This window comes from Malus sylvestris, chromosome 11 (assembly GCF_916048215.2).
Source record: "Malus sylvestris chromosome 11, drMalSylv7.2, whole genome shotgun sequence".
Lineage (NCBI taxonomy): Eukaryota > Viridiplantae > Streptophyta > Magnoliopsida > Rosales > Rosaceae > Malus > Malus sylvestris.
The window spans coordinates 28,498,544-28,570,036 of record NC_062270.1 but is presented as its reverse complement, the minus strand read 5'-3'; the positions used below and the strand labels follow the sequence as shown (position 1 = coordinate 28,570,036).

Here is a 71,493-nt window from a genome sequence, read left to right as displayed (position 1 = left end):
GTTTTCTAATCCAAAGAAAAAGAAAAAAAAGCATTCAGAAAAATTAAATCAAACAAAATAATGAACAAAATCAGCTCACAAAAATAATACTTACGTGCAATATATTAGTACACGGTTAGGTAATAGATGTTCCCAAGCTCTTGTTGTTGTACCTTCATCCTCTGTGTCTTCCTCCTCTTCGTCTTCCTCCTCTTCGTCTTCATCCTCTTCATCTTCCTTTGTTTTTTCAAATACAATCTCCCTGATACAAGCAATTTAAGCATAAGCCATCTATACACGGAAAAGAAATAAGACCAAAGCATGGTCTCCTAAGAGCATATAAAAATAAAAACAAAAAAGAACAATTAAGAAGATTACTCTGGCAAGCATTTCCTGTGGTAGGATTTAGGACAACGCCGACACACAGCAAACTGCAACTGAGGATCCTTCTTGTTCTCTCCTTGTTCACAAATGCAGCATTTATGAATCGGACACGTAAAAGATTCCCCCAGAGCAATTTTTTTCTCAAGTTCTTCAGCAGAGACTCCATTGTCTTTATAAATGAGTTTTGCAATGCAATGTGGATGGTAAAATTGACCACAGGTTGCAGAAACACAGGGGAAGACCTAACAGAATTGATAAAAATGTTTGAAGTGTAAACCAAACATAAGAATAATACTTTGATGACGGCAATACAAAAAGGCAGAAAACAGCATAAGACTGATGAAAACAATAGGAAAAGGTAGAAAAGGCAGTATAATACTTTGATTATGATATATATATATATATATATATATATATATATATATATATGTATGTATATGTATATGTATATGTATATGTATATGTATGTATGTATGTATATGAGTCCCTTCTATTGAGGGATCACTAGAATAATTTTATCAGAGGGACACCTTGTATAGTCTGCTCTGGATTATAGTATAATGATTTGAATAGTCTATTTTCATTCATAGATCATACTTGAAAAAAAAAAAAAAAAAGACGGTCACCGTTCCAAGAAAACACTAAAATGACAACATTTAATTGAATGGTTAAACTATTTCCAATTTGGGTGTTTCATTGCAACGATGTTCTTTGAGGGAAGGACCTAAAAGTTAGACCGTTCGGATCATTGAAATATAATGTGGAGTGGGCACTATCTTGTGTCCCTCAATTAAGCTTATTTAAGAGATCCCTCAATTAAGCTTATCTAACATATGACTAATCCTCCCAGTAAAATTAACAACGAAACGTTAAAAATTCCAGACCCTTTACTAAAGAAATTAAACTGCTTTACAAACCCCAGTTTAACCAGTTGCTTCTTGGATGCGCAGGTGGTATTTGAAATGATTGGTTTGTGTTGGTTTTGCACCCGGTTGCCTTTGCATTGTTGGAAATTGACTCACTGGGTTTGGTCAAAGTAATAGAGCTCAAATAATAAAAAGGTGCGTTGTGAATCTGTGATGAGTGATGACCATTCTTAGGGTACCATGGATGCAGAGAAATGCCAAGTTTTTCCAAGAAACTGTATTTGGGATAAAACTACATGTTTTATCTTCTCTTTAGGTTTCCACTTCAAAGAGTTTTAAGGGGTACCACTCTGTTTATGATAATAGTCTCTACATGTTCACAAAAGGCTAGTCTTGTGCACTGGGTACGACCTTTTTTATGTGTTACACCTTTCCTATTACCAAAATACATTTCTCATTGAAAGAACAAAAAAATTAACCAGGAAAATAAATGGGTAAAGAATTCTGACTAAAATGACCATGCTCAAATTCGTACCAGCACCAGGGATATTCCATTAATTAACGATGGGCCAGATGGAAAATATTGAGTAGAATGAAAATCAAGAAGGAAGAAAGCATATTATAAAAATAAAAAATAAAAACAAAAAAGGAATTCCAACAAGAAATGACGCTCAAAAGATGAAGAACTAAAAACACACTGAAGAAAAGATGTAGGTACTAACCTAAGATAGCATCATAAAAAGCACAACAAAGGAGACGAAAAGAAGTATAGTCAAAGAAAGAGATCAACAGAGCGTAGCAGAAGAATTTGAGCGAGTATACCTAACACTATAAACTGATCCCAAGAAGCTAAATTCAGAACAATACATCATGTTGCCACACAAACAAAATTAGAACACTACGTCAGTATTGCTTCATTACAAACAATGTAGAAAAACTAAAAAATTCATGGTTCTGAAATTACATCCTTAAACTAATCAAGCTAGCATGTAAACACCAGCTATGTAGAAAATAATTCATACCTCAGCCCCTGAAGATTTATCAGAGGAGCCTAACTTCCCACAAGCATAGCATTGATGTTGTTTATGTTGACAGTTCTTGCAGAAGAAGTTTTGAATTGCCTGCCAAGTTCAGAGAATAAAATACAATAATCATAATATCAATAACAAAAAGAAACCACCAAACGGAAAGAGAAAAAGATTCACATCAAAAGTAAATAAGAAGAGCATACTTCTACTTCATCCTGGGTAAAGCCAAGGGTCTCACACATAGAATGCTCACCATCCTTGACAGTTGCGTGAAATGACCTTAGGCATCTCCCTTCACAACTGCAGAGCGAAAAATATATATGTGGATGCAGTAACTTCTAGGAAATCAAGTTATTTAAAAAATGTTGATATCATGAATCTGTAATAAGTATTAGCAACAGAGCATACCGCAAAAGATCGCCACCATCATCACAAAAAGCACAAACAGAATCAAACAGGTTATCATCGTCGTTGGACTCGTCTTCAGCGTCAATCATATCTTCTTCCGTATCATCAACTATAAATCCAGGTTTTGTTGTAGCTTGAATGTCCTGAAAATCCAATGAGTTCACTGGCTCAAACACAATAACATGAAACTAAAAGAAAAATTAAAGAACTAAAGGATAAAATTGTGCTAATGAAAGTGAAAACAAGTAAGCAGTAGAAGATGACCTGATCATACAGTTTCCTCTTGTTGGTCTTCTCTTCAAGTAAATTGACTAAAAACTGTTTCAAAACACAGTTTGCAATTTTATTCAACCATGCATAAACATAAGGACAGTTTGTAGTTCGTGCAGAACGATAAGAACAGAAAATAATACGGATTGAAAACAAAATGAAGCTAAAATCAAGTGAAAGAAGAGCAAGCAAGGAGAAAGGTTGAATCATAATATAATTCACACAACAGAAAGTTTGATTCACCATCTAAGGTTCATATTGTCAATTAATGAATAAGCAGGTAGTACTTAGAGCTCAACATGTTCACATAAAGGTTCCCAAATCTATAAGTTTTAATTTTACATTTAAAACAAGAAAGGGGAAGGATGAAACAGTACTGATTTGCCTGCTCCAAAATCAAGATTGAAAACCTATATTGAAGAATACCAACCATAACCACCAAAATACCCCAACTCAATAAATGATTATGCAGTGTGCCACTTCTACCTATTACTGCAATACAATTTATATGTTCAAACAACTTGATGTGATTTGACATTGATGAGAAGTATCTCACAGATTATCTCAGGCAAAAATCCTTGTTCGTTCATTCAGAACTGAAAAACTTGTCGCAGAGCATTTAAAGTACAAAAATCAGGTAAAGGACGATTTTGGTGAATTTTCTCAAGATGGCTCCAAGAACTTTGAAGAGCATGACCAGCATACTATGCATCTAACAGATAGTGTCTACTTAACCTACGTATGTTGAATTTTCCCAGACATGCTTCCAACATTAGGAATTTGACTAAACGTTCATTTGCACTACACAGAAGGCAAAAGAGTAGAAAATAGTACTCTGAAATATCTGGAAACTATATACTGATATGAATTATTAGAAAATGACTAATTACATGGTACAGTTACAATGATAAGAAAAGAAGATAGACAAAACCTTGCACTTTGCTAACGCATCATCCCGTTTAAGAGCTTCACTAATTAGAGGAATGTGATTCACCAGGCCATTCTCAGAAGGCTTGACCTCGTACAAGCTGCAAAATGAGAAAAACCGTCAAACTTCGGTGTAGGAAAACGATTGAAAGTGAAGAGGTGTTCAAAAGATCCAAAGATACCTGAAAACTTTAGATAAGTGATCCCACAAAGATTTGCCGGATGTCTCAGGATTTCTCCTCACATAGTGAAGGAACTGCACTGTTATCAAGATTGACCTTATTACTTCCTCGAAGCTTTTCCTCGGCTTCTGAAGCTTGAGCCAGTTATTTTCCTTAGAGAGCACCGATATCTCAGGATGGACATTGGAAAGATCAAACCGCCATGCGATAACATGCTTATACAGTTTCTGAAGCCCATTATCAGCAGTGCCACGCACAAATATCTGCATTTTCTTGCCGTCTTGCCTCTCACCCTCACTCCACTCAATTGGCAGAACGTGAAATGAGATGGGTTCATCCTTGTCATCTACAAAATGGTAATTTGAAACGGATTGCAGCACCGCCTCCGCCTCATCATCCGACGATTCCATGCCCTAATTCAACTCTCACTATAAATTCACACAGTGCAAAAAACAACAGAAAATAGAGGGAGATAAAAGCTACGGAATCGAATTGAGAAATGGGTTCAAGGCAGGGTTAATAGAATTATCGGGAATTCTTGGAACCAAAGTCGAAATTGGACTAACGAAATTGATAATTTTTGCTTTTAATTTGAACCCTAAAAGGAAAATTAAAAAAATAAATTGGGAATTGAACAATTGTGTACCTGATTGGATTGAAGAAAAAACCTAGCTTCGTCCTCAAACGCTCTCAATCACTTTCCCCACTTTGCTACGAAATTTGAATTTCCCCTTGTATATGTGGCGGTAGGGAAAATTACTCCGTACTGGCCAGGCGCCTCGCCGTGTCGTTTATTGTAAATAATGGTTTGAGACCGTGAGAGTCTGAACGCACGTAGTGTTTTTTTTCGCGCCCGATTATGACACGTAGTCGAAAGATCCTGCATTTCCCCTTTAATTTAGTAGAGATTTTTCAGTATCGTGAACACGGCTCAGTACATTTTGGCTCACAACCGATTTTGATACAACAATTGGACGGGAACAACACTTAGCTCACAACCGATTTCATGCAAGTCTTCCCAAAATGAAGGTTAGAACCAAAAAATTCATATTCAAAATCCCCTAAACAAGTTTTACATGACACAATTGCTTCTTCGTACATGATACAACAACATTGGCTCATGTCCAGTGTCGATCAATGTTGAACTTGAGATGATCATTTACAGCAACAAATCAAAATTAACATGTAGTTATACTCCCCATTTCACTCAAATTTGAATCCTCTTCCCCGCACTTTATATCAATTTAGTGTACAATGTTGATTGTATAAAAAGAAAATGAGGAAAAACTCATTACTCTATTATCGGTTGTAACCAGCACTGGCTAGTTTCTCTCCCACACGTTGTTAGTAATGTTTGTATGCGATTTTGTATTTCATTTAGTTAAGAGCTTGAAGAAAAAATGGAATGATTTTCACTTTGGATTTTCTAGGAAGGAAGAAGACGGTGATTCAGTGATATCTCACACACTGCATGAGCAAAATATTGCCCTTGCAAGGAGGGGAGCCTTCTCTCTCTTACGTCATAATCAATCTAGCCATTCAAATAAAACACCATATAAGATGCTTACAATGGTCATGAGTTATGACTCACTACAGCTAAATCTAAGTGATGCACATAGACTATGATCCAATGGTTCACATTAGACCAGCAATTACACTTAACTAAACAAAAACAAACTTGTTCAATTCTAATTGATCTGCAAAGAGGAGCCCCTCAATAGTCAATACCACGGTCTGGTGGTATTTCCCTTCACTAGGAATTGAGAGGTCTTAGGTTAGAATCTCGTGGATGGCGAATTCAATACCAAATTAGGCTGCTTATTTCATGGCTTAGCCGAACTCCCTCTCTCCTTAGTGTAAAAATATCAATGTACTCAAAAAATTGATCTACAAAGAGGTTTAAACATCAACACACATGTACTTCCATCCTCAAATAAATGCAGACAAGGATGTGTGCATTATAAATTTATGTGTGTGTAGCACTACTTGAGAGTGGTGGGCAAAAATACACCCCAACATAAAAGGGTAGTGTTATTCACAGACCTTTGTTAACTTTTATTTATTGATCTTCTTTAATTAATTTGATACATAACCATTTAGTTTCCCAAAAACAGAAACTTTAATAAATTAATATTTAACAATTTTGAAGACCGAGATGAAAACCAAGCTCACATGGACAACAATCTGAAGTACAATCGAGGTTTGCGGCTGAATCCGGTAAATACAGTACAAATACCAACTCAACGACCTAATAAAAAGAAAAAGAAATTTTGCTGCAAACTTTGAAAGTCAAATTGTATAACACGTAACTGATATACAAGTAACAAAATTTCTGGCATTTAACTAAAATAGGTTAAGATTAATCTCGTTAATATATAGATTGGACGCCTAAACTAACTTAAGGGTATCAAAGGCACTCAAAAATATTACAAATTACAAGCTTAAAAATATTTAATCATTGGACCTCAATCGATAAGCAAAATTTTCAAAACTAAACCTAATAAATGAGTGTAAATGGACTTATATCTTATTAGGGTCGTTACTGAGGATGGGTGAGAGGGTCAACTGTTAAAATGATTCGAAACTAAATCTTTGTTGCCATACCTCATCGTTTTAGAATTAAATTTTGAATCATTTTAGCCAATTGCTCAAATTAATATTTATTTAGCCCAATATTTCTATAAGGACCCAACTCTTATTTAGCATGTTTTAAGCCAAGAAAGTTTGCATACGGAGAAACAAGATTTGCAATTTTATTTTTCATTTGAAAACAATGTGTCAAGAAGGATCCATTGTTGCTTTTCGCTGGATCAACAAAGACTCATTGGTAAACCTTAAAATAATTGGCGCTAATGTTAATAAGATAACATTCCAGATGTTGTATTATTGGTGTGGCGCCCCATCAGCCATTAGTGAATGGATAATGCCAAGAGACCAAATTTCAAATCAAATTATGTGTCACTAATAAGAGACAAGTAAGTTAATCGACACTTAATTGATAATCCAATCATCTACAACCACATCATTTGGTTTAAAAAATTTGGTCTCTCTAGCGTTACTCAAATTCTAGAATACATAATAGAATAGATTGAAAGAACAAAAGCGCTAAGAGATAATAAAAAAAAAAACACAAATATGTTGCCGTGAGTAGTAATTAAAGGGTATGTAAATATGTTGTAAATATTAGGAATCCTTTATTAGGAAGGATATATGTGTGTATGGGGTAATTATTTTTACTTACAAGAACCTATTTTCGATATGTAAATTATAGTTTCAATGTAAAATCCTTTTTCCTACAAATTATTTCAAAAACTAGCTATTTCATGTTCATATGTAATTAGAGATATTTTTAGTTTGAATTGGAGAAGGGAGATTAAATGAGTTTGGTTTGATTTTCCTCACAAAGGGCCGAGAGTTTGAGGTTGGACTAAATGAGTAGTTTTATTTTGTTATTTTCTCTCAAATATGAGGTGGAGAGTTTGAAATATTAGGAGTTAATGATTTGGTGATTACTCACCACTCTAAATGTGGAGTGGAAGTCTATATAGCATACGTGCATGTGTCTAAGTGCATGAGTTTGGCTTTATTTTCTCACAAAGGCTAAGTAGAGTTTTGTTAACCATTAGAGAATAAAGAGGAGGGGTTAGTCACCACTCTAGATAGGTTAAGGTGGAAGTTGGTAATTAATAGAAGCTAATAATTAGGGTGTGGAGGTGGGAAGCCTTCGGCTTATACGTGTGGCTAAGTGTTGAGTTTGGTTTGATATTTTTACTAAGTAGGAGTGAGTTGGCAAGTTGAGTTAATGTAGAGAGATTACTCACCCCTAAATATTGGAGATGTGTGAGTCTATATAGAGCCATAGACTAGGTATGTGTATGTATTGGCATGCATGTGGCAATATGTTGTTGTTTTAGAATGCTTACTCACTACCTAAGGGAATTTCAATTAATTGTCTATATTCTCTCTTCAATGCTTCAATCTATCATTCCAAATTTTCCAATGAGGTGAGAACGGGTGGGATGCATATCCCTTAGGCTTTGAACGTGGCTTTTGAGTGTTTGTTCACCTGGCATGGTATTGATTAACTTCACATTTGTTGTTTTTCGATTGAACCACATATCATGGCTGATAATTGTTGAGGATTCATTCTCCAAATTGTTTGGATGTGGCATTTGGGTGCAAGGAACACCTTGCATGATATTCATTAATTCATGATTAATCTAACACTTGTTGTTTTTCCATTGGAACACATTTCATTGCTAAGGATTAGGACAACATTTGTTGCCTTGTGATTGGAACACATTTCATGGTGATGATTAGGTTAACATTTGGTGAGTTTCTATTGGAACACATTTTATGTTTAATGATTGGCACTACACTTGCTTTCTTTCTATTGGCACACTTGTGGAGATTCTTTGGAAAGGAGAGAAGAAGAAGAAGAACCCCAGTGGATGTAGTCGATTTGGCGAACCACTTAAATCTTATGTGTTTACCCCAGTGGATGTAGTCGATTTGGCGAACCACTTAAATCTTATTTGTTTATGCGTTTACATTTTGAGATCATTGACATGAGAAGCACTTCCACCAAACCATAAAAAATCTCCATTTATTTTTCCTTGAGAATGATGTACAAAAGTGTGAGACAAATCCCGGAAAATACATGAGACCTTACCCAACAAATCTCCACCAAACTCCATCTATCTAAAGAAAGATATCCAAAACTAGAAATTCGTCCAGCCTATTTAACAGATCAAAACACCATCATCCATATATTATATTATAATACTTCCTTCATGAGAGTTGTTCGTCTGTCTCTCTACCATGATATATCAAAATTTCAGAAACATCCAACGGTGTGATCGTCCAATATTTTTGAAATACCAACTCATGTCTCTAATCCCGCAGAAAACTGGACAGCCATGTTATGAGCACCAAAACCCTATTTTTCGTAGCTCTAATCGAAACACTTCCTTTACAAAAGTCGTTCCTTATCAACTTCTTTATAACATATCCAAAAACCACGACAATCTAATCTATGTGCTGACTTGTATCCCAGTTCAAACGGTTGATGTTTGGTTGAGCTAGCCTTCTCTGCCAACCTCTTTGCATGGCCAACATCTCTAGTTTCTTTGGCTCACTTTCATGGAAGTTTTTCAACAATCTAACTCCTATTACATATGTAGAGTTTCAGCTATATTAAAGAAGAGGAAGGGGAAGTGGTGAAGGAAGAAAGAGAACAAGAGAGAGGAAATGAAATTGAAACAATAAAAAAATGAGGAAATGGTAACATATTGCTTATCATTTACATTATAGATTATTATTTTGTTAATATTATGATTATATTACTCTTGTTACTAATCAATTTGATTTATGTTGAAGTTGCAGGCTTGTTGGATAAAATGTGAGTATTGATATCTATGTGAACATGACATATACATATGCATTGCAAAGCAAGAAAAAAAGTTGTGTTGAGTTTGTACAGTGTTTGCGCTGTGAGGATATTCAAGGGTTGAAGTTTGCCTTGAATATAAAATAATGAACCGTGTATATGTAAGGCGTAGGGTGCAGGACTTGAGTATACAATTGGTTGATTGTAAAAATAATGAAATCTTGTATATGTCAGGCGTAGGGTGCAGGCCTTGAATATACAATTGGGTGTCGGGGGAAGTGCATGTTTAATAAAGTGGAAATTGAGAGTTTAATTACAAAAATTGAGTTTAAGGGATGAACAGGAGTTAACTCATATTCTAACGTACTCGAAGCCAAGTAGTATAAGCATGGTATGGGATGTGCAGGCTTGGGTGCCTTAGATATGTGTTGACGAGATTAGAAGGGAGTGAGTACCTTCATGCATCTCATTGCATACATTTTATGTATTTGCAAGAGCTACTCATATTAATTATTATTTAAGTTGGTACTTTTGTTATGAATTAATTTTGGTATACTAATATTTTATTTCCACTGCGTATTTGATAAATTTTATGTAAGATTCTGTTATCTAATGTAAGTATAATCGTTATAATTTTATTTTATTTTCCACCATATCTTAGTTGTAGATTTTATTTCTATAGCTAAGATATGGCTCACACCCTAACTCGTGAATAGTCTTTATTCGCGGGTCGGGGCGTGACATTGTATCTTGTATATATATTTCAGTTATGCAATATAATGAAAATTAAGCCATAAACTTGTATTTGGCATCAAAGCCAAGTTTGCAATAACCCTAGAAACCGTAAAACAATATTTTTCTTCCGCTGCTGTATCCGGTCGACTTGTTCCTGCTGCTGCTGTGTGTGGTGTTGTGCTTTTGCAAGTGTATCGTGTATTGACTTGTAGTGTGTAGTTGTCTGCTGCTTGTCTACTACCATACAAATACTTGATGCTGCTACGATATTGGCTGTGTTCTTCAATTAGAGTTGTTGCGTGGAAAGTTGTGATGTCCCATCACTTATTGTCTGTACCTCAAGTCACTGAACAATTGGATTGTGTTGTATTAATGTATCCTTCATTTTGCTTGCTTCAGGATATTCAGACAAAGGAGATCATTGGGTGTGGCACTAAGAGAGAGGGGCTATATTATGTGGATGACGTGGTTCTTGGAAAAGCTAATTTGGTTCTTGCGTCACGTAATAGTAATCTACAGAAGGTATTGTTATTGCATTGTCGTTTGGGGCATGCATCGTTTGGTTATTTGAAACATATATTACCTGATTTGTTCAGTGGTATTGAAGACTCAGAATTGAAATGTGAAGTATGTATTTTAACCAAAAGTCATCGTGCTTCAATCCCTCCAAGTATGAATAGAACATCTTTTCCATTTGCACTAGTACACTCTGATTTGTGGGGGCCTTCCCCTATTAGTACTAATTCGGGAATTAAATGGTTTATTACGTTTGTTGATGATTGCACTCGTATGACATGGGTTTATCAGTTGAAACATAAAAGTGATGTTAGTATGATCATTCGGTCTTTCTCTCAGATGGTGGCTACACAATATTCTTCTATTATTAAGGTTCTTCGTACTGATAATGGGGGAGAATATGTTAACTTTGAGCTATCTACTTTTTTCCGTGATTAAGGAATTCTTCATGAGAAACGTGTTCGTATACCCCACAACAAAATGGGGTAGCTGAGAGAAAAAACCGTTATATTTTGGAAACTGCTCATGCATTGCTTATTGGTGGGTCTGTGCCCAATAGTTTTTGGCCATACGCCATCACCTATGTCGTGTATGTTATAAATCGCATGCCATCCCGGGTTGTCGAATTTCGTACTCCACTCTAAGTGTTGACGGAATATGTTCTGCTTGTTTTTACCAATACTCTCACTCCTCGAGTGTTTGGATGCGTTGCTTATGTTCATATTCACAAGATTCATCATAGTAAATTTGGATCCTTGTGCTCTTCGGTGTGTCTTTGTGGGTTTTTCATCCCATTAGAAAGGTCACAAATGTTACCACCCTGCAACTCGCCACATGTATATAACCATGGATGTGACTTTCTCTAAGTCAGAATATTTTTATGCTCCCGTATCACCACCCTTCGATCACAAGGGGGAGAGTTCTAGTTGTGATCTTGATGGTGATTTTGAATGGTTGGATGTACAAGAGTTAACGGTTTCAGGGGGAGTGCACAGTGCTGTGCCGAGTGATGCAGTTGATGCTCAGTCTCCTCCTGCCGAGCCTGTTGTGAGTGGTAAGCAGTTTTTCACTGAACCTGTTACAAGTGCTTCTCACCGAAGAAAAGGCTGCCAGTCCGTGTATTGGTGCTGCCGAAGAGGAGTGCATTGATGGTCAGCCAGCTGTTGCCGAAGCTTCATCTCCTCTCTTTAACTCATCAGTGTCGATGTCCAATACATTTTCTCTGGATATCCCTGAGTTAAGCACTAGTGATACTCATGTAACTAATGATGTTATAAGTACATATAAATTGCCACCAAGACAAAATCGTAGTGTACCTCCTGACAGGTTCTCTCCGGAGGGAAAATTGAAGTATCCCATAGCCAATTATTTGTCCTGTAAAAACCTTTCATCCGAACGTCAAGCTTGGGTGAATAATGTGGATTCAATTCAAGTACCAACTCGAGTAGAAAACGCTTTGAAAAGTCAAGAATGGACCGAAGCAATGGATGAAGAGATGAGGGCATTGCAGAAAAATAATACATGGGAAGTAGTTGAGTTGCCGAAAGGAGAAAGCCAATTGGGTGCCGATGGGTTTTTATAGTTAAATACAAGGCTGACGGATTAATCAACATGTATAAAGCAAGGTTGGTGGCGAAAGGGTATACTCAAACATACAGAGTTGATTATCAGGAAACTTTCTCTCCCGTGGCTAAGATGAATACGCTACGAGTCCTTATCTCATTAGCTGCAAATTTGAATTAGCCACTAAAATAGTTTGATGTAAAAAATGCATTTCTTCATGGACATCTAGAGGAAGAAGTGTATATGGATTTCCCTCTAGGGTATATTAATGGAGAAGAATCGGGAGTGTGCCGATTGCGAAAGTCACTTTATGGGCTTAAGCAGTCACCTCGTGCATGGTTTGGGAGGTTCACTCAGGCCATGAGAAAGAATGGGTATTATCAGAGTCATTCTAATCATACTTTATTTGTGAAGCGGAGAAATGGTAAAGTAACAACCTTGATTATTTATGTAGATGATATGATAATAATAGGTGATGATTCAGATGAGATTGTCAAACTGGAGAAGAATCTTTTTGCCGAGTTTGAGATGAAGAGTTTAGGTGACTTAAAGTTTTTTCTTGGAGTTGAAGTTGCTCATTCATCCAAAGGTATTTCTTGTCTCAACGAAAATATGTTCTGGATTTATTGAAGGAAACATGTATGCTTGGGTGTAAACCTATGGATACTCCCATTGTGGAGAAACATTACTTGGGAATTTATCCGGATCAAGAACCAGTAGATAAAGGCAGATATCAAAGGCTGGTAGGAAGACTAATTTATTTAGCTCATACCTGTCCGAATATAGCCTATGCAGTAAGTGTAGTGAGTCAGTTTATGCATTCACCGAGTGTGGATCATATGGCACCTGTTATGCGGATTTTAGCTTATCTAAAGTCGGCTCCGGGAAAAGGAATTTTGTATAAAAATTCTGGTCATCTGAGGATTGAGGGATTTACCTATACTAATTGGGCAAGTGATGTGACTGATAGGCGCTCTACTTCTGGATACTTTACGTTTGTTGGTGGAAATCTAGTTACTTGGAGGAGCAAGAAGCAAAATATGGTGTCAAGGTCTTCAGCTGAGGCCGAATTCAGAGGTATGGCACATGGAGTATGTGAAGTTCTTTGGTTATGTAAGTTACTTTGGGGTCTAGGTTTCAAAGCAAAAGAGGCCATAAGCTTGTATTGTGATAATAAATCTGCACGGGAGATTGCAGAGAACTCGGTACAACATGACAGAATAAGGCATGTAGAGGTTGATCGTCATTTTATTAAGGAAAAGTTTGAGAAGAAGATTGTGTCAATACCGTTTGTGAACTCGGAAGAGCAGTTTGCAGATATCCTCACTCATGCCGTGTGTAGTAGATCTTTTGGTGACTCACTTATCAAGTTGGGCATGTGTGATATTTATGCTCCAACTTAAGGGGGAGTGTTGCCGTGAGTAGTAATTAAAGGGTATGTAAATATGTTATGAATATTAGGAATCCTTTATTAGGAAGGATATATGTGTGTGTCCTTTATTGTTTATTGTTTCCTTATAAAATAAGGATTGTATCTTGTATATATATTTCAATTATGCAATACAATGAAAATTAAGCCATAAAGTTCTATTACATATGAACTAAGCCTTTAATTTGCACTAGGCACTCTAAAATGTTAACAAGACTTTCTGTTCGATTTCACAGGAATCTTCAGTTTGCATGCCACATTATACTCATTAACTAACAATCTTTCTTTCATCGAACACGGTACCGCCACCAATTTAGTACGGCGACTGCACTTCCTTGAACATTCTTGCACTTGGTAGGGTTGAATTTGAAACCACCTACATATGTTTCATTATAACTACTCAATGGAACCTGCACTTGCTTGCAATAGATCTTCGTCAAGTCCGTCATTTTCTTCAATATCCTGACACGTTTGTATCTGATCCGAAGATAAAACTCTACATGAATGTTGTAAACATCAGCCGCAGTCTCCGAGTTAAACCTAGAAACGTCACGTTTTTGAAATTTAACCCACTGCTGCCCTTGAAGAACTATAGGCACAATGGTGATGTTCTTGTGGTCTTGGTAAAACGGTGTCGAACTCAAACTCGCAACAAAAAACTTCTTGTTTCTGTATTTTCCAATGACTTGGATGCCACAGTAGTGATGTATATTTAAACTAACCTAAATAATAGATTAATCTAAACCAAATTAAAAACGCAAGCGCACAAATCAATTGTAGTAATATATGCAAATATGAGGTCGATCCCATAGGGATTGCTTTAACACCCATTAACTGAATCAATTGTAATAATATATGCAAATACGAGGTCGATCCCACAGGGATTGCTTTAACACCAATTTAACCGATTAATCACGCAAGACTTATATTAAACAAACAAATGATAGATTGAATTGAATAATTGAGTAATTGATTAAGACTAAAATTAACAAGAAAAGGAGAAGATAATTAATTAAAATAAACACACAACACAAGAAAGGTTATGAACCCACCAACAACAATCCTATTTACTTTTCCTAGAGCCAACTACTATCCAATTACCATGCCAATGTTAAAGGTTGTCCTTTCTAAGGTATGAATTAATCTATGGTCAAACATCAACTCTGGTATCTCTATATGATAATTATATCATATTAGTTAGGCATACAATTAAACACATAAAAATCCAATGAATGTAGAATAATCATGTCAACCAAGTAGAACTAGCTTGATATTGGTCATCCTCACTAGTTTGTCTACTCTTCTTAATCTTAGTTCCAATAAACCTAATTGATTGGTCATCCTCATAAATTTATCTAACTATCTAGATGCAAAATTCCTAAAAGTGATCAGTCATTAGAAACTTGAACCTAGAATAAAATATCCACAAAATATAATTAACATGACATATAATCGGAAAATAATTAACAAAGTACTTCACAAATATTCATGTCATGACTTCATCATAAACCTTAGAAAATAACTTGGTTACATATGGAAATAAAAATAAAAGAAAGATAGAACCTGGAATCCATGGCAAAACACATCCCTAAGCTCTTCTTCGCAAATTGCAGAGATGGTGAATGGTAGTATGGTGTGGGTGATATGCGAAGATAGTGAATGGTAGTATGGTGTGGGTGATATGGGTTATGCAAGGGTAGTATATACGGGGGTTTGCGAGCTATCTAGAGAGAGCTTAAGACACCTTATTTATACTAGAAAAACCCTAACCCGTTTGTTTGACCGGATTAGGGAGGACTGGACTGGACTGGACTGTAGTCCCTTGTTTGGTCTGCACCAGGATTAGGTTTAATGGGATTAGGTCTGACTCGCTGGGATTAAACCCCTCACTACGAGTTCTAAGCGAAGCACCCCGATCACCTCCGGACTCGTAAGACCTCTTGCACTCCTGCGCTCCTGCGAGAGAGAACCTCGCTCAACCTCGATCCTCGCCGTGCTCCCTCCTTGCCCTGCTCCCTCATCTTCGTCCTCCTCATCCTCATCTCTGCGTCCTGCTCGCCCTCAACTCCATCCTGCTCGCCCTCATCTGGTAAACTTCGAATCCGACATTATTTCTTCGATTTTTTTTTGCAGATCGTGATATTACTGGGCTTTATTTGATTTAGGTGTTTTGGGTTTGATAAATTTTCAATTATAGACCTCTGCACTTGAACAAATTAGGGTTTTGATTTTTAGGGTCAAATTGAGATTAGAATTTTCAATCATAGCTTGCCGTTGCTCTGGGCTTCGATTGATGGTTGATACATGCTTTTTAAGTTTGTATATCTTTTGATTCTGGTTTTCTAGGGTCTGTAGCTTTTAGATTTTAATTTCTTAACTAGTCAATTGTTGATTTGGATTATAAGTTACAAAACATTGTTGAGTTATTACAAAACATTGTTGAGTTATTTGATTTAGGTGTGTGTACAGTGTGTGTGTGTGCAGTGTGTGTGTGAATGAGTGTGTATGCAGTGTGTGTGTGTGTGCAGTGTGTGTGTGAATGAGTGTGTATGCAGTGTGTGTGTGAATGAGTGTGTATGCAGTGTGTGTGTGCAGTGTGTGTGTGTGTGTGTGTGTGTGTGTGTGTGTGTGTGTGAGGGTAAGAGTGTGTTGCACTCTGTCCCCGTGTGTGTGTGTGTGTGACTGTGTTTGTGTGTGAGTGTGAGTGTAAGTGTGAGTGTGAGTGAGTGTGAGTGTGAGTGTGAGTGTGTGTGCAGTGTGTGTGTGTGTGTATGCAGTGTGTGTGTGTTAGTGTGTTGCATTCTGTCCCCGTGTGTGTGTGTGTGTGACTGTGTTTGTGGGTGAGTGTGAGTGTAAGTGTGAGTGTGAGTGTGTGTGAGTGTGAGTGTGTGTGCAGTGTGTGTGTATGCAGTGTGTGTGTGAATGAGTGTGTATGCAGTGTGTGTGTGAATGAGTGTGTATGCAGTGTGTGTGTGTGTATGCAGTATGTGTGTGCAGTGTGTGTGTGTGCAGTGTGTGTGTGTGTGAGTGTGTATGCAGTGTGTGTGTGTGTGCAGTGTGTGTGTGAATGAGTGTGTATGCAGTGTGTGTGTGTGTATGCAGTATGTGTGTGCAGTGTGTGTGTGTGAGTGTGTATGCAGTGTGTGTGTGTGTATGTATGCAGTATGTATGCAGTGTGTGTGTATGTATGCAGTGTGTGTGTGTATGTATGCAGTGTGTGTGTGTGTGTATGCAGTGTGTGTGTGTATGCAGTATGTGTGTGCAGTGTGTGTGTGTGAGTGTGTATGCAATGTGTGTGTGTGTATGTATGCAGTATGTATGCAGTGTGTGTGTATGTATGCAGTGTGTGTGTGTGTGTGTATGCAGTGTGTGTGTGTGTGTGCAGTGTGTGTGTGTGTGCAGTGTGTGTGTATGAGTGTGTATGCAGTGTGTGTGTGTGTGTGCAGTGTGTGTATGCAGTGTGTGTGTGTGAATGAGTGTGTATGCAGTGTGTGTGTGAATGAGTGTGTATGCAGTGTGTGTGTGTATGCAGTATGTGTGTGCAGTGTGTGTGTGTGAGTGTGTATGCGCTGTGTGTGTGTGTATGTATGCAGTATGTATGCAGTGTGTGTGTATGTATGCAGTGTGTGTGTGAATGAGTGTGTATGCAGTGTGTGTGTGAATGAGTGTGTATGCAGTGTGTGTGTGTATGCAGTATGTGTGTGCAGTGTGTGTGTGTGAATGTGTATGCAGTGTGTGTGTGTGTATGTATGCAGTATGTATGCAGTGTGTGTGTATGTATGCAGTGTGTGTGTGTGTGCAGTGTATGTGTGTGTGTGCAGTGTGTGTGAGTGTGTATGCAGTGTGTGTGTGTGTGTATGCAGTGTGTGTGTGTGTATGCAGTGTGTGTGTGTATGCAGTGTGTGTGTGTGTGCAGTGTGTGTGTGTATGCAGTGTATGTGTGTGTATGTGTGTGTGTGTGTGTGTGAGTATAAAAACAGAGTGTGTGTGTGTGAGGGTAAGAGTGTGTTGCACTCTGTCCCCATGTGTGTGTGTGTGTGTGACTGTGTTTGTGTGTGAGTGTGAGTGTAAGTGTGAGTGTGAGTGTGTGTGAGTGTGTGTGCAGTGTGTGTGTGTATGCAGTGTGTGTGTGTGTGTGTGTGTGTGTGTGTGTATGCAGTATGTGTGCAGTGTGTGTGTATGTGTGAGTGTGAGTGAGTGTGAGTGTGAGTGTGTGTGCAGTGTGTGTGTGTGTATGCAGTGTGTGTGTGTTAGTGTGTTGCATTCTGTCCCCGTGTGTGTGTGTGTGTGACTATGTTTGTGGGTGAGTGTGAGTGTAAGTGTGAGTGTGAGTGTGTGTGAGTGGAAGTGTGTGTGCAGTGTGTGTGTGTGTGTGTATGTATGCAGTATGTGTGCAGTGTGTGTGTGTGTATGTGTGAGTGTGAGTGAGTGTGAGTGTGTGTGTATGCAGTGTGTGTGTGTGTGTGTGTGCAGTGTGTGTGTGAGTGTGTATGCAGTGTGTGTGTGTGTATGCAGTGTGTGTGTGTGTGTGCAGTGTGTGTGTGTATGCAGTGTGTGTGTGTGTGTGTGTGTATGTATGTATGCAGGGTGTGTGTGAGTCTTTGTCAGTGTGTGAGAGTGTGTATGTCCGTGTGTGTGTTAGTGTGAGTGTGAGTGTGAGTATGTATGTGTATTTTGCACATTTGTCCATGAGTGTGTGTGTATGTACTTGGTTTATAACCATGATATTACAATGTGAATGTTTTGTATTGTGTGGGGTTGATGCTGAATTGCAATTTTTTATGGTTGTTGGTTGTAGAGAAGAGGAGGATAAACAGAAGGCTAAGGCTAAGGCTAAGGCTACTGCATTACAGGTGTCCTTTAATTTCCCTCTTCACATGCAATGCCTAGCAATGATAGCAATCCTCATACTAGTGTTCTTAGACACATGTTTATAGATGTTTATAGATGTCCTTAATTTGTTTTTTGTTTTTTTTTTGTTTGGATAGATATGGATCGAAGGAAGCTTTTATTGATCTTATTGTTAGAGATGTCTTATTTGGAGACAATTTGTATTTGTACGATTCTTGTGGTGATGATGCTACGTGGCAAACAGAGACATGTTGAACGACCCACATTGACTAACCGTTCACTTATTAGACGAGAGATTAGTTTGTGTTATCTGAATGGTATAATAGGGAATACTGATACTGAATGTGTCAACGAATTGAGAATGGATAGAATGACTTTTGGCATATTATGCGACTTACTTCGTCAAGATGGGAGGGTAAAAACTGATGGTTTGGTGTCTGTAGAGGAACAGGTGTGTATGACTTTACAAATATTAGCACATCATACTAAGAATCGTAGTGTTGGCGGTAGATTTTATAGGTCGGGAGAGACTATAAGTAGGTATTTCAATAGCGTATTGCAAGGAATTTTGCGATTACAAGGTATCCTACTAAAAGTCCCCCAGCCTGTGCCTATTGATTCTACAGATCCTAGGTGGCGATGTTTTAAGGTATGATGAGAATTTTTTTTCATTTTCCCTAAGCTTTAACTCTTCATTCCCTTTGTATAAATTAACAACAACTTTTTTATTTTTTATTTTTAAGAATTGCTTGGGAGCATTGGATGGAACACACATTGATGTGCATGTACCTGAAATTGACAAACCAAGATACCGAACAAGAAAGGGTCGAGTCGCAACTAATGTGTTAGGTGTGTGTTCAGGAGATATGCAGTTCATATATGTGTTTCCGGGGTGGGAGGGTTCCGCATCAAACTCTAGAGTGCTACATGATGCAATTAGAAGGCCTAATGGTTTTAAGGTACCAGCGGGTAAGACTATTACTTAGTCTCAACTTTGTAAGTTAGGTTTAGTTCTGTTTGTCAACTACAAAACACTAATAAGGTCTGTTTTTTTTTTTCATTAGGTTATTATTACCTTGTAGATGGTGGTTATACAAATGGTGAAGGATTCCTTGCACCCTATAGAGGAATACCTTATCATTTATCTGAATGGGAGGGACGAACACCTTCTAATAAGGAAGAATATTTTAACATGAAGCATTCTAAGGCAAGGAATGTAATTGAACGCTGTTTTGGCTTGCTAAAAGGAAGGTGGTCGATACTAAGGAGTCCATCTTTCTATCCGATAAGGACACAAGGTCGAATAATTACCGCTTGTTGCCTACTACACAATCTTATTAGGCAAGAGATGTCTGTAGATCCAATGGAGAATTTGCCAATAATAGAAGATGGACAAAATACAGAAGAAGGTGAATATGTTGGTAGTGTTCAAACATCGGACCAGTGGACTGCAATGAGGAATGATATGGCTCAGGAAATGTATAATGAGTGGAGAGCAATTAGGAACCAGCAACCGAACTAGCTATATGTGTTAATGATAACATTTTATTTTAGTATTCCCTTTTATCATGCATTTGTTAGATATTAGCACAATGATTGGATGGTATGCAAATTAATTGGATATTATGCAAGTTGATTGGATATTATGCAAGTTGATTGGATATTATGCAAGTTGATTGGATATTATGCAAATTGATTATTTGTATGGTATTTTCCTTCATTAAAATATTTTTTGTTTAGGTATGGATAACGAAATTTTTTTGAATGCTACTCAAGAGCCAAAAGGAAGAAGGCGTAAATGGGAAGCATTTGAGGAAGAAGTATTACTAGGAGTTCTTGAGGATTTTGTTGCTCGGAAGCAACGGTGTGACACCGGTGCTTTCAAACAAGGTACTTTGGTTGAAATAGCAAAAGCTGTCAATGTTTTATGTCCTCATTCAAATATAAAGGCAAATCCACATATTGAGTCCAAGTTGAAGAAATGGAAAAAAACATATAGTATGGTCGTTGACATGATAAACACAAGTGGATTTGCATGGAATGATGTCAAAAAGTGCGTTGAAGTTGACAGTGATGACGCATGGCAAACTTATGTGCAGGTTCATATCCTATTTTATTTATGCATTAGTTATATTATTGCTGCTATATTTGTTACGCATGCTAAATTTTAGTTTTGCTGTGTTGATATAATCTTAGAGAAATAAAGAAGCCGATGGATGGAGAAGCAAACCTTTTCCACTGTTTGATAGATTTGCATATATATTTGGAAAAGATCGGGCTACGGGTAATGTAGCCGAAACCCCTGCTCAAATGGTGGAGGAACAAAGTCATGATCATGTTGGTGAAAGTGATTGGAGGTGAAAATTTTGTTTCTTCAATGAACCAACAAAGCCAACAAAGCACCCCATCTGAAAATAGCCAAAGAAAGAGGAAAAGAGCTGTGGGAAGTTCAAGTGATGGAACCGAGGCAATTATCAGTGGACTGAAAGATTTTTATGTTGAAAGTGGGAAGAGCATGCAAATGGTAACTGAAGCTTTAGTTCAAGGTACTGCAGATCATACTGACATAGCTAATGAACTTGAAGCAATGGGTCTCTCTCCTATGGATCAAATTGATGCATTGTCTCTTATTTTGGATAAACCAAAAAATGTGGGAGTGTTCAGGGCAATCAAACCGGAACTCAAGAAAGTGTTCGTCCAAAGGCTTTTAAGTGACAACGCAAGCGGATGAGGATTTTGGCTAATGTTAACATGGATGTATTTTATTAACGTTAACATGGATGTATTTTATTAATCATACAATCTTATGTTATGACTTATAACTTAGCTTTGCACTAGTATTTTGGCTTATGTTAACTAGCCATTTTGTAAATTATGGAGATCTATTTTGGCTAATGTTAACTAATGTTAACTAGGATTTTCTAAATTATGGAGATCTTATGTACTTGTATTTGTTGAAGTTGCATGTATTGGCCACTATTATTTTTCTTCTGTTGGGTGATAGAGTTTAAATCAAGCTACATTTGCAAATTAAACCCAATTCTATTAGCAGGTAATAGAAACAAAACAATTGTCAATTTTTTTTAAGATTCATAATATACATGGCAAAAATATGCTCCAATTAACCCATATCATGAGATTTGTAGCATTACTCTATTACACAATGGCAAAAATTTGTAGTCCTAGTCTAAGCAAACACAAATCTGGTGAACAATACTGTTTTTCTTATCCTGCTTCTTAGTCCGAGACTGCACCAAACGCTTCACTAAGTTAGTCCAGCTTAGTCCAGTCTAAGCCAGTCCAGCTTAGTCCCGGCAGCTAGTCCAGTCCGAGACAGTCCAGCGCAACAAACGCACCAAAAGGTCTGGGAGAAACTCTCCTAAATAAAACAAACTCCTAAACAATTAATGACACAAACTAGGAAAGAATCCTTCTTGGCTTGGGAAACACGTCATCTGTCTTGCATGCCAGTTTTGGGATCGATTTTATCTTCTGGAAAGTTCTGTAAAAATATAGGAAACGTAACTTTATCTCTTATCTTTCCAAGCATATATCGCATGCCACTAGGAAAAATCGGGAAAGCCTTCAAATATTCATTCTCCCACAGCTGCACAGTTCTGACGGGAAAACAACTTCCGCATGATTGATTTGTAAAACTGGAAATCGGGAAAGCCTTCAAATATTCATTCTCCCACAACTGCGCAGTTCTGACGGGAAAACAACTTCCGCGGGATTGATTTGTAAAACTGGAATGAATGGCTCTATGGAAAATATGAAATTCGGACACAACAATCTTCAGCCTCTTAGCTTCCTTTTTCAATTGGCCTTGCATCAAAATTCCTCCGGAAAGTCGAATTATCACCAAAAACGTTCTAAGTGTGCAGTATGGCTGAAACTGAGAAAAAGAAAGTAATAAGGCTCTTTTATAATCAATTCCTTAACAAAACTTAAGGATAATTAATATGAAAGTATGATAAATAATGCACCTAAGTCTAAGCCGGCCCTTTTGTTGGAATTTCTTATGGTAAAGTTGAGTGCAAGGTTGTGGTTGAGAATGTTGTTTCTGGCGGCAACGAAATCAAATTGGGTGAGAGATGCGTCAGTGATGGTGATCTTGGGCTCATTGGGATGGACGAATACCCAGATTAAGGAGTAGGAGGAAAAGGCTGTTACGCCGAGGATGGCGAGGATGGCGAGGATGGCAAGGATGACAGGAACGCAGCTGCAGTAGTCACGCCATGGACGAGGCATAGTGTACTATGTTGAACTAATGCAAACATACGTATAAAGTTTAAAACACACAAGGGTTTAAGGGAAAGTTTTGGCTTTGTCTTATGAACAAGTGATGATACTGCAGTTCTCCGTACGCGTGAGAAGAGTACTCTTTCATACAATTCTGATTTATAAGCTAAGGCATTTATATAGCCTTCAAATTAACCCTAATTCAAGTAGGAAAGCATATAGGATAAAGGGACAGTAATACTATTACGACCGGGAAAAGGAAGCTATATACTCAATCCTTGTGGAAGAAGAGTTAGAACTACGGTTTAATGGTATTCATCTTAATCTGAATGTCGGCAATGACGAATTCACAACTGATTTATCTTCCCATCCCATTCTGCATTGGTATAAATATACTGTTGCATAAAAAATCCTTAGTGATGAAAGAATGCACATAATAAATTACCTAAAAAACTGAAAAATGGGGAGTACTGATTCAAACATGTGAGAGCTCGTTTGGATGTGCTTTTAAAATGACTGAAAGCGCTTTTGGTGAAAATGTTTTTGGAATCAATCCTTAGTAAAAATGCAAGTAAATTCTGAAAAAGTACTTAAAGTGCTTCCTGGAAGAAGCACATGGTGCTTCTTGCAAAAAGCACTGTAAGTGTTTTTGGAACCAAAAAACATTTTCTCTAAAAGCGCTTTCAGTCATTTTAAAAGCACATCCAAACGAGCTCTTACATGTTTGAATCAGTACTCCCCCTTTTTCAGGTTTTTAGGTAATTCTTTTTCCACAAGTTTGAATCGGTTGTGAATTCGTCATTCCTGACAATTAGGCTAAGAGAAATACCATTAGACCGTAGTACTAACTCTTTTTCCACGAGAATTTAGTATATAGCTTCCTTTCTTGGTCGTAATAGTATTACTTTCCCTTTATCCTATGTGCTTTCCTATTTGAATTAGGGTTAATTTGAAGGCTATATAAATGCCTTGGCTTACAAATCACAATTGTATGAAAGAGTACTCTTCTCAGGCGTACGGAGAACTCCAGCTTCATTACTTGTTCGTAAGACAAAGCCAAAACTTTCCCTTAAACCCTTGTGTGTTTTAAACTTTATACGTACGTTTGCATTAATTCCACATTGTAGTACACGATGCCTCGTTCACGGCGTGACTACTGCAGCTGCCTTAGTGTCATCCTCAACATCCTCACCATCCTCGCCATCCTCGCCATCCTCGCCTTCCTCGGGGTAATAGCCTTTTCCTTCTACTCCTTAATCTGGTTATGTGTCCTTCCCAATGAGCCCAAAATCACCATCACTGACGTATCTCTCACCCAATTTGATTTCGCTGCCGGCAGAAACAACATTCTCAACTACAACCTTGCACTCAACTTTACCATCAGAAATTCCAACAAAAGGGCTGGCATAGACTACCGTGGCATCCAAGTCATTGGCAAATACAGAAACAAGAAGTTTTTTGTTGCAAGTTTGAGTTCGACACCTTTTTACCAAGACCACAAGAACACCACCGTTGTGCCTGTAGTTCTTCAAGGGCAGCAGTGGGTTAAGTTTCGAAAACATGACGTTTCTAAGTTTAACTTGGAGACTGCGGCCGGTGTTTACAACATTCGTGTAGAGTTTCGTCTTCGGATCAGATACAAACGCGTCAGGATATTGAAGAAAATTACGGACTCACCGAAGATCTATTGCAAGCAAGTGAAGGTTCCATTGAGTGGTTATAATGAAACATCTGCAGGGGGTTTCAAATTCAACCCTACCAAGTGCAAGAATGTTCCAATGAAAAAAAGGTGAAAGAAAGATTGTTGAGTAATGAGTATATTGTGGCATGCAAATTGGAGGTTCCTGTGAATTCGAACGGAAAGTCTTGTTAACATTTTAGAGTGCCTAGTTCAAATTAAAGGCTTAGTTTTATATGTTTATTTTGTGTTTTTTTTTTAATCTCTTTGAGCTTTTGTTCTTTTGTTCTTCTGCTCTTTTGTTCTATTCTGTAATCTACGGTTTGGGTAGTGATAGGGAGATCAAATTTTTTAAATCAAATAATGTGGTTGTAAATTATTGGATTATTAATTAAGTGTCAGTTAATGTGTTTATCTCTTATTGGTGACACATCATTTGATTTGCAAATTTGATTTAAAGATTTGGTCTCCCTAACATTATCCACTCACTCATTGCTGATGGTACCACACTAATAAAACAACAACATCAAGAAACCTTTGGAATGTTCTCTTATTAACAATAGCGTCAATTACTTTAAGGTTTACCGATGAGTTTTTGTTGATCCAGCCAAAAGCTACAATGGATCCTTCTTGACACATTGTTTTCAAATGAAAATAATATTGTAAATCTTATTTCTCCGTATGCATATTTTCTTGGCTTTGCGTCCTTAGTTTTGGATTTTTTTTAAAAAAAATTACGATATTTTATTTATTGATAAAAATGCATTACAATTACATATTATGAAGAACTCGGCCCCCAAAAGGATCCTTGCAAACTAGATCTAAAAATATTACAATAAAGCATCACTACTCGCAAAGCAATGAGTAGACTCCAAGCATTGTCCGAGCTCATCGAGAACCGCATGATTACTTAGATCTATAAAACTATTAAATTTCGTGTTACAACGAGATCATGTGAGAACAAAATCTCAAACCAAAAATTGCGATAGAGAGTACGATGCCCATGGGTCTATTGCACCACCTAATCACCTCCATCGAAAACTGTGCTTGCTATTTCCATGGCTGCCTCTTCTTACTTGGAGGCATGCTCGGAGCAAAGGGTCATGCGGGTGTGACGGACCCAAGCGCCGGGGCTTCTCCCTCTTGGTCTCCTCCGGTGCAGGGAGTGGTGAAGGTGAACGTGGATGCCAGCAGTTGGAAGCGGGTGAATGAGTGTTGCCATATTGGGGTCGTGCTCCGTGACTCTTCCTCTCGTTGCTTGGCAGTGCGAAGGGAGGTCGTGGCCCCTAGTGCGTTAGTGGCTGAAGCAAGGGGTGTTTTGGAGGGATGTGTGATGGCTAAGCAGATGGGGCTTCTCGAGTATTGTGATGGAGTCGGACTCGAAGGAGATTATCTCTCGGCTAAATGGAAGTATTGACCAAGGAAATTGGGAGGTCTTCCCGACCTAGTGGGAGATTCACAGGGAAGGTGAGGGCTTCAATTCGTGTGCCTGGTCTTGGGTACCAAGATCAGCCAATGGAGCGGCGGATTATGTGGCTTTGCATGCTGGTGCAGAGATGTGCGACTTAGTCTGGGTTCGACTCCCATTTTCGTTTGTACGTTTTATGAACAAGGATGGTCTACCTTGCCCTCCAACTTAGCTTTTGTTTGATGCAAGTTAAGGGTGACACGAATGGTTCTTCGTGTCATAGCTTTTCCTTTAGTCTTGTTTTCATGTATGTAGTTGTTTGCCCTTTGTGGCTTTCTGTACTTCTCTTTGGCTTCGGCGCTGGTTAATGATATTTTCTAGTTCTTCAAAAAAAAAAAAAATCATTGCCATGACCCTAGAACACCAAATGAAGTAAATTCAGCAAATCAAACAACTCCACCTTTCACACATAAATCCAAAAGATCCGAAAGAGGTAGCACATCAAAACGAAAGTTAAAAACAAGCACTCTCCTATGGAGAGCAAACAAACTAGCAAACTCTCCTACAAAGAGAAATCAAACCAAACTCCAAGACAATTCTTCAAAATTATTAAATAGAAACAAAATAAAAGAATAAAATCATGTTATCGATCCACATTCCGGACATCGGAAAGCTATATCGCTGCACCTGCTAATGTCGTACTAACTAAACTCAATCTCAACGCAAATTGACATTTTCCATGGCTTTCTGCTTCAACCTTATATCGAAGGTGATAACTGGATTCAAAACCTTGTGTTAACTGTGTGCGTGAGTCAAAAGACAAAGGTTATCAAGCTGACTACAATGTTTCACGGCAATAATTCAACACCAAAAAATGTAAACGGAAAGTGAGAGGAAAGAGACGAAGAATGATTGTCAAGAAGATTGTCGCCGACTCCAAAGCTAAAGGTTGTAGTTGGTGGCAAAGAATTTTTCGTTTGGTTTTTCTCTGACGGCTAGTTTTGGATCCTTTTAATAGTCAACTCTCCCACACCCATCCTCAATAACGGCTCTAATAAGATATAAGTCCATTTACACTCATTTATTAGATTTAGATATACTATGCTTGGATGAGAGAAATAAAATTCGAACCTTGACAAAAATCTGAATTTATAAATTGACATGCACTAATTCTCTTGTTTAGATTCATAAATACAAAAATTTAGAATTTTTCGCGTGGAAGAAAAACTTACAATTTGAGACCTCCAATTCCAAAGTTTAAATTGCTTGTAAATAGGTATCATTCCCAAACTTCTGTGAGTGAGTTTAAAATAACAAATTCCGTATTCAAATTCTATTATTATTTTAGGTTAACCAAACAAGAAAATTCACAAATTCTATAAAATAAAATTCCGCATATCAATTTTTGTGATTTTAAAATTCTTTAATAATCTTAAATTTACTAATCAAACGAGAGTGTTCGAGAACTAATAAAAATCATCTAAGTATTAATCGTACTTGGTTCTATTGTGCTTTCTCATGATTTCTCAACCTCTGATCCTAATTCGGGTCATAAACATATCTTCCTGGAACTACAAATCTACATGCGCTTTTGCTCAGATAACCTCTTCCATCCTCATCCTATCTTCCAAAGGAGTGGCCGTGCTTTTGAGCTATGGCCTTGTGCTCAGCAGCTCGATCACGACGACTCCAAAGATAAAGCGGCGGCGATATCAAATTCCACTGATCGATTTGTTTGTTATCCACGTCAACCGATCCAGGAAGATAAAATGACTGCACAGAGACAAGAGCCACCATGACACTGAGATTCTAACATACAAACTCAGGAAACTGAGATTCTAATATATTAGCTTTACCTTCCCAGATAATAACCGATCATCCTCCCAAATCAGCTCATAGGGTGATTTCTTTCTATCCAACCTGGTGGACGGCTTACATGAGGAACATAATAACAAATTTGGGTCGAATATAATGAAAGGCAAGAAGTATGCGTGTCCATGCACATTCCCGTGTGCATGGACATTCCCCAGACACCCAATGAGGGTGCATTTGTGTGTTTGTGAGTAAGCGAGATCAGAGAGACAGACAATGAGGGTGCATGCATACTACCTTTGTGTTTCTGGTGGAACAATAAGAATGAGGAGCTTTGGCTCAAATTCAAGAGCCTTGTCAATGAACTTGTTCGCCAAAGCTGCTTTGACTCCAAAAGGAGGGTTCAGTCCAATGATCTGCTCAAGAAGCAAATATAAGGAAATAGTGAGGTTTCGTACCCAGACATCTTGTTATTTAAAAAACGAAGCCTCGATTTTTACCAATGGCCCCCCTTTCTGTAACTCCTCTCTTTTGACAGTCATCCAATCCTTCTTCTCAAAATTAAAATCGTTCTGCCAAATCAGAATGTACATCAAAACAAGAATTTCCAACATTTTTTGTTTTTGTTTTTTAGCATTTAAATCAGCACATGCATATAATCCCTAAATAAGTACATTCGCCCATGAGCGGTAGGTCTCGGGTTCGAGACTTGGGAGCAGCCTCTCCATAAATAGGGGTAAGGCTAGCCGACATTCACATCTCCCAGACCCTGTGTAAAACGGGAACCTTGTGAACTGGGTACGACCTTTATGCATATAATGCTCTACAAACCAACCTATATAAGAGAACATAAGAAGAGGCAAATAACCACAATAAAAATAAACATTTTAAAATAACTTTATTAAGCACAAATGACGCTGATCGGAATCAAGAACCAGGTATAGAAATCAAGTGTGGGTTGTCCAAATTTCATTTCTGCTATGCCCAAGACCCATTAAAACCCAAAACTTCAATACAGTAGGGATTCAAACGGGCAGCAAACGACTGTAAGTACTCGCAAATCTGTAAGAAACAATTTCAATACAGTAGGTCCCCCTTGTAAAGATTACTCAAGAGCTTCAGAAATTAAGAAAAAACAACAAAAATAGCCGAAAACACTTCTCTGTGTGATAAACTGTCGGTAAAATGTATGAGCAACCACATTTGAATATGTTGTTGATCTGTACTGTAAGAAATCTGCAGCTTCTCAAAGTAATGCGCACCGCACACCACTATTTCTGCTCAGAAGGAAAATAAGAGGGGTGAATGGAGGGGTAGAGAAAAAGGGAAGGAAGAATGGGACATCTCTTGTTTGGTAGGAGAGGAAAAGTGGAAGGGAAGCAGACCTCTCAAGGCCTCCCATAACCAATGGGGTCCAATACCATAAAGGTTGGTGAGATAAAAGATGAGAAGATTTTGTGCGCGTCAACCTATTTTAGCAGTGATATGCCTTAAACTTATTTTCCTCCCCGTCTACCAAACAAAATTAGGGGATATGATGGTTTAAGCCAAACATAGTGTAAGAGACCAATGGAAGAAGCAAGCGTTTCAGACAACATGCCCAAATTCTTAATAAAAATGTCAAAGTATTACGGCAGGTGACCCATACCACCGTGTTTACAGAGATCATAATCATATGCGATGGGCCTTACAAGAACTTAAATAATGGATATTACGGGGTGGTTTGGGAGTGAGGTGCTTAAAAAAAAGCATCCATGAAAAAAAGCTGTGAGAGTTTTAGGTGTTTGGTAAACTAAAAAAAAAGGGCTTATTTTGGAAGCTGCTGTGAGAATAAGCTGAAATCAAAAGAAAAGCTGAAGCAACTATTTGCAGCTTTGGAAAACTGGCTTTTTTTTCAAAGCACATGAAGCTACAGTGCTCCTTTAATGAAAAAACCCACTATCAGACTGTTTTTTTTTTTTCAAAAGACTTTTACAAAAAAGTTTACCAAACACTCTGCTGATTTATTTCACAGCCGCTTATTCTCACAGCACAATCGCTTATTCTTACAGCAGCTTTTTTTCAAAGCACAGCAATAACAAACCAGCCTTGTCTGTTCAAGCTTTTTGCAAGTCATAGTTTTTATACAAGCAGTTCTTCCCTGTCTGTTCAAGCTTTTTGCTCATTAGGATACTGAAGTCATTTGGAACTGGTTTGGTATTGCTGTGCTTTGAAAAAAAGCTGCTGTGAGAATAAGCGGCTGTGAAATAAATTAGCATAGTGTTTGATAAACTTTTTTGTAAAAGTGCTTTTGGAAAAAAAAGCAGTCTGATAGTGGGTCTTTTCATTAAAGGAGCACTGTAGTTCTGTGTGCTTTGAAAAAAAGCCAGTTTTCCAAAGCTACAAATTGCAGCTTCAGCTTTTTCCTTTGATTTCAGCCTATTCTCACAGCAGCTTCCAAAATAAGCCATTTTTTTTAAGTTTACCAAACACCAAAAACACTCCCAGCTTTTTTTCATAGGAGCTTTTTTTAAAATCACCTCAACCCCAAACTGGGGCGTAAATCAGGTGCTCTTAACTCAAAATTGTACAAGAATATATACCTAATACTTGTGCACATAGAAAACTAAGAACACTAACAATTATTAATAAAGCGCAAGGTCGGTATCCAAAATGAACATCCCAGAACGCGGAAACCATTTTCCAAAGATAGCTCGCTTGCAATTTTCTGTTTTAAAATTTTTTAGAGAACATAAATTTGTAAGTTGCACTCGAGTTCATACATTATCAAGATAACTTAATTAACAACTATTATATTCTTCCCATGGGAAATCTGCTTTATATAAAATCTATAGTATCATAGGAATGAGGCAATCTCTAACCGAGGGCTGGCCAGAGGGCTCGTTTTAGCCCTCTGCCCTCCAAGATTTCCCAAGATATTAATATTTTAATGAACAGTACATGACCATATTTGCCTCCGTCTCCAACCGAGGGCCAAAGGGCCATAGGGCCAAACATAATTTATTATTTAAAAACTACAACTTAAATGTTTTTAAAAATGTTGTTTAAGTTTCATGTTGTATAATTTTTATGTTGGTTAATGTTATTTAATGTTGTTTCATATTGTTTAATGTTGTTTCATGTTACTTAATTTAATTTAATGTTGTATAATGGCTTAAGAAGTTATAGGAAAAAAAATAGAATTTAAAAAAAATATGAAACAAATTTTGTGAAATAGAAGTTATAGAAAAAAATGGAATTAAAAAAAATATGAAACAAATTTTGTGAAATAGAAGTTATAGGAAAAAAATGAAATTTAAAAAAAATATGAAACAAATTTTGTGAAATAGAAGTTATAGGAAAAAATAGAAGTTATATGAAAATTTTTGTAAATAAAAAATAATAATAATAATGTAAAAAAAAAAAAAATCAAATCAAATGCAATGGCTAGTAGCCGTTTCATTTGAATTTTAAAAAAAAAAATCCTGTCGGTTATAACCGACAGGAATAACGAAACATTAAAAAAACAAATAGCCAGCCCGGGGCTGGCTGACTAGCCGCAAGCAGCCAGCCCTTTGGCCCTTTGAAATTCCGTGGGGCTCTCCTAGATTCCCGAGCCCTCTGGCCTAGCCCTCGGTTGTAGACGGTTTTAGGGCTATTTTCGGCCCTCTGGCCCTCTGGACCCTTCGGTTGGAAATCTGCTTTGTATAAAATCTATAGTATCATAGGAATGAGTTGGTTTCTCTTGCTATATATTGCACACTTTTTAGGGTGACATATTCCACCCCTGTAATTTCCCCAAAATTGCACTTTGGTCCCTCACCTCAAAGGTTACCCTGTCCAAGGTTTTTCAAACATTGTCATGTCTGCCTTTCCTTATTCAAATATTTTAACCTAAGCGGCACGCTTAGAAATTATGCGTGGACGCCATCAGTGTCACAGATTAATTAGGTGTGGAAATTTCTCTTGAATTCCAATAATGTCATTAAAAGTCTGTATTAGGGGGACTAATTTAGTTTTTAAACATTAATTTTACGTTCAAGTTTCGCATGATTATTTTAGGATGTTTTTCTTATAATGGGAACGCCTATATATAATAAGTATGTGAAGTGACTCATGTTTATTAGCATGGGAGGTCAAGACAAGATATAAATTGCACTTGCAACACCAAAGTACTAAAGATTTCACAGAAACAAGTATATACATGCTTACCATATCTCCAGGCTAAACATACCAATGGAGCCTATCGACAATCTGCACATTCAATGCGTCATTTTATCATTCTCTTTGGTATTAGTTATGCACATTCAAGTTTAATAGAGAGATAACCACACAAAAGATAAACAAATGGAGAAAACTGTTTGAACGAGGGAGGCAACAATCAAACTTTTACACATCAATGCAGTGTTTCAAGTGGCTGAACAATATGGGAAAGAGGTAATAATATAAAATTAAACGAACTATACTTGCAACTATATTTGAAAGAGTCCTGCATCTAATTAACTTTTGTTTGATGGCAGGACCAATTTACATGGAAGTCATACATACCACATCATAATGTGAAAACAGGACAGGAATTTTTTTTTTGAGAAGAAACGATAACAATTTATTAAAACAATAACAAGAATTACAAAATAGTGGATAAGAAATCCACCATCCAGCAAAACTAGCTAAGACCTCTCAAGTAGATCTATCTACAAGTAACTAAAACTGAACCAAAATCATTTTACGGCTGCTAACATATCCCACACTATATGAGAGAGAATAATCCCTGAACTCATTCGAAACTGATGCCCAGAGGGTTGCCCAGTATCTTACTCTACCCCATAGTTCCCCACTCCATTATAATCCTCAAAACTCTTCTATTACGCTCCAACCAAATGTTCCAAAAAACTGCCAACACCAAACAGCCCCACAAAGCTTTAGCTTTCCTCCCCTTTCCTAAAGCCTTGAACTTGGTGCTTAGAAGCTCGAAACAACCCTTTGGAATGACCCAACTAGCTCTAAATTCCTGGAACAATTTCCACCACAACTGTATTGAGTAAGAACAATGGAGAAAAACATGATTAACACTCTCCTCAGATTTACACAAGCTGCACCAATGGGGAGAAATATAAATAAAAGGCCTTTGCCTTTGAACTTGATCACTGGTGTTCACACCTTCCCAATAGCCACTAACCACACAAGAACTTTGACTTTTGGAGGAATTCTTGATTCCCAAATCTGAGAAAAGGGTGGAAAATGTTGCACATATCCATTGTTGCACAAGAAAGAGCTATAGGATTTGCAAGTGCACAATCCTGATATAGTTTCCACCTTCTATTATCCGCTCGTGATTGAATCAAACGAACATTTTCCACCTTTGTGTAATAACCTAGCCACCTCTGCTGATATAGTTTCTGAAACACCCCAACCCCCTTTTATATTTTAAAAATAGTTTTAGTTCTTAAATGGTGAACCACGTGGGGTCCACCTTATGATTTTTTTTGTTTTCCCCCGGTCTCTCTCTCTCTCTCTCTTCTCTTTCTCTTTCTCTTCTTCAACTCTCACTCTCCCTTATCACTCCCTCTAGTGCTCTCTCCTCCCCGGCGACCAACACCCCCACACATTAACAACCTCACCAACTCGATGTGAAGACCTCGAACTCAGGCCCAGGGCCGTGTTGTCCCGACACCCTGTGGTGGCAACACCACTGTTCATCTCCCTTCCCCATCATTTTGTCGACAAGCTTCCACCACCTCTGACTTGGTAAGTCTTAGAAACACCTCAAAGGTTTATCTTTTCATCCCTATAGTTCTTTTCTGACCACGTTGTTGTGTTTTGGATGTCAAACCACGAAGAAACACATTGGGGAGACTTCCCCGGATTCCGGCGAGGAATCCGTCACCTTCGAGGCACTTTCCGGCCAAACTACGGTGATTTGTCTAGCATGTAAGGTATCGATCTCTTCGTCTCCTTGAGTACTACAACTTTCCTTTTTGTTTCACCCAATTTCATTGAGTATTGAAGAAGTTATACCCATTTGAATCTTAACCAGTTGTCGGCGAGTCTGACAGATTTCTAGGCGTTTTCTGGCCAAACCACAGCGAGTTGGATATTGTGCGAGATACCATTCTCTTCATATCTTCGAGAAGAACAACTTTCATTCTTGTTTCACTTAATTTCGTTGAGTTTTGACAAAGTTATGGCCATTTAAATGTTGTACAGTTTCCGGCTGATTTCCGGCTTTCTCTCCTATTGGGTCTAGCGACCCACCAAACCCAAGGCCTTTGGGCCTTCCCTGCCGAGCCCAACCTTTTTGGTTGTGAGGCCTTTGGGCCGTGAGTGTGTTGTGTGTGTTGTGTGCCGTGGGTGTGTATGTGTGGGTTTGGGCCTAAGCCCAAACCACCCATTTTCACCCTAACCCTTTTTAACCAAAAACCTTAGGACCCTAAACCCAAAACCCAATAGATCCTAATCCTATTTAACCTAAACCCTAATCTGGATTCAAGCCTGAAACCCGTTTGACCTAGTTTGACCGTTGACCCTCGGTCAACGTTGACTTTAGGGTTGACTTTTCGGGTTTTTGTCCGGGACCCTTATTAGGGTAATTCGACGTCTTGAACCCATTTCCAATGTCTGTTTTCCCAAATTCAATCGTTTAAGTAGAGTTTGACTAAATGTGCTATTTATGTGCTTAGGGCAATTATTGTGACGCTTCTGTCTTCGCTAGTGGCGCAATTTTTGGCGAATAAGTACTGTGAGCGGATCCCTTCTAAAATTACATGATTTTATAATTCAATTGCATAAATGAATAGCATGCCTTACGAGTTTATGATTTAATTTATGATAAGCATGTTTATTGAATATGTTGATTTTCGTCTCGTGTTTTTGGTGAGGAATTAATTGTTAGCCTATATTGAGCTATATTTTAATATATCGTATTTTCTATAAAAACCATGAACTGGTAGACCATCTGATGGATGACGATAGGATGCTAGAACATGTTTTTGAAAACCCTCTTATAGTATAGACGATAGATGACTTTATACTATGAAGTGGTTATTTTTTAGAGGCGTAACTATTTGTGCGTACCTAGTGGACACTATGCCGCCTGGGGCGAGGATCTGGTGTTGGCAGTTAGGCTGGGAGAAATAATCCCTAGCGAAAGGCTGAGGGACACGGAGACAGGCATTAGGCCGGGAGGGAGTTATCTCTGGCTACGGGCATAAAGACTTAGGTGCAGGCATTGGGCCGGGAGTTATTATTATTCAGTGATCTTACTAGCAGCACACAGCGCTTACGAGACGATTTACGAGATGATTTACGCGATGTATATTTTGTGATGTTTTCCGCGTTATACCTCTTGAGATGTTTTATGGCATGCTAGTGTTTCTAAAAAGCTATCACTTATTATGTTAGTAGTTTCTTTATTTATATAAACTGTGGGGGTTAGTATGTTGATAACTGTTTTATTATTATTATATATATATAAACTTGGTCCACTCACCTTTATTTTGCGCCCACATTCAGGACTTAGGATCAAGACACCTAATCCCGGCGTCAAGACACTTTTGCAGCAGCATCTTCAAATCCTCTCGGGGTAGGACCCACTTCTTTATTCATTCAATTTTATCTTAATTCTTGTTAGTGACTAGATTTAGTTGTATGTTCTGAACACGTTCCTAAATTGTTAATTCATTGTATTTAAATTCATAACCTTTTTTTTTTAATTTCTTATTCTTAGCTTTTGTATCAATTAATGGCTTCTTCACCCACGGGTGTCAGCCAGCATGTGCCTATCTTGGTATTTAGGGAATATCAGGATCGGGGCATGTCAGATTGGTATCAGAGCGTGGTTTGTTCGGAGCATACTTAGGATTCTCTTCTATTCTCGTAAAGTGTCGGTTTTGACATCATTTGGATGTCAGGACTTCTAGATTTGGTGTCATTCGGTGTAGTTGCGCGAACCTTTCTCTGTTTGAATTGTCACATTCTTATTGAAATTCAAGAATTCGTGTCGGGATTGTGCCTCAATAGTAATGAAAAGGATTGTTGGACGACTTTCAACATAGGATGATACTCTGCGACATGCGTTCCCTGGGAATGACGGGCAGAGTCATATCTCTTGGAAATTGCTCGAAATATTTGGAGTGCGTGTTAGAGAAAACGGCAAACGCTAATTATTGTGAAATCTAATAAGTGGTGATTAGTGGGATCAAAGCAATTTTCTCAGATTCATTACCACTGAAGAAGTTTATGTAAATCTTTGGAACAAGTCCTCGGCGATTATTCTATCGATAACCTTCTTGATTTCTCTAGCGACGAAGTTAAGTTCCTTAACCTTTGACTGTCAGCTTTACACCAAATTCTTCGAGTGTTGACTTTGTTTACATTAATTGCTTTTCTTAGGAAACTCCTTGGTAACAGACATTCTCATCAATTTCTAAAAGGAGTTGCAATTCTTATTGTTTTCGTAGTTGGAATTAGATGATGAAGATCCAAACTTGTTTGGATAAACAGATTCCTTGAACTTCACCTAGGTTTGGTACTCGGTGGAAAACCCTAGCTCCTTGTCCATGTACTTTTCGATAGAGACGGACTTAGCTTCTTGCTTGTAGCCCAACTGATCAGTACTCTTGTCCACTAAATGTTCAGCCTTGTAATTTTCAGTGTAATGGCTTGAGACTCTACCATATTCATCATTGTATGAAGATCGAGCTTGGCTCTAAACTTCTCTGGACTCATTAAGCCTTGGTTTGCTCAATAGCATCACTTTAAGATAGCCAATCATATCACTACATACATATGTAGGCTACTTCGTATCTTTCTTCTTCATCATTCTGTTGATTCAGAGGTTCTATGTTTAATTTTTGAACTTTGAAACAGCTCTCACAAAGTATTGTGAATTTCAAATTGTCTTTGGCCTTGGCAAATCTTATTATCGGTTCTTAACTATTCTTGATGTTTAGACCTATTTCCTTTTTGGCTAAGAAACCAGTTGACCATACTGTGATGATTTACAAGATAATCATAAACAATGACTTCTATTTCTGCATCTTCACCTTCCTTCGCTTATTCGTCTCTCAATTGTAAAACTGGATCATGTTAGAACAATATATCGAGGGTGAAAAAAAAAAAATTTTTTGTTCTCGGCTTGGTTTCTAGTTCAAATCCTGATATCTTGTATTTTATATTTAATGGACTTGTTTTTATCATCAAATTCTTTAGTATTCTTTCAGCTTTCTCAACATGATTTCTCGCTCAATCAGTGAGGAAATCATGGTCAATCGATTCGGCGAATGCGTACGCCTAGTTTCATAACGATGCTAGCAAGAATATTTGGAACATAACCTGTACACAAGCTTACCAGTCTTATTGAGAAGATTTTCTTTTGGCTTAAGGTTTGAGCCGTCTTTTGGTAAGTGTTGAGTTTTGGTTTCAATATTTGTTGTATATTTCATTATGAATGTTATAAGAGAGTGAAGGAAACTCTTATAGAGAGCCAAAAGAAAGCTACAATAGATTGTAGGATAACTACACAAACACAATCCCTAAAATCTGCCCTAACAAGTGGAAAAGCAAAAACCAAATTACAAGTAAAGAAGCTTTTACAAGCAACTAAGAAAGGTTGATGTAAGGTGAATGACAAGCTATGGAAAGGTTGATGTAAGGTGAATGACAAGCTATGGAAAGTGAGGTTGATGTAAGGTGAATGACAAGCTATGGAAAGGTTGATGTAAGGTGAATGACAAGCTATGGAAAGTGACTTTAGCTTATGACTTAGCTAAAGTGAGGATGACAACTCATACATACAACTCATCCATACAAACTGGTTTCAATACACCCTCTCAAGCTGGATCAAGGGGATTGATTGATCCAAGCTTGCACAACAAACGCTGAAACTGAGTAGAGTCTAGTGCTTTTGTGAATAAATCAGCAAGTTGATCGTGGCTGCGTGTGAACACGGTGTCTATCACCTTGGATTGAACTTGAGCACGAATATAATGGCAGTCAACTTCAATATGTTTGGTCCTTTCATGGAATATTGGATTGGAGGCAATGTGCATGGCAGCTTGGTTATCACAATACAAGGACATAGGTGCCATGCTTGTGAATCCGAGCTCGGAAAGAAGACCTTTCAACCATATGAGTTCACAGGCTGTTGCTGTCATAGCCCTATACTCAGCTTCGGCACTAGATCGAGCAATAATAGTTTGTTTCTTGCTCCTCCAAGTGATAAGGTTCCCTCCAACAAATGTACAAAAACCTGTTGTGGATTTTCGATCAAGGGCATTTCCAGCCTAGTCAGCATTTGTGTAGGCCAAGATGTGATTTGATCCATTGTTCTTCATAATTAGCCCCCTTCCTACTGAGCCCTTGAGATATCGAAGTATTCTCTTGACGATTTCCCAATGAACTAGAGTAGGAGAGTGCATAAACTGACTGGCTAGGCTAACTGAATATGAGATATCAGGCCTAGTAATGGTGAGATAAATAAGTTTCCCAACCATTCACTGATAACCACTAGGGTCCGAGAGAGGTTTACCTTTTTCATGCCACTGAAGTTTGCTAGCTAGGGGTGTCTGATCTGGTTTACATTCCATCATGTTAGCTTCATCTAGAAGATTGAGAACATACTTTCTTTGATTCAAGAACAGTCCATTTGAAGAGGTAGCCACCTAAATTCCAAGAAAGTATTTCAAGGGCCCCAAGTCTTTAATGGAATTTTTTTGGTGAAGTGACTGCTTAAGCGTCTTGATTTCACTTATATTGTCACCTGTAATAATTAGGTTGTCAACATATATAAGCACAACCAATTTGCCAGCAATACTACTTCGAACAAAGAAAAAAGAGTCAGTATGACTCCTTTTGAACCCTGCAGCTTTAAGGACTGAACTAAGCTTCGAATACCAAGCTCGAAGGGACTGTATGAGACCATATATGGCTTTGTGAAGTCTGCAGACCTTGTTGGGTTCATTTTCTCTTGGATGACCAGGAGGCAACTTCATGTACACTTTTTCTTCAAGATCCCCATGAAGAAATGGATTCTTCACATCTATTTGGAATAAGGGCCATGCATTATTGACTGCCACATAAAACAATACCCTCACTGTGTTCATTTTGGCAACAGGAGCAAAGGTCTCCTTATAGTCAATGCCATAGGTTTGAGTAAAGCCTTGAGCTACTAACTTCCATTGGAGTTGAATTTGGTCTTATATATCCACTTACTTCCCACGACCGTCTTGCCATTTGGAAGATCCACCACACTCCATGTCTGGTTGTCATTCAGAGCTTGAAGCTCTTTAGTCATAGCATCTTGCCACTCATGCATGCATGTGGCTTCATGAAAATTCCTTGGTTCGAAAGTGTGGGACACTTTGTTAAGGAAAAAAGTATGAGAAGATGAGAATCTGTGATAAGAAATGGCTGCAGAGATAGGACGCCTTGCAGTGTAAGTAACATACTCTTGTAACCTCACCGGTGGATGTCTATCTCGTGTAGGATTTCTTCGGTGCACTTATAGCTTGCTGATTTTCTTGAGCTTCTAATGGTTCAGATGAGCTTGGTACTGCATTAGTTACACTCTCAGTGAGTTGAGAATTATCAGTGCTGATATGAGCAGGAGTGACTTCATGAATTTCTGCTAGAATAGGTAGTGGAAATAGGTTCATAAGATCTTCCATATTAGCATTAGTCTCCAACCCTTTGTGGAAATAAGGTGAATATTCATCAAACCGCACATCTCTAGAGACTGCCAGCTTCCTCATGTTAGGGTTGTACATTTTGTAACCCTTTTGAGAACTTATGTATCCCATAAACACACATTTGACAGCTCGAGGGTCGAGTTTGTCACAATGGAGAGATTAAATGTGCACATAACAAGTACAACCAAATGTCCTGAGGTGAGACAAGCTTATAGGCCTGCCCTTCATGACTTCAAAAGGAGATTTAGTATTCAACACCCGAGTTGGCAGTCTATTAATGATGTACGTAGCAGTGAGTAGAGCTTGAGACCAAAATTTATTAGGAACATTCATTTGGATCATAAGTGATCGAGTCTTCTCCAATAAGTCTCGATTCTTTCTCTCTGCCACACCATTTTGTTGTGGTGTACCAACACAGCTAGTTTGATGCATTGCTCAAGTAATTACTCATGTTATTGGAAGTGTACTCGGTACCATTATCTGATCTTAACATATATAACTTAGATGAAAATTGATTGGTGATTAGGTTGTGAAAGTCCTTAAAAGCATCAAACAAATCACTTTTAAGTTTTAAAAGATACAACAGGATACTCTAGAATAGTCATCAATAAATGTAACATAATATCTATACCCATCAAAGGATTATACACGAGAAGGACCCCAAATATCAGAGTGAACAAGCTCAAAAAGTTTACTAGTTCTAGAATTAGAGGAAACAAAAGGAAGTCTAGTGGCTTTTGACATTTGACAAGTTTCACACTCCAGTGTGTTTTTACAAAAAAAGGGAAACAACTTGGTTACACATGTTCTGAGGGATGGGCAAGGCGTTGATGCCAGAGTTGGTGTTCCTGAACTTGACTTAAGTTGACACTGAGCTTTTTGAAAAAATTGGACTCATTTGAGAGATAGTAGAGTCCATTCAAGAAGAACCCTTCATCAATCTTCTTCTGAGTAACTCGGTCTTGAAACACAACATTGTGAGGGGAAAACATGGCAAGACAGTCTAAGGTTTTTGTGATTTTTCCTATTGACAAGAGCTGAAAAGGAAAAGAAGGTACATAGAGATCAGTGGAATCAGTATGCTCACTTAGCAATCTAATCTTTCCTTTCCTTAGAATAGGTTCCCCTTTCCCATTTGCAACAGATACATGAATTGGATCAATAGTTCTTTGAAAATCGTGGAGACTAGAGGGTTTATTAGTTATATGATCAGTGGCACCAGAGTCAATAATCCAAAAATCATGTGTAACATTTGCATTAAGAGAGGTGGAAATGGCACTGATAATACCTGGAATATTGCCTTTCGATGTGTTCTCCGAGTCAGCCAAGAATCCAGCAAATTTCCCTAGCTTCTTTTGAAGAAAAGTAGCAAACTCGTTGATTAAGGACACATGATTTGTTGAGAAATTGGCCATCCTATTAGTTGAGGAACAAGCTGAATGAAATGCTTTTGGAGTGACTCTACCCTTCCCATCTTTGATCATCCTGCCTTCCCTATCAAACTTAGGCTTTAACTCCGGATAAAGAATCCAACATTTTTCTCTCAAATGTCCCTTCATGTTGCAATAAGAACATTTCCAGTTTGCTTTCTTGCCAAGCACCCTATCACCAGTTGCTTTGTGATTTGTCATGAAAGCCCTAGCTTCAGAGTTGGATTTGGGCTCAACGTTCATCACTCTTCGTCGAGTTTCTTCTCTCTGGACTGCATGACACACAGTGGTAAAGGAGGGCAGCTCTTGAGTCATTAACAAGTGACTACGCAGGTCGTCATACTCCGCTCCCAAGCTTGCTAAGAGTTGAAAAACCTTGTCTTCATCAGCCCTCATTAGTAACACAGCGGAATCAGTCGTGTGTGGATGATACATATCGAGTTCATTCCACATGGATTTCATACTTCCAAGGTGTTGAACAAATGAGTGATCACTTTGCTTTAAACTAGCCACACTCTTCTTCAGTTGAAAGATGCGAACTGAGTTGTTTTGGCTGCCATACATGTCTTTGACAGACTCCTATAGGAGAAGGGAAGACTCTGAGTAGATGAAAAGCTCAGACAGTTTTAGCTCCATGGAGTTAAGTAACCAGGACATGACCAACTGATCAGTAGTATGCCATGCATTGTAAGTTGGTGAAGTGGATTCTGGGGGCTCAAAGCTTCCATTGATAAAGCTCTTGACCAGCTCTTAACCAAGGAAGGTAGTTGAACTCGTTCAGTAACACCGAGCAAAGTCGTTGATTTGGATTGTTCTCAACCCCTTGGGTTAAGTTTAGGGAGGAATATAATGCACTGTCGGCACTAGACACATTTTCTTCTGCCATCTCTATCGATGATGAGCAAATGAAGAAGTAAAAAAAAAAAAAAAAAACTGAGTCAGGACCCTATGGTTCCTGCTCTGATACCATGTTGAGTTTTGGTTTCAATATTTGTTGTATATTTCATTATGAATGTTACAAGAGAGTGAAGACAACTCTTATAGAGAACCAAAAGAAAGCTACAATAGATTGTAGGATAACTACACAAACACAATCCCTAAAATCTACCCTAACAAGTGGAAAAGCAAAAACCAAATTACAAGTAAAGAAGCTTTTACAAGCAACTAAGAAAGGTTGATGTAAGGTGAATGACAAGCTATGGAAAGGTTGATGTAAGGTGAATGACAAGATATGGAAAGTGAGGTTGATGTAAGGTGAATGACAAGCTATGGAAATGTTGATGTAAGGTGAATGACAAGCTATGGAAAGTGACTTTAGCCTATGACTTAGCTAAAGTGAGGATGACAACTCATACATACAACCCATCCATACAAACCGGTTTCAATAGTAAGGGATTAGTGAAGATTGTAGTGCAGGTGATCAGCAGATTACATTACCAATCACTACCTTCACGCAAAGATATTCAATCACCAATCACTTCCTTTCTACAATTCATAGCCATTGATGCGTTATAAACTAACACACAAATTAAACCCTCTTTTGACAATTGTAGTATATGTATAAGTAGGGATCGTTTTGGACCGGGGATTAGGAGGGATTGCTAATCTAAACTAAACTGACTTAGAAACACAAAAATAAACTTAAAAACACTTAACAAGACTCACAAGACTCAAAACAAACTTAAAAGACTCAAAACAGCACAAAATAACCAAATAGACTCAAAACTGACTCTAGGGATGACTTTGGACGAAAATTGACTTTTAACTTGACTCAAGACACTTAAAAACACAAACCAAACCAAACAATCTAACACTTCAAAGTAAAGGGGGATTGGGTTTTGGACGAAAATAAAGTAAAACAAACAAATTAAAGACTAAAACAGATTTTTGGACGAAATTGTGAAATTGGATGGGTGATGGTCTAGCTAGAAGGTTCTTCTCCACACATGTCACACTTGCATACGAAACGATTTCCAATTGTTTTTCCATAAATTATGAATTCTCAACACCCCAGATTAACCGTGAATTACACTAATTAACCCTCAGATTTTCCTAAAGTTAGTGAATTGGATGATTGCATACGACAACCCAAAGCATTCCCCACAAGTTCCCTACATGAATTGCATCTCAAACTAAGGGAACACTACCTCAAACTACATGCTTCACTCACAAAGCTTCAACAATACAGGTTTCAACAAAAGCAAAAATTCAAAGAACTTTATGAAGAAGGCTTTGGTATATTTAACACAATATGTTGAAATGAACCTATGTATTTGTGTAAACCCTTCACAATTAATGAGAACTCCTCTACTCCGTGGACATAGCCAATCTGGGTGAACCACGTACATCCTGTGTTTGCTTCTCTGTCTCTATTCATTTACGTACTTATCCTCACTAGTGACCGAAGCAACCAAGCGAAGGTCACAAAACCTGACACTTTCTGTTGTACCAAAGTCTTCGCTGATTTTGTGCATCAACATTATCTACCTATGAGAAAGATAAGGCAAGTGAAGACGATACCACACCTCGGTACTTAGAAGTTTCGTGATTACTCAGCGGCTTGGATCTTGCAAGTCCCCAACCGAGGAGCTTCCCTCACTCGGGAACTTAGGGGAGCACTGTTTGTACCATACTTGACTAATCCCGAAACTACCGAGCACCGGTCAACATTATACCGTCAAGGACCCAGAAGAGTTTCCCTTCAACCAGAAGGCCAATCACAATGCGACACGTGTCGACATCAGAAGCCAATCACAGCACGACACGTGTCAACATCAGAAGCCAATCACAACACGACATGTGTCAATATTAGAACAAAACTAGAAACTCTCTTCTATAAATACGGATCATTCTCCCACAACAATCTCTAATGTCATTTTGTACTAAACTATTCACTAGAACTCACTAAACCAGAGCTTGAACCTATGTATTTGTGTAAACCCTTCACAATTAATGAGAACTCCTCTACTCCGTGGACGTAGCCAATCTGGGTGAACCACGTACATCCTGTGTTTGCTTCTCTGTCTCTATTCATTTACGTACTTATCCTCACTAGTGACCGAAGCAACCAAGCGAAGGTCACAAAACCTGACACTTTCTGTTGTACCAAAGTCTTCGCTGATTTTGTGCATCAACACACACAGCCAACTGCAATTCATGGACCTTCTTATTCTCCCCTTCTTGAAAAACGCTGCACTTGTGAACTGGACACGTAAAATAATCCCCCAGAGAAATCTTTTCTTCAAGTTCTTCAGCAGATTCTCTATTATTTTGACAAAGTAACTTTGCAACACATCGAGGATGATAAAAACGACCACAAATCGCGGAAGCACAGGGAAAAACCTAAGAGAACGTGAATATAATTCTTTAAAATCAAGCCACATAATATATACACACACACATACATACTACTACTGACAATACTATTGATAATAACATAAAAAGGCAGAAAAGGATACACTGATGATTTCTGACAGAGTCACAGAAATACAAGGAAAAGTTGGCTATTTAATAAAACAACAAAAAAAACGAAAAAGTCGGATCTTTCACGGAAGCAGAAATTCAAGTATCTTAGTAAAGAAAAATTCAATCAGAAATATAAATGGGTAGACAACTCTAAAGTGACCAAAACGTGTAAAAAGGTGCAAAGAATATTTTGCAGAAGATTAATTACTTCAATTGCTACTAAGAGACTTTATACAAAGAAAGATCTTGCCGAAGAAGTAACCTAGCCTACATTCTAGGTTTTACAAATATTCACAAATCAATTACAAACAATTTACAAAATAGTTTCCTAAAACTATGCCAAGATATCAGAATGATATCATTGACTTCTCAACACTCCCCCTCAAGTTGGAGAGTGGACATTGAGAACTCCCAACTTGTGAATGATATTTGAGAAAGTTTCCTTCCCTAATGGCTTCGTGAGTACATCTGCAAGTTGATTGGAAGAAGGAACAAATCTCGTAACAACTGAACCATCTTGTACCTTGTCCCGGATGAAGTGACAGTCCATTTCTATATGCCTAGTTCGCTCATGAAAAACTGGGTTAGCAGCAATGTGAAGAGCTGCTTTATTGTCGCAATGGAGCAGAGCCGGTCTTTGATGTAGTATACCTAGGTCTTTCAATAAATATCGTAGCCATGATAATTCACAATAAGTTCCAGCCATGGCTCAATACTCGGCCTTCGCTGATGATAAAGACACAGTCTTTTGTCTCTTTGACTTCCAAGAAATCAACGAAGAGCCCAAAAAAATACAATACCTCGTAGTTGATCTTCGTGTTGTTGGACAACCTGCCCAGTCCAAGTCACAATATGCATTTAAGACCAAATCATTCTCAGAAGAGAAGAACAAACCTTGTCCAAGTGTATTCTTGATATATTTCAAAATCCGAAGGGTTGCTTCCATGTGTGGTGTGCGGGGCTTACGCATAAACCTACTCAACACATGCACGAAATAGGTTATATCTGGCCTAGTGATTGTTAGGTATATTAGACACCCCACCAATCTTCTATATTTTGTCGGGTCTTTGAGGATTGCACCATTGTCTGATAACTTAAGATTCTGTTCCATGGGAAATTCGACGGGGTGAGCTCCCAAAAGACCTCCATCTTTCAATATTTCTAAAGCATACTTCCGTTGGGAAATAAAGATCCCTTTCTTAGAACGTGATACTTCAATCCCAAGAAAGTACTTCAAATTGCCAAGATCCTTGATTTTAAAACGACCATTAAGGAACTGTTTTAGGGCATCGATAGCACTCGAATCATTGCCCGTAATCAAAATATCATCAACATAAATTAGGAGGGCTGTAAAAGACTTGCCTTGTGTCCGGGTAAACAAAGAGTAGTCAGCCTTGGATTGTACATAACCAGCGGATTGAATCGAGTCATAAAACTTTGCAAACCACTGACGAGAAGCTTGTTTCAACCCATATAAAGACTTGTTAAGGTGACAAACCAAGTTCTCCCCTGTCGCCGAAGACCTGGAGGAGGAGTCATATAAATTTCTTCATGAAGGTCACCATGAAGAAAAGCCTTATTAACATCTAGTTGATGAAGAGATCATTGCCGGGAAGCAGCAAGAGCCAATAAACACCGAACCGTGACCATTTTGGCAGTGGGAGAAAACGTGGCGTGGAAATCAACACCCTCAAGCTGGGAATAGCCCTTGGCAACCAAACGTGCCTTATAACGCTCAATGGAGCCATCACAACGATGCTTAATCTTGTAAACCCAACGGCAGCCAATGGGAGTTTTGCCACGAGGAAGAGGAGTAAGAGACCAAGTGCGGTTAGCTTCCAATGCCTCCAATTCAGAAGCCATGGCAGCTTGCCAATGAGGAAAACAAGCAGTTTCCTCATAACTCCGGGGTTCAACCTGTTGAGTAATATGGGCAAGGAAAGATTGCTATGCAGTTGAGAAACGATGGTAAGTAAGGTAATGAGCAAGTGGATATCACGTACCTGGAGTGGGACCAGACGACGAAGACGATGGAGGAAGAGGTTAGGTAAGCTTGAGAGTAGGACAATCATAATCACGTAACTTGGGTGGCGAAGAAGAATGACGGCTAGAGCGACGGAACATCGGGGCAGGAGCAGGCGCTGACAGGGTAAGGTCAGGAACGGCAGATGCAGGAAGTGTTGCAGGCGCGGGAGATGCGGCATCAACGGAAGGGGACGACTCAAGTGGAATCATAGGGTCAGATGGGTGGATAACAGAGGGTGACACGAGATCAGGTAAGTGAGGTGAAATAAGTGGTGTAGGTGAAGATACAAGTTGAGGGGAAGATGAAGAAGGTGAGGTTTGATAAGGAAATATATTTTCATGGAAGACAACATCACGACTGGTAAAAATTTGGTGAGTGGTGAGGTTATATAATTTGTAGGCTTTCTGACCAATGGGATATCCTATAAAAATGTACTTGTGGGCACGAGGAGAAAATTTGTGAGTAACATTGACGTTAGTGGAAAAAGCAAGGCAACCAAAGACTCTAAGGTGTGAAAAAGTAGGAGGTTTAGAATATAAACGTTCAAAAGGTGTTTTCTTGGAAAGAATGGGTATGGGAAGACGGTTAATGAGATGAACGGCTATGAGTACACATTCACCCAAAAAATGGAGGGGAAGATTAGCTTGAAAACGCAAGGCACGAGCGGTTTCAAGTATATGTCGATGCTTGCGTTCTACGACCCCATTTTGTTAAGGCGTATAAACGCAAGAATGTTGGTAAATCACTTCATGATCTTTAAAGAAATCACGAAGGGAAAAAAATTCCCCACCATTGTCAACACGGATTTGACGAATAGAAGTATTGAATTGAGTTTTGACAAAAGAAAAAAAATTCTTGAGAATAGATTGTGTTTCATTTTTGTGTTGCATAAGGAAAATCCATGTGAAGCGAGAATAATCGTCAACAATGGTTAAAAAATACTTGGCTCGAGAAGTAGATGCAACTTTAAAGGGTCCCCAGATATCACAATGAATCAAAACAAAGGGTTTAATAGAAGAAATAGAACTAACACTAAAAGGTAATCGATGTTGCTTGGCTAAAGGACAAATATCACAAGCATTATTAGATGCAAAAGGGAAATGTAACAATTGTTTGGACATGAAATCTAAACGAGGGGTTGACAAGTGACCCAAACACCGATGCCATAGCTCCGTAGGTGAAAGCACAAGGTTGCAGAATCGCCGAGGATGCTGAGGCCGCGCAGGAGCCAAGGCCACCAAGTAGTACAGCTCGCCTCTTCGCTTACCCAAACCAATCACCGTCCTCGTCGTTAGGTCCTGCATAACACACCAAGAAGGAAAAAGTGTTACTGAACAATGTAATCCACTCGTAATATGACTTACTGACATCAAATCTACTTTAAAAGTAGGCACACATAGCACATCTTGCAATCTAAAAGTAGAACTCAAAGGAATGTGACCAATGGAAAGTATGCGGGCTTTCTCTCCACTGGGTAACAAAACAGGAGACATTTGCTCGTTTTTAACACTATCAGTAAGCAATTCTGGTGAAGAAGTGATATGATCCGTTGCACCACTATCGATTATCCATCGATAGAGATGCAAAGAGGGATTCGACAAACCTGTCTTAGCGACATTGGCCTATGGCTGTTCATCACTGCCCTGACCATTCATGATGTGAAGAATCTGTTGGAACTGGGCATTAGAAAGCCCAGACATAACTGACTGCATCTCCTCTTTGGTGGCTGCATTTTCCGAGACATGATTCGTCGAGGAAAAACCCCGCTCAGTCTTAGGACGATGGTTCCCTTTCTGTGGTTTAACCTTATGCAAACGGTGGCCTGGTGGATACCCATGGAGTTGATAGCAGGTATCAATAATCTGGTAATCTTGATCGCAATGAGTACAATGCAAGGGTTCGCGATTAAAAGACTTTGAACCACTTTGACGCACAACCATGGCTGCTGTACCAGTAGTAACTCGAGAAGAGGCAAGGCTTCTTTGCTTCTCCTCCTGGGAAATCGATGCATAGGCTTGATGAACAGTTGGAAGAGGGTTCATCAACAGAAGCTGCCCTCGAACAACACTATAGGAGTCATTAAGTCCCATGAGAAAATGCATCAACTTGTTCATCTCATTCTGTGCTCCACAAGTGCAAGAAATGGAATCACTGTAGGACGACAACTCATCCCATAAGCTTTTCATCTTCGTGTAATATGCAGCAATAGAGAGTTGATGTTGTGTAAGCGAAGCAATGTCCTGTTGTAGTTGAAAAATTCGAGGAGCATTACTTTGACAATAACGTTCGCGTAATTCCTCCTAAATTGCATGAGCGTCAGTCATATAAAGGATATTGTCAGCAATATCCGAGTCAATGGAATTAATAATCCATGCTACTATCATGTCGTTGCATCTCTGCCATGAAGCGTGATCGTCCGGCTTGGTCTTGACAGAAGGTTGCATGACAGTGCCATTAACAAAGCCAAGTTTGTTTTTGGCACTTAAGGAGATCTTCATAGCACGAGACCAAGTTGAATAATTATCCCCATTCAAGGGCTTTGAAACCAGCATCATGGCTGGATGATCAGAATGATGAATAAAAAAAGGGTTGGAAACATTAGCCTTTTTATCGGAATTGTTTCCAGAAACAACGTCGATGGCCATGGCAAACGACGGAAAAGAATATGCGAAAATAACAGAGAAAAAGGCAGCGGAAGGAACTAGGTTTTCAGCCTAGCTCTCGATACCATGTAAAAAGGTGCAAAGAATATTTTGCAGAAGATTAATTAATTCAATTGCTACTAAGAGACTTTATACAAAGAGAGATATTGCCGAAGAAGTAACCTAGCCTACATTCTAGGTTTTACAAATATTCACAAATCAACTACAAACAATTTACAAAATAGTTTCCTAAAACTAAGCCAAGATATCAGGAATGATATCATTGACTTCTTAAAAAAACGTACATACTAAAATTTGCATCAGAAATGGTGAATGCATTAAATGTTAAAGATCAACACCAGCCCATTAAGATCAGTCGGTACAAAGGAACTAGATTGTTCTAGTTCAAACATGCATGGTTTCCTCTAGAAGATTCTATAATGGGAATATGCTAGAAAACTCTAGCAAAGAAGGTTGTTCTTTAAGTTGGTGGAAGATTCTAGAAGAATGGTGAGGTTTCCACCAACATGCAAGATTAGTGTAGATAATTCTAGCTTGGGAAGTTAGTAGAATTATCTAGATAACTCTAGCATGATGTTTCCATGCTTCTCCAAGGTTCCATCCATGCCTATAAAAGGAGAAGGCATCCACACCATTTGTATCAATCAAGCAACCAATCAACTAACCAACCAAGTGAGAGTGAAAAGTAAGAGTAGTCTTGTGAGGAGTGTGAGTGATCTAGAGTTTCTCTAGAAAGTGAGTGAGTGTCATAGCTTCTCAAGTGTGTTCTTTGAGTGTTTTGAGTGTTGTAATATTTTGTGTGTGTAATACAAGTAATTGTTTACTTGTGTTGTCTCTCCAACACTTGTGTTAGAGTTGTGTACTCTAAGTTTTTCCCCAACAATTGGTATCAGAGCGGTACGATCAGGGACCGTCTCTAGTGAAGTTTTTAAGAATCGTGAGAAGTTTAGTACTTCGCAAGATCATTAGTTAATCTTGTTTGGCTTATCGAAGTTCTGCCGACACGATGGGAGATCTTCAAGTTGTTGGAGGAATCAAGAAGTTGAACAACAAAAATTACAACACATGGGCGACATGTATGGAGTCTTACCTGCAAGGCCAAGATCTTTGGGATGTCGTCGGCGGTGAAGTTACGCAGCCGGAAGAAGACACCAGCGGAACTTTGAGGAAGTGGAAGATCAAGGCAGGTAAGGCCATGTTTGCCTTAAAAACCGCAGTTGAAGATGACATGTTGGAGCACATACGGAAGGCCAACGAGACATGACGATTGCCGAATATTTCCACAAGGTAAAGTCTATTTGCCGTGAAATTTCTGAGTTAGATCCTAATGCTGCCATTGTAGAATCCAGGATAAAAAGAATAATTATCCATGGATTGAGACCCGAATATCAAGGCTTCGTTGCAGCTGTACAAGGATGGCCGACCCAACCATCACTTGTTGATTTTGAGAATTTGCTTGTTGATCAAGAAGCTTTGGCAAAGCAAATGGGAGGGGTCTAGTCAAAAGGTGAGGAGGAAGCGCTCTACACCGAAAGTAAAAGTAGCTTTAAGCGGCGTGCTGGTAGTGGATCTAAAAGAAATGGTGACAAGGCGAAAGATCATCAAGGAGGAGGGAGTTCTCGACTAGGGGGAGCTTCAAAGTATCACGACAACCATGGTCAGTCCCAGAATAATAAAAGGTTTGAGGGCAAGTGTTACAATTGTGGAAAGAAGGGCCACATGGCAAATGATTGCTGGTTCAAAAAGCTCGCAGAGAGTAATGTTGCCAACTCAGAGAATCAAAGTGAAGATGACTGGGATGCCGTAACATATCTAGATATGAAGGAAGAATGGGACGCTAAAGCATCTTCTTGGTGGTGCTCAGAAAATGAGGTGTTCCCTGACTCAAGAGAGATTGAGGATATGTTGCAGGAGGAAATGGGAGACCAAGCTGCCCAAACCCAAACGAGTTTAGATGAGCTCGAGGAATTGCTTGATGGTGACGATGTCAAGCAAGAAGTACCTAAGAGTCATTGGCAAACTGAAGAAGTTAGACTTAGTGAAGTGGAAGTATTGTTTCCATGATCACAACTAAGTAGGTCAACGGGAATAACGAAGTCAAATCCCAAATGCGCCAACACAACCATAGTAGAAGAAGCAGTTGAAGCTGAGATGCGTATAGAAGCATAACAGAATTCTGAATGGCGTAAAGCTAGAAGAAGAGGTTGCCGCATTAAAGAAATATCAAACTCGGGATCTAGTGGCAAGGCCAAGAGATGTGAAACCCATATCATGCAAATGGGTGTTCAAGATAAAGCGTCGAATGAGCGAGAAGAAAAGAATGAGCTGGTGTTGAGGGGGAGTGTTAAAGATCAACACCAGCCCATTAAGATCAGTCGGTACAAAGGAACTAGAATGGTCTAGTTCAAACATGCATGGTTTTCTCAAGAAGATTCTATAATGGGAATATGCTAGAAAACTCTAGCAAAGAAGGTTGTTCCTTAAGTTGGTGGAAGATTCTAGAAGAATGGTGAGGTTTCCACCAACATGTAAGATTAGTGTAGATAATTCTAGCTTGGGAAGTTAGTAGAATTATCTAGATAACTCTAGCATGATGTTTCCATGCTTCTCCAAGTTTCCATCCATGCCTATAAAAGGAGAAGGCATCCACACCATTTGTATCAATCAAGCAACCAATCAACCAACCAACCAAGTGAGAGTGAGAAGTAAGAGTAGTCTTGTGAGGAGTGTGAGTGATCTAGAGTTTGTCTCTAGAAAGTGAGGGAGTGTCATAGCTTCTCAAGTGTGTTCTTTGAGTGTTTTGAGTGTTGTAATATTTTGTGTGTGTAATACAAGTAATTTGTTTACTTGTGTTGTCTCTCCAACACTTGTGTTAGAGTTGTGTACTCTAAGTTTTTTCCTCAACATTAAATGAATGATATGGTAAGCGGAATTTAAGGGAAATAGGATACTTCTGACCAATCAAACTAGTTCTGAAATTACAGAACTCTTTGAGTAGGGTTAAAAATAATCAAGTGGCACTTCATACAGTACAACTATATAAAAGTAATCCAACATCAGGATACCAACACTTAACCAGCAGTTCAGTTTGTTTCGAGTTACAACAAGCTCATACCTTGGCCTCTGAAGATTTATCAGAGGACCCTAACTCCCCACAAGCATAGCACTGATGTTGTTTAAATTTACAGTTCCTGCATAGGAAAGTTGACATCACCTATCAATTCAAAAAACATATATATATTTAGTGAAGGTCATGATGATGATAACAACAGAATGACAAATGAAAACAAATAAATAGAACTTTCAAAGTAAATATATAACATGAGCATACATCGACAGCACCCCGCATAAAGCCGAGAGATTTGCAACTAGATCCCACTCCAGCCTCTACAGTCGCATGAAAGGACCTAAGACACCTCCCTTCACAGCTGTACAAGAACATAAAAACATTCACCCGTAAATTCTAGGAAATAAATTTCATAACAGAATTTCTGAGATTACCATCAGTATTATACGAACAAGATGACACGAGCATACCACAAGAGGTCGCCACCATCATCGCATATACAACAGACATAGCCAAATATGCTATAATGTCAACTGAGTCATCTTCTGCGTCACTAATCATATCCTCATCCATAAATCCGAGCATTTTGGCATATTGAATGTCCTGAAAATCCAACAAATTCACTGGCTCTGAACATTATATAGCTCGGAAACAACGAAAGAGAAACAAATACCAAAACTCAAATCTACAATGTACTTGAAAACAAATGAAAAAAAATAAAATGAGCAGGACATCAACATAAAAAGGACAAAGTTCATCATCAATCTTGCAACTTTCTCTTTTTCTATATGATTTGTTATATGCCTCTTCTTATATTAAAAGGGCAGAAACCGAAAAATATCCGAAAAAACATGGCAATTTTGTTGGCATTGCTGTGTTCAATTTCAGTGAAATGCTGAGTTGGGTTGCTAAGGGCCTTTTTGTTACTCTTCTTGAATTCAACTTTTTAAACTCAAAAACAATTTTCAAATTTTAAGCTTTAAAAACTTGTTTAGTATGACTATTTTAAAAAATTGAAGTCAGAACTAACTAAAAAATATAGTCTATAAAAAAAACAAAAAGTAAGTTTTTAGATTCTCCTTTCTTTTCTCTCCTTCCTCCCCTCTCACTCCAAATTTATCTCTCTTTTTTCTTCTTTCTATCTCCCACTTCTCTTTGTTTTTTTTTTACCTTTTTCGTCTTTTCTCTAATCCGCTCTCTTCATTCCTTCGATTCTTTCTCTCACTCTTCTTCCTCTGTATCTCCTCCGATTATTTCTTTTCTTTCTCTTCTCTTCAACCATGTCTTACTTTTTTTCCTCTTCTCTCCTCAGGGAAAATTTATGACAAATACCACAACTCGCACAAGCATACAACAAACAATTGCGTCATGTTTCGAGATGCCATTCAAAGCTGGATCGACAATGGTAAACTCAAGTTTCCATAAAAGAAAATGGGCATCGACATTGACCCATTTCCTACGGCGACAATAAACATGGAAGATACTCGTTTGCCTGGGGATAAAGGAAAGGGAAAGGCCGACTTCGTCCAAAAACAGAACTTTCGACCACAAGTGAAAATTGATTTATTCTCAAACGAGCCATTCTAAGATTTAACTAGACCAGCTGTTGTCGAATCAATGTCAAGCTCTAGCGCCGACGAAATTGAAAAGCTAATGATCCTATGTAGACGGTGCAAAGCGAATGTCGAGCTGAAAGAAAAGTCGCGTCAGATAGGAATACTACAACAAGTGCCCACAATTGCAATGACGTCTCAAAAAAGTGCTTGGGATAGGCCAACACCATAGGGTTTTTGATAGGCTTGGTCCTCAAGTCCAAGATTCTAGGCCATCTTCTGCAAGAAGACGAGTTGATTTCGATGCGCCATTTTATAACGAAGATTATTATGCGCGCAACTTTGGTAGTTCAAGTTCACCCGTAAACTAGCACACCTTCAAACCTCTTGAGCCACGTGATCAGCATTGGTATACCTATAATTCCCCTAACGGTGTTTACACTGCGTTGTCCAAATCACAAAAACGACGGCGTTAAAGAGTAGATTGTATGGCTCGTCGACGAGCAACCCAAGATACCTCGGCCCCCAAGTGGCAGCTGAAGGAAATGGCCAGCAAGAAAGATGAACGACAACCTCCGACGATTATAATCGAATTACTCCAGGGAAAATAGGTAATCGATCGTAACTTTGAAACCATGATTGAGGAACCCAAAAAGCGGATCAAACTCCTTCTTTGGCCTGGAGAAATGAAAGATCACCTCGAGTACTTTCGGAAGGAGGCCGAGAGTAAACTTCCCCAGCTACCCACATAGGAACCGTTGATCAAAGTCAGACGAAATCTACATCTACCGTTCCTCGAGGAGGCTTTAGAGTACATGCGGAAGTTTCGTAAAAAGCATTCGGCTAATAACTTATACGGTTTACCGAAAGCATGCCAAGATACTATTGATCTCGTTCTGGCATGCCCAGATGCTGAACGGATCATTCAAATAACTTCGGACCCAGGTTTGAAAGTTAGGTTCTAGCATATACGTGAGGCTCGAGTCCTTGGCTTTGATGTAGATCCATACATTGATATTAACATGGCCAAACTTCATTTCTCTCTCGAGAACCTCCAATATTTGTGGTACCATTTTGAAGTTTTTTTCAGCCGTCTCCCTCTTCGGCCTTACGAACGACAAGACAGAACACATCGCATGATTAGATGCTTACCTTGACACCAGAAATGACCGAATCACATATCAGGAGCAAGCTCATGCCACGACACAAGTCTCGGATCCAATTCCACCTTCCGGTGAACCCAAGGCCAATAAACAGACTGAGAAGGTTCCTATAGACATGGTAGGAAAATACTGCAGCGCCAGCTGAGGAAGACCTAACCAACATTATCCATACGAAGGACACGTCACCAGAAGGTCCAAAAGTAGATAGCGACCCGATGGGTCATTTGGTCATTGACAACATGGAAATCAACATGGTTCATGTCTTACCTGCCGAGTTCCAGCCAATCGTGTCCCAACCAAATTTCCTGGATGGCGACGTGGTTGCCGAAGAAGCCACACAAGTCGAGTTTATGGCCACTGAAGAGATTGAGCTGACCAAAAAGGAAGACAAACTCAAAACTTTTGTCGAGCTTTTTCCCCGTTCTTCTTCGGCTAACCTCTATCATCTATGTGACAGCTCACATCGAAGGATATCCAGTTTAAAAAATCTTCATCAACTGCGGAGCAACGGTCAATATTATGCCGGTCTCCATCATGAAAGCACTACGTCGTTCTAACGATAAACTTATTCCATCAGGGATCACCATGAGTAGCTTTATCAGTGATAAGTCCCAGACCAAGGGGGTACTTTCGTTAGAAGTAAATATCGCAGGTCGCAATCACATGATCGCGTTCTTCATAGTCGACTAAAAGATCGAATATAACACATTGCTCGGTCTGGCCTGGATCCATCAAATAGGCTGTATCCTTTCATTTTTATATCAAGTCCTTATCTTCTGGGATTGCAAAATCGGTCGTGGTTTATCTGATCGACAATCAGCCGTTCGAAACTAACATGATCCAGACATGTTACTATGATGACCACGTCGACTACATCACCTTGCACGATTTCAACGATGAAGGACGACCGACTTAGATTTTAGTTCAGAAAGCCATCGAGGTTGGCACCGAGACTGTTCACCAGGATTCGGCAAGACTCGGGTTGGCTGACCTTATCATTGATCCTGATGTCTGACACCAAATAGGCCGAACGCTGGGCCGCGGTTTCATCTACCATGGAACGATTGTTGGCCCACTGGTATACTATTTCCAAACAACCGAATTCAGGCGTAAACCTCATGGAGTTTCTCGCTGAAGGAGATAATGGTCCCGTCATTTCCCTTGACAAAGTCCAAGCTGCCCCGGTTGAGCTCGAAGACAGTCGACCCCAAGTCAAAGACCCACAAGAGGAAATAAATGTTGGAACGGCCGATAACCCTCAACCATTATTTATTAGTGTGTTGTTACCCCAATCCATGAAAATTGAACTTTGTAAATTACTCAACGAGTTTAAAGATTGTTTTGCTTGGAGTTACCATGAGATACCTGGTCTAGATCGAACCCTCGTCGAGCATGAGTTACGCATCAAAGCTGGTTGTAAGCTTTTTCGCCAACCCCTTCGTCAATTTTCAACCGAAGTACAACTTGGCATAAAAGATAAACTAGTTTGACTTTTAAAAGTCAGGTTTATTTGGACAGCTCGATGCGTCGAATGGTTGGCGAATATCGTACCAGTGTTAAAAAAAGCGGCGCTCTACACATTTGCATCGATTTTCGTAATTTGAATTTGGCAACCCCCAAAGATGAATATCTGATGCCAATCTCAGATTTGTTAATTGACGCCACAACTAATCATGAAATGTTGTTTTTCATGGACCGCCATGTTGGTTACAACTAGATCTTTATTGCCGAAGCCGATGTTCACAAAACTGCTTTTTGTTGCCTAGGGGCACTCGAGACCTACGAGTGGGTAGTCATGCCATTCGACCTTGAAAATGCTGGTGCCACATACCAACGTGCTATGAATACCATCTTTCATGACTTGATTGGTACAGTCATAGAAGTGTATATCGACGATGTGGTAGTTAAATCGAAGGGCCACCGAACGCATCTCGATGACCTTCGGCAAGCTTTCCTTCATATGCCCCAACATAATCTCAAAATAAACCCGGCCAAGTGCGCCTTCGGTGTATCGACTGGTAACTTCTTGGGTTTCCTTGTACACCATCGTGGTATTGAGGTGGACAAAAATAAGGCTTGCGCAGTCATCGACGCTCCACCTCCAATGACCAAAAAGCAACTTCAGTCTTTACTCAACAAGATAAATTTTCTCCGCCGTTTCATAGCTAATTCGATAGGAAAAATGAAAGCGTTCTCTACACTTTTGAAACTCAAGAACTCGGACATGTTTGAGTGGCTTAAAGAACATCAAGCAGCATTCACTCAAATCAAGGTTTCCCTTACAACCCCACCTGTCCTTATACTGCCTCGACGTGATAAACTTTTGAAGCTATACATTTCAGCGACCGAAGAGTCCATCGGTTGCTTCTTCACACAAGACAACGATATCAAGCATGAACATGCCATCTTTTATCTCAGTCGGAATCTTAACTCACCCGAAATCAATTATTTAGTCGTAGAAATGCTCTACATGGCTTTGTTTTTTGCTGCGTCTAAACTCCGGCATTACATGCATCATTCAGTCACTTAGATCATCGCCTAGACCGATGTTATTCGGTATATGCTTACTCGACCAATGGTCAAAGGCTGAATTGGAAAATGGAAAATGGCACTGTTCGAATTTAGTTTGCGATACGTGCCATAGAAAGCCGTCAAAGGGCAAGCGCTAGCCGATTATCATTCAGTCACTTAGATCATCGCCTAGACCGATGTTATTCGGTATATGCTTACTTGACCAATGGTCAAAGGTCGAATTGGAAAATGGACAATGGCACTGTTCGAATTTAGTTTGCGATACGTGCCACAAAAAGCCGTCAAAGGGCAAGCGCTAGCCGATTTCTTAGCCCAACATCATTCTCCATATGGTTTCGGGGGCAACGATGTTGAAATCGGCATGGTTGAAACGCGTGATAATTATTAGACGATGTATTTTGATGGCTCCAGTACTTCAGCCTCGGTTGGTGTTAGGATCGTCATTCAATCCCCAGATCAACATAGCTGGTATTTTTCTCTCAAGTTTGATTTTGATTGTACAAATAATCAGGCCGAATATAAAGCCCTTATCATCAGCCTCAACGTCCTTCACGACTTGAGGACAGCCCGTGTACTTGTCCTCGACGATTCGGAACTTGTGATTAACCAACTCAATGAAATTTTCTATTGCGTGAGTTGTACTCTGGTGCCCTATCACATGGTCGCCAGCTATCTGGCCGAATCGTTCGATGGTACCACGTTCAAACACATTTCTCGCGTTTGAAACACTGACGCAAATGAACTGGTTCAAATAGCCTCCGGAGCACAACTCTTGGGGGGGCGAGCTAGGCCAGGCGATACCTGTAGTATGACGATCGCACTCGGCCTTGGTTAATCCAGAAGTTCTTTAACACGACCATGTGATCCGTACACGAGTGATGTCCTTACCTTCGTTGTTAGAGCAAGGAGATCTTGTGGGCATGTGTTCAGTTGAAACATTATCGGACCACTGGAGAAGGTCAATCATGTGATATCTCGATGACCTTAGTGACAAACACGACCGCAGGACAAGGGTCCATGCCATAAATTACGTGTTGTACCAGAATGAGTTGTACTGGAAAGGTAATGATGGTTTATTGTTATTATGCCACGCCCCGCAGGAGGTTGCCCAAGCAATTGCAGAAGTACATGAAGGAATTTGCGGGGCTCATCAATCTAGATGTAAGATGTCTTGGCTGCTTCGTCGACACGGTTATTTTTGGCTGAGTATATTGAAGGATTGTATCGAGTACGCACAAGGATGTGTAGAATGTCAAATTCATTGGCCTATACAAAGAGTCCTGGCCAATTTACTTCACTCGGTCACCAAACATTGGCCGTTCAGAGGATGGGCCATGGACTGAAGGGAAATTATGAGATTTCATGTGGGATTTCTAATGACTAGCATGCATATACAATTCAAAATTTATATATATGATAGCAACGGAAGCATGTTAACAAATAATATCAAAGCAATAGTCATGTAAATCCCTTTCAAGATGCATAGGTTTATGTAAGATGCATCAAAAACAAATTTATATTAGAACAAAGTTTAGGAGTAGTTTTATACCTCTTGATCTAGATCTTAGACCAAGGATGGACCACCTCCAAGCCCTTTGCTCCTTGAACTCCTTGAGCCTAGCCTCCTTCCTTGCCTCCTCCACTTTGTTTAGTATGAGTGCTCCTAGGTTCTCTTCAAGTTTCCAAAATTGAAAACCTCTAAAGATCCTCACCCACTAGTGTAGTGAGAAGGATGAAGGAATAACCAAAGGGGTGAAAAGATGATTAGCTAAAATCCCCCTATGGTGGCCGGCCCTTTGAGTGTTAGAGAGATTTTTTCTTTTTCTCTTTTGTTCTTTTAACACTTCAAAAAACCCTAATGAAACATTTGCTATAAAGTTCCTTTTATAGCCAAAAAGAAACAAGTCAACATTTGACCTTTCTCTCCCTCCTTTGGCCGGCCCCTTTGTGTTGTTTGGGCTTTGGGCTTTTATTTATTTCAAGTCATCCAATGCTTGAATAAAAGCCCAATTGGTTTAGGCCCAATGGGCCCAATTAAACCCGAACGTTTCTTTAAGCCCAAAACGATCTTATATCGCTTTTATGATTTCTTTAGACTTTCTAATTAATCACAACACTTAATTAATCCAATTAATTATTTCCATCATCCATTAGTTACTCACTACAAGAGTGTATTGGTGAACAATCGTTTTAGGTTCTAATTAGCAAGGCAGTGAGGTGATTGGCACCAATCCAATTGATTATATTTAATCCAATCACTTAGTGAATTAAAACTTACTTTTAATTCACCTTCTTCTTTGATGACTACATTTAATCATCTAGAAGAACTCACAAGCCATGAGTGACATCTAACCATATATCATGGCTACCCAAGCTAATGTAGAAGTTGTTCAGAGAACCTATTTAGTTGGAATTACAATGTAATTCGATCATTCTCTAAAACAATACTCTTAATCACATCATTAGAGTATGGATATATTATGTCAAACCCCTAATGTGATTATTCCTTCTTATATGATTCAATTGAGTCGTATAGGAACGCTTTCCTTTATTACGCTCCATACTTCGGCCAAAGATTCCAGAATCATATCTTAGAGTATTCATCCTCTCTTAACGAGGATTAGAGATTCCTTGTTGCGCATTCACTTGCCTTCATGACTAAGTGGCTTAACCCCGACTATGCCGTGGACACCCGCGGATGGAGTGACTTTGACATAATCAAAGATCAAGTACTTAACCACAAGACAACGATGATGCCTCAGGTCAAAGGACTACTTACATTATTCCAACTATTAGAGTTACTTGCTTGACATGTGAGTAGACCTCCATGCAAGTACTCTCGTTCGATTGTGTTCAGTGAACTCATTCCCTTAATGAGCACCTACATACTTGTCTTAGTGTCATTACACGAATGGGATGAGACTTTCCATCCTTCTAATTGAAGCGGACATAGTATGTACCGGTCTATGCATTGTCAGTATCCCTCCGACAATCCTATGACCAGGAACCTTTTGGACATGATGGTTATGTGAAGAAGGTCTCTGTAGTCTAACTTCATTAGATTACTTCTTCAATCGATCCATTGTCCATGGATTCACCATTTAGGACATATATCGTTTATAGAGATAGTCCCAAATAGTGTCTTTGCCATTTGATGTATAAGAGTCATCTATACATCCATTTATTGTCCTGAAAGGTTTCTTCCAAAAATTGACTTTCAGGGCATATTTCCAACATGGACGTAATCAACAAAATTACGCTGTTTTTCGGATCAGCAAAGCATGAATGGATACTCATAGCAACCGATTATTTCACCAAATGGGTTGAGACAAAGTCATAAGCCAAGTTAACCTCGAGAAAGGTATGTAGTTTCATGGAAGAAAATATTGTAACAAGATTCGGCATACCAGAATTAATCATAACTGACAACGGCACTTGAAAATCCGATAGGTTCAAAGAATATACGACGAACTTGAAAATCCGACTCGAACAGTCCACACCGTATTACCCACAAGCAAATAGACAGGCCGAAGCAAGTAATAAAGTTTTGATCGGCATTCTTGAAAAAATGATAAAAGAAAAGCTCGGTATGTGGCATTTGAAGTTAAATGAGGCTTTATGGGCATATCAGACTACACTTTGATCAACAATAGGGACGACCCCATGTGCATTGACTTACGGGCATGACTCGATGCTACTGGTCGAGCTGAGTATAAACTCATTACGAGTAATCGAACAAAGCAGTTTGATTAATGCCGAGTACATCAGGCCATGAGGCAAGAGTTAGAGGACTTGGAGAAAGCTCGGCTTGATGCCTATAATTTGTTAATGGCACAGAAAATGATCGCCAAACAAGCTTATAATCGACGAGTCAAACAAAAGACATTCGACGAAGGTGAACTAGTTTGGCAAACCATATTGCCAGTAGGAATTAAAGACCCCAGATTCCGAAAATGGTCGCCGAATTGGGAATGACCATTCATCGTCCATAAAGTTCTTGGCAAGAGGGCATACCACCTTAAAGATCAAACCGGTTTAATTCATAAACTACCAATCAATGGGAAATTTCTAAAGAAATACTATCCAGTTACATGGGAGATGCAAGAATAAAAGTTCATTTCATTAATTTCGCAAAACAATTGTACAAACAGAGCTAGTCAACCAGTTTATTAGCTAAAATAGTCCTAAGGAGATGAAGGAAGGTAAGCTTCAAGGGCGACTTTCAATTCTAACCACCTTACTTCGCCCATTGTAACCTCAGCTTGCCGGGTCATTTTATCCATCTTCAACTGCTTGATCCGTTTCACGCAGCCGCGTAGTGGTGAAGCAAGGTTTGCTCTACTCAAAATCCTTTGCAAGCTCATAAGCAATTGCCGACCTTTGACTTTAGAGTTCGGCAATTTGACGATCGAGGTTTACCAGTTGGTCTTTCTTCGCCTTTATCACCTCGACCTTTGGACGAAGACTTTCTTGAGCGACCATTGCAGCCTTAAAGACGTCTTCTGCCCGAAGAGCTCTCTCAAAGATATCAAAATATTCTCGGGTTCGTTCCAGGATAGAAGACAGACGAATGACAGTTTCATTACTCAGTAGTCTGTTAGCTACAAAGTCATTCAAACATTCTCCTATTGAGTTGAGGCTTTTGCGCCCAAAGATTTGAGAAGGTGAGAGAGACAAGAGCTCATGCAACTTGACAAGGGCATTTGGCTCAGCCGTTGATGCTGAAGGTTCGGTTGAAGTGGCAGAAGGATCGGCTGTCCCTGAAGAACTGGAAAGAATGGCGTCGAGCTCGACTTCCCATGAAGGCTGCACATGAAAAGATTTTAGAAAAAAAGGAAAATCGTAAGGAAGATAGTAGAGAGAATTTGTTTTAGACTTGCTGAGAGGAGACTTTGGCCATGTCCATTGGTTCATTGCTAGAACCTAGAGAGCTTAATGGTCGAGCCTAGTATTTAAGATTGCTTCTTAATTCACACTGCCAATGAAGGTTATCTATGTTCGACAGCCACTGAGGTGGCCATGAAATATAGATAACACCCTTCGGCGCATAGAATTTTCGACGAAATGAGTAATTGGGCACTTCACATTTAATATTTTTTTTGGTTTAGAATTCTAAAGCAGAAAGTTAATAAAAGGATAATGAAGGTTCTTACGAAGGCCGAAGTAACTTCCTATGGAGGAATGCCAAGATTCTGATCTTGGGGATGAATCGGCGTCTTTGCCGTCGCTTCCGTTTCGATAGGAGGTACCGCTTCATGCCCCGCATTTGCTTCGGCAACATGAGGGTTGACTTGGCCAGCTGCTTCGACCACCAGCTGAGGAATGGTGGGTGGTAGCTTGACCGGTTGGGGGCAATTCACCAACAAAGGCTCTTCTTTCTCGTCCTCCTAGATAGAAAAAGGTCGTTCCTTAGTTGGGAGATCTAGTTAAGTAGAGAAAGAAAATTGCTAACAAAATGATCGTGCCTCTTTTTCCACAACGATTATTGATTTCTTTTTTGGATTTAGAGGAAGGCTTTTCTCGACCAGAGTGGTCGCCTCCCCCACGGCGGCAGCTACTGGACCAATCGTAGGAGAAATGACCGCCCCTGGAGCTACAGGACCCTCGACTAATGAAGCGACGACTGGTTCAATCATGGCTAGAAAAGTAAGGTGAACTTTAGTTGCATGATCCAAGGGAAGATTTTTGCAGCCCTCTTGTAGGAGCCTCGATGATAAGAGGAGAGAGGGAAACGCTATGAGCAGTTGCTCTTGTGGTTTGACTCATGATCACAAGAATCTCTCGCTCCCTTTTCTTTGCCTTCTTTTTTATGCATTTTTTTGGGGGGGGGTGGGGGAGCAACATTGCTAACCGTTCTGGGCAAGGCCGTTTGCACAGTGTGACTGGCACAGTAGTAGCCGCCATTGGAGTAGGAGAGGCCGTGAGAGTTTGGACAGTTGCAGTTTTCTTTGGAGAAGCATGCTTCTTTTTTGCTGCAGTCGTCGCGGCCATGTCGACCCGCTTTATTGGATGACCTGCTCAAAATAAATTCAAGTCAGGATGATAGTTTTGGGTGAGAAATAGAAATAAATAAAGACGTATACCTTGAGCCGTTTCTTTGGATTTTGTGGCAGGAGCTTTCCTTGGATGATCGTCGAAAATCAACATCCTTGACCGGTGTGCTAAAGAATTCTTAGATGTATGCGTCCCACCAATCAGCAAAGGTGCTGGTGCTGTGAGTTTCAGGGACGTTCGGCCGAAGGTGGAATTTCGTGCACCTGTTTGGACCCAAATTTACACCATCGGTCCAAGTGATCGAGGCCGTTGAGTGAGCATAGCTTCCAACCATTGGATGGAAAAGTGAAGATAATTTTATTATTATTATTAAAGGATAATATTATGGTTTTTATCATAATAATTATCTTTTAATATGAATTATCTTGAGATTCTCTCATACGGGATAAATAGGATGCAAATTGTATCTCCAACTTGGAAGCGAGTTATGCAGTTTGATTTGATTTGGGATTCTCGGCATTTAGACGTATGCTTGGAGTCGGTTAACCATGCATGAAGGTTACCTTTTGATTAGTGGTGGTATCTGAGATAATGGTGTGGCATATTTCGATTTAGGATAATTGTTAGCATAGAAATATATGCTAATAATTAGCATATCCTTCAGGAGGAAGCACGGCATGGGCTAATGCACCTAGACGTGAATATGGGTACTAACGTTGCGTGGTTTTTCATGATGCTATAGGAAGAGTTTCATGTCCATGCAAATTGACTTGGTTTCGTAAAATCCAATGGCCAATAGCCAATGATGATGGGTCATTGTTAAACGGCTAATTGACGTTGGGATGGCTATCAAGAGTTTTTATTTGTATGGAGTGCTTATCTTCAGGGGGTTCAAGTTGTGGCCAGCTACGGATGGTACGTGAGAAACACATATAGAACTGCTAACTCATCCCTATAAATACATGATGCCGTGCAACATTTTAAGGATCTCCAATTCAACACACAAAACTGCCCTGCGTAAACCCTCTCAACAACTTTAGAGATTTTTTATTTTCTCTTTTCGCTGACACATCTTCCGTTGGCATCAACAACACTGTGAAAGCAACCAGTGATATCTTAAGTCGGCATAGATAGCTCTGTCACCGTAGAATCAGCCGGTCTCGCAGCATCTTCCGTTGGCATCAACAGCACTGCGGCGAGGGCGGTTGATTACCTATCCAAGTCTCGGTCGAGAAGGATTTCTGAATCCTTATTGGTCGAGGTCATCTCATCAGCCTTCTCGGCGAAGTGAGGTGTTACTAGTTACTACATTCGGCACATTGGAAGCCGAATTGGATATTGAACTTCGTAAGAATAGCAGCCTTGTCTTCAGGTTCGAGAACCCAAGAGGCTGAGACGTGTTCCTTCCTCGGCCGCAATCGCAAGACGCAGAAGTCAGCCGTGCACCTAACGCAACATCAACAAATTTACTCCTCGGCCGAGCTCAGCCGACGAGTTGGCACGCCTCGCATTCACCGAAGGACGTAGTTAGCTTATAGATTACTCGGCCTGCGCGCCACGTAGGCTTGGTAGTTTCTAGGGTCAACATTTTGGCACGCCCAGTGGGACCCAGTGCTAATACTACGAAGTTCATATGATATATCAAGATTCCAATCTGGCTCAACGTAGCCGATTGTACGAGCTCCTGGAAGAATTGAAAAAACATAATGAGGAATGTAAAAAAGCTTTGGAAGCAAAAAAAGTTCTTCGTGGCCATAGAGAGATGCAAAAGTCATTCGCTTGCATGTTGAAAATAAAAGCTCCTGTTACCCTGCAAGGGCAATGGGTAAATGAAGACAGGGCTCGATTTAATGCCTGGCTAGATGAAGAAAATTTTCCTTACGTTTCTGATTACAGATCAATTCCATTTGAAAAATGGTTAGGCTCAAAGGCCGGGGGGCAATTTTTCGCTCCGACCGTAATCAGACATCGGCCTAAGAAAATTGTTAATTTGGCTGAAGAACAAAGGCCACCTATTTTTTCAGTCGAGGCTGAAAATATGGTCGGCCAAGAAGAAAAACCTAGGCCACCTATTTTTTCGATCGAGACTGAAAGTGTGGTAGGCCTAGAAGAAAAAGTTAAAGTTTCTAAGCCACAAGTTGACTCAAAAAATGATTCGCCAGAAAAGTGCTCCAATGACGAACAAGGCCTAGACATTGGTCTAGCCCAAGAAACCACGCCAATTGATATGATTATTGGCGATAAGGCCGATATAGAGAAATTCCATTAGGCCAAGTTATTTGGGTTAAAAGCCAAAATTAACAATGTAATTATGCCTGAGGGGCATAATAATTGTCTAACATATTCGGTGGCCGAAAATGAAAAATATTTCGCCAAGTCAAAAATATTTAGAGAAAATTCTTTATTCGGCCTAGGGCGAAATCAATTTCAAAATTTTGTTATTACAAGATCTCGTTTTGGAATAAAACATCGTTGGCCTCCTCCTGAATATGGTTCGGCCACTTTTATTTCCATTTAGAAAAGTAAAAATAAAAATATTTTCTTAACCCATTCGGCTTTTTTAGGCCGATGCATAAGAAAATAAGGGGGCAACACAGATATAATCGGCAGTTTAAATTTTTTTTAATCTTGCCGAGGATGAGCATATAGAAAGAGGTTGCTTTGTGAAATTTGATACTCGGTGTAGAGGAGAGAAAAGTAGGAATGATTTTTGATGCACTGACTGAAAAAAAAGAAGAGCATTTTGGCCGTCTAGGCCGAGGCCGAATAAGAAAAGGGTTGATGGCAATTAGGAAGGTTGGTCGAGGACGGCTTGTCACGGTATTGCTTAGTTGATTTGGTTTTTCTTTTTGAGTTTTGTGCGCCTCAACTGAGAAGGACACTAAGACCACGTGCCTTTTCATGCTTTTGACCTCAACTAACCTTATATGCATATATATATATATATATATAAAGTTAGCTTGCATGAAAAGGTGTTTTAGTGTATTGTGTGCTGTCATAGATTGGTGCCGAGGCTGTTGATTCTCCATGTTGCTCTGTCTGTTGGGTATTCGGCACAGAGCCTAATCATCTAGTATATGGTTGCTTTTCTTCCTCGGCAAGTGGTTTACTCGGCAAGGTTGTATTTGTAAATTGTAACAACTTTCTGCTGAGTGATTGTTTTTGTGGCGGTGGATGCTCATTTATCTTCGACCATATATTTCTTGACTAGTTAAGTTCCTTAACTATTCGGCTTACAAGCCGAAAATCAAGGAAATTGGGAGGACAAAAGTTTTATTAAGGCTGAGCTCGGCCAACTCGTTGTGATGTACTTTGTTTTAATATTTTGGTGGACCTTCAAATTTAGGACAAAGGAATGAAATTTTAGAAATTAGTTTGCCGAATAAATTTTTATTCGGTAGTGGTTTCTTAGTAGTTCTCGGCCATATGTTTTCCTGGTCATTCGGCAAAGTTACGAGTTTCGAGGCCATCTAGCCGAAGCCGAGGAAAATTTTGGTATGCGTTGACAATTAATTTCCTTGACCATTCGGCTTTCGGGCCGAAGCTCAAGGAAACTGGGGGGCAATGTTTGGACCCAAATTTACACCATCGGCCTATGCAATCAAGGCCGTTGAGTGAGCATAGCTCTCAATCGTTGGATGACAAAGTAAAGATAATTTTTATCATTATTAAAGGATAATATTATGATTTTAATCATGATGTTATCTCTTAGTAATATATTAAATTATTATTTGATTATATCTCAATTGCCTTTGGATGAGATGTTGGTTTTGGCCACGTGATTATGTTTTTTGGGGATTAGATTAATAGATTCTATCTTATTTTGCGTGCATAGCTGCACTTGGAAGCAAAGTGGTGAACATAAAGTTCTAATTGAACTAGGAGATAGTCCACGGTTTCTTTTGAGGCATGCAAAGGATAAGGAAGAAAAACAAATGTTTTTTTTAATAATGGTGAGGAAGTTGTCAGGTGATGGACGGTTTGAAAGGCCATCAACTATTTATATAGATATATATATAACTGGTAGGCAGTCAACATGCTATGGAAAGCGCAATACACGTGGAAGGCAAATAGCGTTATCAAGGTGGTTTTTTGGCAGTGCCTCCTTTATTGCCGAGTCTAGGAGATAATGATGCCTCTAAAAAATATGTTGTTGCTTATCTGGAGAAATCTTGACCGGGATTCTAGCTGACGAGTTTGAATTAAAATCAAATCTTGTAGTAGTGTGAAGCTGCGCCACACAACATTTGTTCCTATAAATACAGATGCAGTGGCAACGGGAAGAGCCCCTGCAAATCAATACAAAAAACTGCCCTGCGCAAACTCTCAACAATTTGAGATTTTTACTTTCTTTTTTCGTTGACACATCTTCCGTTGGCATCAACAGCACTGTGGAAGCAACCGGTGATATCTTAAGTCAGCATAGATAGCTCTGTCACTGTAGAATCAGTCGATCTCGCAGTATCTTCCGTTGGCATCAACAGCACTGCGGCGAGAACAGTTGATTACCTATCCAAGTCTCGGTCGAGGAGGATTTCCGGATCCTTATTGATTGAGGTCATCTCATTAGCCTTCTCGGCGAAGTGAGGTGTTACGGTATATCAAGCTCGGCGTTTTGCTCGCCGAGTTATTTTATGATTGGATATTCCCAAGTGGGATTTAGAGTTCGGCATTCGGACGGCCGAACCACGTTCACCATTAAAACTTATATTTGCTTTGAGTATTTATGCCCTTACACTCTGGTGTCGATTCGGCGTGAGTTTACTCTGACGAATAACATCACTGTGACTGAATCCGACGACGACGACTCGTGAACTTCGTAAGGATAGTAACCTTGTCTTCAGGTTCGAGAGCCCAAGAGGTCGAGACGTGTTCCTTTCTCGGCCACAATCGCAAGACGCAGAAGTCAGCCGCGCACCTAACGCAACATCAACAAATTTACTCCTCGGCCGAGCTCGGCCGACGAGTTGGCACGCCTCGCATTCACCGAATGACGTAGTTAGCTCATAGATTACTCGGCCTGCGCGCCACGTAGGCTTTGTAGTTTGTAGGGTCAACAACACCTTTCTTGAAATTCTCGCTCAGCTTCTTTACCCTCTCTCTCAGACGAACCAGAAATAAGTTCTCGACTTAGAAGATATTGGGAGGTAAGTAGAGGCACAAGGCAGCCTTGGAGGAAGCCAAGTTGCTGAGTGGTAAAGTGAGGGTGATAGACTTCCCAATTCGCGTGTCGGGCATCACAACCAGGAAGAAGGTCGCGAGTTAGCACGAACAACAAATCAGGAATTTATCGTCAGAAAGATCTTCTAGATCGAAGAAGTACTTGAAGACTTCTTCGGCGGAGTGAGGAGGAGCTGGTCTAGAGGCTAATTGGAGACTTAGTGATTTAGAGGACTTGAAGTTGGGGATTTATGGCCTCTCTCTCAGACGAACCAGAGATACGTTCTCGACTTAGAAGAGATTGGGAGGTAAGTAGAGGCACAAGGCAGCCTTGGAGGAAGCCAAGTTGTTGATCGGTAAAGTGGGGGTGGTAGATTTCCCAATTTGCGCGCCGGGCATCACAATCGGGAGAGAGGTCACGAGTTAGCAGGAACAACAAATCAGGAATTCGTCGTCAGAAAGATCTTCTAGGCCGAAGAAGTACTTGAAGACTTATTCGACTAAGTGAGGAGGAGCTGGTCTAGAGGCTAATTGGAGACATAGTGATTCAGAAGACTTGAAGTTGGGGATTTATGGCCTCAAGGTGGCGAAGTAGACCTGCAGCCAGAGCTGGAAAACCCATAATGGAGTATTCTGGTGCAGGTCAATTTTGGCGACGGTTGCTTTGGCCAAGCAACATATGAGGTTGGCAAGGATGGTCGAACTAAAAGCTAAGGTGTGATCACTGGCCAGGGCTTTGGCCACTGGCATATTTTCGATCAAACATTTATTTGACTTGGTACAAACAATAAATTTATTGTACCAGTAGAATAGGAAGGCTTCATGTTCCGCTTTCTGTAGGTTTTCCTCCTATCGGCCACCAAATGGTGGATGAGAGTTTTATAGTTGAAGAAGTTCTTATGCAGCATCTGGACTTCATCTTTTAGGGGTTATTGGTCTTTCTTCTTTAGAGCCTCGACGACACGCTCGTCAAATAAAGATTTAAGGTCTAAGTTGAATTGATACCCAGGAAGGATGGTATCAACTGGAAGACCAGATGGAGAAGTGCCAAGGATGGCCGATATGTAGAGCACGGTCGAGCCAATAGGGCCGAGGGGGAGTACCATTGTGTTGGTGGCCGAGCACCAAAAACTCAAGGCTACCGTGAAAAGCTCCTGGTCCATAACAATCTCAACAGTCAAAAGCTTGATAGCATCATAAATGCCAAGAGTTTTCCACTCCGTGCTGAAGAACTTTTCCATTTAGTAGACCCAAGTTCCCTAGGATGCAGGGGTCCAGGGCCAGGCTCTTTGTGGCTTGGTCAAATCCCACTTCGACTAATCATACCCTTGGAGCAAAGGTTTCAAGCAGTGGACCTTGAGCATTTCGGTGATAACCTTTGGGACGACATCTTTGAAAAGTGGTCCCAATATTTGGTGGGTAGCATTAGAATCACCTTCAAACCATAAGGTCTTGATAGCATTTCAGTCGATGAAGTCTTTGCACTTGGTGCACTCCTCGAAAACCTTGGTAATAAAGGTGTTGGAAGCCATTGTTGAAGACTCGAAGGATTTTTTGGGTTTGAGATTTTTTAGGTTCGAGGGATTTTCTGGGTTTGAGGTTTTTTTGGGTTGTGAGAGCAAATGGCAAGAGTTTCAAGAGTTCTAAAAGCGTAAAATATGAATGAAGAAGAGTCAGGTATTTATAGGCATTATAGGGGGAAGATCAACCGGTTGGTTTTGAATAGGGGTATAATCGACTGGAGAACTGAATAATCATGATGAAAATCCAAGTGAAGGGACTGAAGATTTCGTGGTGTGAGGATGCATGTTTGCGTGTGACGGTGGATTTAATGGTGAAAAGATGCCTCGATGGTCGCACGTTTCAAGGGTCATTATTAATGGCAGACGAGTAAGCTGAGGAATCGCCACATGGCAGAACCTCTGACAAATTAAGATCGTGCAATTATGCTTCATAAATGCACCTGAGTGGATAAAATATTTGAGATTTTTCATTGACTTTCAAAGATATACTAAGGGTTTGATTTCACTTCTTCAAGGTCGAGGCTCGGCCAGAAGTTTTAGGCCGGGGACCTCAGAAGCGAAAGGGTAATGTTTGGACCCAAAATGATATTTTGGGCCGAGCTCATAAATATTCTCGGCCCAATGGTGTTTATTTAGAATCTTGTCATGGGCTGGCCCTGTCGAGGTAGGCCGAATCCTGGTACGAAGAGGATTATTTCAGATAAATGTGAAGTAGTCGAATCCTGGTGTAATAAGGAGTCTCAAAGCTAAAGTACTTAGGATTAGGAGATGAACCTGGTTTGTTTGAAGGATTGGTCAAAGTCCTTCCAATTCAACACACAAAACTGCCTTGCGTAAACATCGCTCTTCGCGAAACCTCTCAACGACCTTGAGATTTTTATTTTCTTTTTCCCGCCAACACATCTTCAGTTTGGATAACCAGCATTGTGAAGGCAACTGGCGAAAATCTTCAGTTTGGATAAATAGCACTGTTGTCGTAGAATCAGCCAATCGCGGAACACCTTCAGTTTGGATAAACAGCACTGCATAGGGGCCGATTGGTTACCTATCCAAGTCTTGGTCAAGAAGGATTTCTGAGTCCTTATTGATAGAGGTCATCTCATTAGCCTTCTCAGCGAAGTGAGGTGTTACAGATTACTAGGTTCGGGAAATTGAACATCGAGTTGTTTTATGATTGGATATTCACGAGTTAGTTTTAAAGTTCGGCGTTCTGACGACCGAACCACATTCATCATCAAGACATACATTTCTTTCAAGTACTTGTGTCTGTATAGTTTGGTGCCAGTTCAGTGTGCTTATACTTTTACGAATATAATCACCGTGACCAAACCCAACGTCGATTATCCGTGAACTTCGCAAGATTAGCAGCCTTGTTTTCAGGCTCTAGAACCTGAAAGCCGAGACGTGTTCCATCATCGGCCGCAATCGCAAGATCAAGAAGTTAGCAGCGCGTCTAACGTGACATCAACACATTTTACTCCGGGGCCGAGCTCGGCTAACGAGTTGGCACGCCCCGCACACAACCAAATGACGTAGTTAGCTTATTGATTACTCGGCCTACGTGCCACGCAGGCTTGGTAGTTT

General features: G+C 39.4%; 4 protein-coding genes and 1 pseudogene across 10 annotated transcripts in view; 2 read left to right on the top strand and 3 right to left on the bottom strand.

Moving 5' to 3' along the window:
• Positions 1 to 5,105, bottom strand: part of LOC126588779 (protein ENHANCED DOWNY MILDEW 2-like) — a 23,413-nt gene extending 18,308 nt beyond the window's left edge. For 6 of the 7 annotated variants that reach the window (XR_007611602.1, XR_007611604.1, XR_007611603.1 and 3 more), the window contains exons 1-10: positions 4,691 to 5,104; positions 4,045 to 4,472; positions 3,867 to 3,963; positions 2,930 to 2,983; positions 2,666 to 2,808; positions 2,461 to 2,557; positions 2,252 to 2,350; positions 358 to 605; positions 95 to 241; positions 1 to 5 (exon numbers count right to left, since the gene is read on the bottom strand). The exon at positions 1 to 5 is cut by the window's left edge and continues 535 nt beyond it. Coding sequence is in view for 4 of the 7 variants with exons in the window: in XM_050253889.1 (XP_050109846.1) it covers positions 1 to 5; positions 95 to 241; positions 358 to 605; positions 2,252 to 2,350; positions 2,461 to 2,557; positions 2,666 to 2,808; positions 2,930 to 2,983; positions 3,867 to 3,963; positions 4,045 to 4,454 (1,300 nt within the window). In the remaining 3 variants the exon portion in view is untranslated. Of the gene's footprint in view, positions 6 to 94; positions 242 to 357; positions 606 to 2,251; positions 2,351 to 2,460; positions 2,558 to 2,665; positions 2,809 to 2,929; positions 2,984 to 3,866; positions 3,964 to 4,044; positions 4,473 to 4,690 lie in introns of all 7 variants that reach the window. The other variant, XM_050253890.1, reaches the window with a different exon arrangement.
• A 13,396-nt stretch (positions 5,106 to 18,501) lies between these two features.
• On the top strand, positions 18,502 to 20,270 carry LOC126588780 (protein ANTAGONIST OF LIKE HETEROCHROMATIN PROTEIN 1-like). Its single transcript, XM_050253891.1, has 4 exons — positions 18,502 to 18,529; positions 18,665 to 19,176; positions 19,271 to 19,496; positions 19,592 to 20,270. The coding sequence occupies exons 2-4, from the start codon at positions 18,667 to 18,669 to the stop codon at positions 20,047 to 20,049; spliced, it is 1,194 nt and encodes a 397-aa protein (XP_050109848.1). The 5' UTR covers positions 18,502 to 18,529; positions 18,665 to 18,666; the 3' UTR covers positions 20,050 to 20,270.
• Positions 20,271 to 23,733: 3,463 nt separating this feature from the next.
• On the top strand, positions 23,734 to 24,895 carry LOC126590357 (NDR1/HIN1-like protein 10). The gene is made up of 3 exons (XM_050255831.1): positions 23,734 to 23,810; positions 23,897 to 23,998; positions 24,109 to 24,895. Exons 1-3 carry the CDS (start codon positions 23,734 to 23,736, stop codon positions 24,560 to 24,562), a joined length of 633 nt encoding a protein of 210 aa, XP_050111788.1. The 3' UTR covers positions 24,563 to 24,895.
• Positions 24,896 to 27,251: 2,356 nt separating this feature from the next.
• Positions 27,252 to 28,359, bottom strand: LOC126588784 (protein ENHANCED DOWNY MILDEW 2-like). The gene is made up of 4 exons (XM_050253895.1): positions 28,168 to 28,359; positions 27,965 to 28,083; positions 27,712 to 27,775; positions 27,252 to 27,628 (listed from the first exon to the last, which is right to left on the bottom strand). The coding sequence occupies exons 1-4, from the start codon at positions 28,279 to 28,281 to the stop codon at positions 27,476 to 27,478; spliced, it is 450 nt and encodes a 149-aa protein (XP_050109852.1). The 5' UTR covers positions 28,282 to 28,359; the 3' UTR covers positions 27,252 to 27,475.
• A 16,251-nt stretch (positions 28,360 to 44,610) lies between these two features.
• LOC126590356 (uncharacterized) lies at positions 44,611 to 48,809 on the bottom strand (annotated as a pseudogene).
• Between the last annotated feature and the right edge of the window lie 22,684 nt (positions 48,810 to 71,493).

Bases quoted from the DNA above. Each gene is read 5' to 3' on its own strand.
- LOC126588780 (XM_050253891.1), top strand. From the start codon at position 18,667: ATGGATCGAAGGAAGCTTTTATTGATCTTATTGTTAGAGATGTCTTAT. The intron at 19,177-19,270 runs GTATGATGAGAA...TTTATTTTTAAG, and splicing joins CTAGGTGGCGATGTTTTAAG to AATTGCTTGGGAGCATTGGA. The intron at 19,497-19,591 runs GTAAGACTATTA...TTTTTTCATTAG, and splicing joins TGGTTTTAAGGTACCAGCGG to GTTATTATTACCTTGTAGAT.
- LOC126590357 (XM_050255831.1), top strand. From the start codon at position 23,734: ATGCCTTGGCTTACAAATCACAATTGTATGAAAGAGTACTCTTCTCAG. The intron at 23,811-23,896 runs GTTCGTAAGACA...TCCACATTGTAG, and splicing joins GAACTCCAGCTTCATTACTT to TACACGATGCCTCGTTCACG. The intron at 23,999-24,108 runs GTAATAGCCTTT...CGCTGCCGGCAG, and splicing joins CCATCCTCGCCTTCCTCGGG to AAACAACATTCTCAACTACA.
- LOC126588784 (XM_050253895.1), bottom strand. From the start codon at position 28,281: ATGTTGGAAATTCTTGTTTTGATGTACATTCTGATTTGGCAGAACGAT. The intron at 27,776-27,964 runs GTAGTATGCATG...GCCGTCCACCAG, and splicing joins GTTCCACCAGAAACACAAAG to GTTGGATAGAAAGAAATCAC. The intron at 27,629-27,711 runs GTAAAGCTAATA...GTCTCTGTGCAG, and splicing joins ATCGGTTATTATCTGGGAAG to TCATTTTATCTTCCTGGATC.